The 72089-nt window shown below is 36.0% G+C and overlaps 2 protein-coding genes across 3 annotated transcripts; both read left to right on the top strand.

Moving 5' to 3' along the window:
- The first annotated feature begins 22336 nt into the window (after positions 1 to 22336).
- On the top strand, positions 22337 to 27166 carry LOC138856907 (probable basic-leucine zipper transcription factor L). The gene is made up of 5 exons (XM_070107843.1): positions 22337 to 22450; positions 24197 to 24398; positions 24467 to 24577; positions 25036 to 25332; positions 26988 to 27166. Exons 1-5 carry the CDS (start codon positions 22337 to 22339, stop codon positions 27164 to 27166), a joined length of 903 nt encoding a protein of 300 aa, XP_069963944.1.
- Positions 27167 to 35047: 7881 nt separating this feature from the next.
- On the top strand, positions 35048 to 60314 carry LOC106618200 (cartilage oligomeric matrix protein). Of its 2 annotated transcripts, XM_036374853.2 has the most exons (16): positions 35048 to 35428; positions 41705 to 41979; positions 42220 to 42286; positions 43068 to 43383; positions 43485 to 43617; positions 43744 to 43875; positions 46512 to 46703; positions 46996 to 47113; positions 55646 to 55767; positions 57679 to 57885; positions 57951 to 58066; positions 58120 to 58895; positions 58954 to 59051; positions 59112 to 59715; positions 59776 to 59909; positions 59972 to 60314. In XM_036374853.2, the coding sequence occupies exons 2-16, from the start codon at positions 41901 to 41903 to the stop codon at positions 60040 to 60042; spliced, it is 3165 nt and encodes a 1054-aa protein (XP_036230746.2). In that variant the 5' UTR covers positions 35048 to 35428; positions 41705 to 41900; the 3' UTR covers positions 60043 to 60314. The 2 variants fall into 2 exon arrangements, with proteins under 2 accessions (XP_036230746.2, XP_069964073.1); XM_070107972.1 differs by lacking the exons at positions 57679 to 57885; positions 57951 to 58066; positions 58120 to 58895; ... (2 more) ...; positions 59776 to 59909; positions 59972 to 60314 and adding an exon at positions 56335 to 56643 and having other exon boundaries at positions 35060 to 35428.
- Positions 60315 to 72089: the final 11775 nt, after the last annotated feature.

Genomic DNA, 72089 nt, shown 5'->3' with positions numbered 1-72089 from the left:
TAGCAGTAATCTGCAACTGCCACCGCCAACTCCACCGATCGACTGCGGCTCCTGCCGTCTGCGTCACTTCTGTTCGTAACGCCGCTATTGGCTATTGACAGTGGCATCGCCAACGCAATCATCCTCACTTCCATGCCGTGTGTTGTTCGTTATTAACTTTTTCTATCAAAGTTTGAGCTCATTCGCTGCAGGCGTTGATGCTTTTCAAAGTTGGTGTCACTGCATTTGTTGTAAGCGTTTTCAACCATGTTGTTTTTGTAATCTTTTTTGCGTTTCTTTTTCTGTTGTTGGAAAAAGTATGCTTTCAAAGTTTTAATCTAAGTTTTTTCCCTTTGCTTGGAAATCGTTTACTTTTTGAACAGCAACTCGCTAACGCAAACACACACACACACAAAGAAGCGCTCATATGTTGCATATGTATGCGTATGTATGTGTGCGCGTATAGCGGTATGTGTTTTTTATGGCTAAATGTCAAGTAAAAATAAATTTTTATCTCAGCAACGCCAAGCGTACACCAACACAGATACTATAAACACACACATATATATATATATATATATTTATGTTATATATATGTATATAGAAGTAGTCGAAGTGGCCTTAGCAATGTAAGCAAACATATCCAGCAATCCTGACATTGCGCCATCGCATGTCAAAGTGCATAAAAAGTAACTTTGTATGAGATTATGTGCTTTGCTGTGTGTGTGTGTGTCCATATACATGTGTGTGTGTGTGAGGGCAGTCGTAATCACTATTCGCTGAGATTGGCGCGCCGATATTGTGACATTTTCATCTCTCACACCATGCCGCAATTAAGTATGAACATCGCCGCACCCTGTCCCTTCTTCGTGTCTCTACGCCACACACCGGTCACTTAGTCACCCTGCCATTGACGCTCTACGACATTCGACATTCATAAGTTGCTCGCCAGCGTCACGCAGTGGCTGTGAAGCATAAATTGTGCGCCCATAAAGACAGCTCCCGGACAGCGGGTTGACTGCTCTCCAGCTTAGCTTTAGCGCTTCTTTAAATGTTTTCCCTGGTCATTGTTTTATACTGCAGTTGGATGCTACTAAAAAGCATATGTATGCATGTGTATGTGTTTCAACAGTTCAAAAAAGCACTTACGGAGTCCAAGTGTAGTCATAATATACCGTTAATGGAAAACTATAAGCGATTATTAAAAAAATCCAACAACAATAACTGTCAATATGTTCGACCTAACACGCATACTTTAGAACTTTGTGCTGCCACCAAAAGGTTAAGTGCAAAAAGATAGGAAAATGACTTGAACTGAGAATGAAACTCTGTCGAAGGTTGATTTTCCCGAAAACTGTCTTTGAAGTTCATCAGCTCGCACTTCGCGTTGCTATCAAAAGTATAGTAAGAAAATATTGGAAAAGGACTTGAACTACAAAAAACACTTCTGTGAAGGCACGAAAACTCTCTTCGAAGTTCATCAGCTCGCCCATGGTCACAAACAAAAAGTTTTTGTGCCATTAATATACAGCTGAAAGTTTTAGGACTAGGCTGTGTAAAGGAACTAATATTGAAACAATAAGAAAGAAAAGTAAAGAAACCAATATTCATCAACCAGATAGCAAATATATAAACGGATCATCAACTAACATCAAACTTAAGCGGTATAAGCCTGACCATGCCGGGTCAAAATCCAAGCGTGGACTAAGAGTAGAGGGTTTGGTTACCCGAGCAGGCAGCCAAAACGGTGTTGGTTTAGCCATAACCAGCGAACTTCTTCTACGCACACAGTGATCGTTCTTAACTAGAAAAACCACGCAGTTCTTGTGCTTAAGGTAAGTTTAAGTATTATTATATATAATATATACATATATACAAAAACCTCGACAATAGAAGTGGTAATGAGAGCGCTGCTGTAGAGAATGAAATTAGCTCCAGGTCGTTATATACCTCGGTAAGAGAGAGGAAACTCTTGTGCTCAACTTATTTGGCTACTTTCAAGCAGAAGTATATACTATTGAGAGAGAGAGGTAAGTGCATTTCTCTCTTGAAGGCACAGTGTTCATCCGGGCGACGGCTAGGAAAAAGCTATCCATTCAATTTACTATCACTCGGTATGTACACCTTTTTGGCCCCATATCCTTCGGTTTTACTAGCTTTGAAAGCTTCAGCTGGCTGGGCTTCCCATCATCCACATAGTATTCCTGGGAAAAATCTACACCACTATATATCCCTAATCTTCAGATTCATGCAAATACGACGGATCTAGACCTTATACTAATCATAGAATTTTAGAGCAGAAGCAGAAGGCTCTGAAGCGTAGACTATATGCTGTTCACCCGAAATACTAAGAGTAAATTATATTTCGAGTTTAAGCAATTATCTCAAAATTTTAAAAAACACTAAGCTTAAGGTGTTGAACTTTTGAAATTCATAGAGCATATGGGATACTTCCATACAATAATCTTGTTTGGTGCTGAAGCTTAAGTGAGGAGTTTTGAGGAGTTTCAACAAATACGCAAGCAATGTTCGTTCGTTCGCGGTGATGACTTGTAACAACGCAGCCTGGGAACTTAGGAACTCATAATACTGTATCATAACCTAAGCTTAGTGCTCAAACCAATTTGAAGCTGCCATAAAATATTGTAGTAGCAGACGGCACGTAGAGTGCTTTCTTTCTCTTTCTATAAAAAGTATCTATTACTTAACCACAAATATGCTGACGTACAAGTTTTGAGAGTGTGCAAAACTAGGTATAAATGCAGTTCAGCTATTCAAAGACGACTTTGAGGAGTTCATAAGTTTCGATACTAGTTTAATAATACCTTTCCACTGTACTGTAGTCAATCATTGCACAGCCTCTGCGCTGGCATCTGATGCTTCTTTCCAAGCTTTCTTTCTTTTTCCCAAGAACTTGTACACTTACGGCTATCGCTATCACGTCGAAAGCAAATTATTTTTAATTGTGAAAGCTCAATGTTGACTAGCAATTTGAGCGGCAGTAGTACAGCCAGTACGCATGCACACATAACCTCAATTACTGCTATTTCTGCAAAGATATTACGGCAATTTCCTACAATTTCACAGTTTCTGCATTCTAAGCACATTGTATTGTCCGCTTTGGCTTTTGTTCGGCCGATGGTAGCAACTAAAAATGCATACAGACTGTGTGTTGGTTATGCAACACAATGGCACTGTGGTAACAAAATGGAAGTAATACCACCGCAAACAAAACAAAAATGTGTTCAGTTTCATCTAACCATTTTGCCTCCTGGAAGACTTCGCCTGTACCTTTATTTCACTATCAAGCGCCCTATTTATTACCATTCAGCAGAGCGACCAATGTTGAGTCCTATGTAAATCCATATAAATGCTGCAGGCTTTGCTCTGCGCTCTCTACCTCTACTTCCCCCGCTCGCTCTCCTCACCGCTATGTTGAAAGGCACCAATATTTTTAGCGTCGCTTGGCACTTGAAAAGCAACTAACCTAACCTAACTTATCAATTTATCCCCTTTTTCCCTGCAATTTCTCCGCCAGATTTTTGTTTTTCTTGCTACCTGACTGCCTGACTTAGTGACAAATGGCTTTGTTTACCTTGTGAATTGCATGTGTTTGTGTGTATGTGTAACACACTGTTGTCGTGGTTGCTTCATAGTGATTGATGTGTGAAAGAAAAATTTTCAAATTATTTTCCATTTTCTGTGAAAATGGCATATTTCTCATGCAACATACCTCAAGTTCTAAACCTAAACGCAATTGTTGGTGTTGCTTGCTTTACAGTTGAATGTCTGCGAATGAAACAAATTCTATTTCACTGTAGTTGGCATTGTCTGGGTGATATTACTTCAGGTGTTTAGCCCCTTCGTGCTGTTGCATGAGCACCATTCCAATTGGAATGTATGTGTGTGTTTGAGTGAATGTGTTTTTAGCAGCTGTCAATGACCCTTCATTGACCGATATGCAGATCAAGCATGTGAGATGGAAGTTGGTGTTACTGTCTGTGGCAGAAGCCTTCGCATTGTAGTTATGAGTTGAAGTAAAGAAATTTTGTTGAATTGAGAAGTTTAAGGAAGAATTAAATATGTTTTTAAATCTTTACATATACATAAGTTTGAATCGCTATCTATTCGTGCAGAGCTATAAAAACTGTATCATTGTGGTTTCTCAGTATGTCAGTCAATATCTTCGATATTGTAGACTCTCGTTCCCGTCGCTTCATATGTTCATCGGTTTGAGATGGCGTACCTATCTGTCATTTTTCCTAAGAGCTTTTCTCGAACTATATCGCTCAAAAAATTATGTTCCTAAAGGGGTGGATTGATTATCTTACATAATGCTCTAATACTTGGGTTTACCGTCAAAGAACGATCTGTAATTTGTAGGCTCTCTCCCAAAGAACTAAAACTTTTCTTTATGACACTGAAAAGATGGAACTCCATTGAACTGTCATACGATGGATCTTTCTTCGTGCTAGATTATGTCATTACTGGATTTCCTTGCTGTCGCTATTAGCATCAAAGAAAGATCCTCCTAGCGTAAATCATAGAGAATAAGAAAGCGTCCGCGTTTCCTTTGTAATCAACTTTCTGTTTAATCAACAAATTAAATTTCTACTCCGCAGTTTACACCAAAACTGTCTGTCATCTTTAAAACCAAATGATAATTTGACTTATATTTTCTGCCGAAAATAGTGGCCAAACCTACTAAGCACAGTATGTATGTGTGTGTGTTTTACGTTTTTACTCCGTTCGAGATAATGCCTAACATTGGACATTTTCGGCTTTTAATGCGCCTGTCACAACAGAGTTGTCATGTTGTCAAAATAATTGCTCAATTTGTGCGACATAACAAGCTTGTTCACAGCTGATGGGATACCGACAGCGACACACATAGCACCGGCGGGAGGAGGGATAAGCATAATGTATATTAAATCAACCCAAAATTGCGACAATGGGTGTGAACCAATCGAGTGGGAGTGACGGAGATGCCTAAAAAATAATGAGTAAATTTATCAAACTGAAATAATTGAGTCATTAATAAGCGAACGGCTGGCTAAAGCCACATTTCGAAATTTGTGTGTTTTACTATTTTGGTTATTTGATTTGACGTTAAAAATGACAAGAAACAATAAACAGCATACCCGTTGTTTGATATGTTGAGTCCAAAAATTACCAAGATATTGGTGCTATTGTTGTTGGCAGTCGCTGTTGATTGTCCCCCAAACGCCAAGACGGCGCGTCTAATTAATAATCCCGACTTACAAGTGTTCATTATTAATTTACGCACACGCTTCGGTTAACACCAATCGTCAGCATACTTTCAGGGGCTGCCGTTTCTACGCTCTTAAGTTACCGGCTTGAGCTCATATGAGTCGTGAAATTTGTGTACGGTAGTAAAGCTTGTTGAAATCACTCATTCGTGGGCATAGCTTTCTTTGGCTTACTTAAAGTCTTGCCTCGTTTCATATCTGAGTTGGCTTAGCCTTTTTGGCGTAATAGTGACTTCAAAGGCTTGCGCGGCTTGATTTTTTACCTTCGATTGGAGTTTACATTTCGTTTGACGACCTAATTCAGTCGAAAACGTTTTGCTGTCGAAATATCATTAGAAGAGGTTTCGTAGCAAAACGAATATACCTTGTGCGAAAAAGTAGGAAATGGAAATGATGGGTCGACTGCCATGGGTAATAGAGCAATGTCATTAATGATGCCTAGTAAGCAGTAAATTTTGGTTGCTACACATTTTTCGTGTATAGGTACATCTTTTTCACTGGAAATTATACAAGTTATAACACTTAAAAGAGTTCCCCAAAAGTTGCATCTGACGGTAACAGGCAGCGATGCCTAACGAAAGCACTTCCATAAAGCCTATTGACTCTCTTTATGCTTGGCTGTATCCCGTAAATTCAAATTGTAGACTATAATTCCGCTTATGCTAAAACTCTTGCTGTGTTGAGCCTCCATTCGAGTTAAGTTGATCTAAGTCATATCTGCATATATACTTTTCAGCATTAATACTTTGATAAACGATTAGAATAAGTTCACTTACAATTTATAAATTATTTGGGAACCACTGCATATAGCATCTTCAAAAATTTTACTGATAAATAACCGCAGTAGTTTTTAGATTTGCTGACTCTAACTATTTTTGACGCTTAATATTTTAGCATATGGTTCTGAGCGAACTCCGCTCTACCTTTATTAGCATTTTGGAGTCACTGCATAAATGGCTTCCACGAACTGCTTCGCGCATTGATCCCTACATGTTGTTGGTTGAAATACACTTACCTACAAATGTTTACATATATTTCATTGAATTTATATTCACACATGCATACAAACACACGAACACATGCATACGCAAAATCTGTACCAATTAAAATTTTATGCCAAAGTAACTTTGCTAAGCGTCAGCGCCTTAGCGTATTCCAAGTGATTTTAACTTTGAGTCTATATGGGTATGTGTGTATTTGTGTGTGTGTGTGTGTGTGTGTGTGTGCGCTACATAGGCTCTAATACAATACAGCAAGCCGGCATAATAGGCATATTTAGTCTGCTGTGGGAATCAGATTGGCGGCTACAAGGCGTTTGGCTGCATATCAAAGAGCTTGCAGGTGCCGAGCTGGTCTTAGCAACGCGCTTACTGTGTCATTACCGTTAGAAGCTTATGCCATATGTCTATATATATACATATTTATATGTTTGTATGTGTTAGCATGTGTGTGGTTATTGTTTTTTATTGATAGCGGCTGATGCTGTTAGCAGCGCTTTGCCTGCTAGCGTTGTTCCTTTAATACCTATATTGTTTTTGTTGCTCTTGCAACCTTGCAGGTACAAGTGCGCATATGTAATTAATGCAATTGTTAATATGCCTGTGTGTGTGTGCGCGTGTGTGAGTTTAGAGCGTGCTTGCAGCTTTGATGATTACATTCGCACTTGCATTTAAGCCTGAGCGTGTGCGGCTGCGTGTGTTTATGCAGTCTCATGTGACTGTGTGATTGCTCGTGTGTGGCTACGCTTGCACTCTTGTGCTTAAGTAGGCATATAGTAGAAAATCCTTAATGGGTAATTACACAATTTCATTAAATATCCGGCGCGTGTGAAGGGTATAAAGCCGTTGGCAAGAAGCTCGCAGCTGGCAGCTACAGAAGCCAGATGCCTGACGTGAGAAGCCAATGATGCAGCCGCATGGCGATTGCAAATGAGCGGCTTGAGATTTCAGCACAAAGTTCACGTTATATGTGTTTGACTGTCTTTTTGTATATACATATATATGTAAGCGTATTATATAAGTGTATGCTTCTATTGCTAGCATTAATGTGCCATTTTAGAACTCACACTCTCAAACAATTACATGCAAAAATATATCGGTTTTAACTTTTGTTGTTGTTGATTTTTTTTTTTCATTTATATCTTTGTTATTGTAACTATTTCGGTGTTTTTGTAACAAATTTTTTGTGTTGTTGTTAATAATGGATTTAGTTGTTGTTGTTGTTTTCTGTTTGCGCTAAACTTGTTGTTGTTGTGATTACGAGAACGCTTTTTTCTACTATTGTTGTTGCTGTTATTACTAGTACTGCTTTTCTTTAATAATTTTATTGTTGTTGTTGTTGTTTTTATTCTTAAAAATGGTTATTTTTTCTTTATTATTATTGTTGTTTGCACTCGTTTTGTTGCTTGTGTTACTATATTTGTTGTTGTATTTGCTTTTGTTGTAGCTGTTGTCGCTGTTGTTCTTGTTGTTGTAATTGCGCACCGCTTACCTTTCGTCGCCTCATTCACATTCGCTCATTTTCCATTCAACTGCGATCACATTTCCAATTTGAACTTTCGCACTTCAATTTCTCGAAGCCTTTCTCCCGACCGACCACTTTTACCGTTATGAACTCCATCTTATTGCCACAAACGCGTATACCTTATTAACTGCATACATAAATACAAATACAAGCTTCATATTAAATGCTCGGTACCTTATATGAGCCAGTTAGTAGTGCATATTTACATAATGTATGCTTGTATGCATGTGTGTGTGTGTGTGTAAGCATGCGATTTCTAATTAGTTTTTAAGTGATTTCGCACATACATATGTAAGTGCCGCATTTAATGCCTACGAGCATCTTGTATGGCTGTTAACTGTAGGTTGCATAAAGCGTTTTACTTCCAACCTCTGTGAGCAGCTGAAATGAGGGCAATATAGGCAGATATCTGAGAGAGGGTATGTGCTTAGTCGAAGTGTGGTAGGCTTGCACTTTTATGTTTTCTGTTGTTTTAATGCCATAACTTAATTTATTGATTAGTTTTATGCAATGAGCTTATTATTATTCTTAGTGGGGAAATAATTAACTTTTAGGAGAAAGAGATTTAATCAGTCGAGTACAAAATATATATTTTTTTTACCACAAAAAATTTCATAATTTCACGGCGCAAAATCGTTGCTTTTCTAACTGATCTTGAATAAAGCGGTGTTGTTTTCCATAAGATCGTTTCAAATAACGGTAAATATTTTAAATAGCCTTGAAGACCAGCTTGCGTCTATATAATACCCACAATATTTGAGTAAGTCTTTCAGCATCGAAGCCATAACTCTATTTTAAACACCCAAAATGATCCTTAAGTGAGTTAGATATTAAGCACACTCTCTTTTTGTACCAAAAATATTAATATAATCATTATATTTTGCATTATGATTCGACCTTTGGGCATTTGTACCTTGCACGGATGGTTAAACACATTTTTCTTCGATCTCGTATAACCTTTGTGCAACTAACATAGATAATATAATCGATTTATCTATGTTTCATAACACTTTTCACACAACAAAACAAGTTTTAACCTTGGACCATATACACCTATAATATACAGATATTCTTGGCTTCGTGATGGCTTCCGGTGCAATATTTAGTGAATCTATATGTGACCACTAAAGAGAGTAGACGTTTTTCAGAATACTTTCTGTGATCAAAGTAAAAAGATTCTCAGTTCAATAACTGCAACTCGCAAACAGTCAAGAGTTATCTTCAGAACCACAGCACTGTGTAAAGTGACCCTTTTAATTATCCAAGTAGAACTTCTTTTATTGTTAAAGTATAAAACCTTTCAAAGAATCGGACTACGTGAAGTTATGACAACACCTTAAAAAGAGAAAGAGTCAAAACAACCGACAATTGGCTCGTCTGAGCTCTCCGGCAAAGCATTTTACATATTTAGGTGAAGTGAGCTTAAAGATCAGTCAAATCTCGACTGCTTGGAACAATTTAAGCGATAAAGCTGAAATGTGATGGCATGGGTCCTAATAATAATAGAATCTTAAAGAATTGAAAATATTAAAAAAAAAAAATATGGACGGCTAATCATGAAAGGACGATCTTTGGATTTCCTAAATATTATATTAATTGTCATTGGTATTTGGAATGATCACTTATACCACTTCCAATATCGTTCCTCGGAAGAACATAAACAGTCTCAGCTCATCAGGCCTACCGCAAAACTTGAAGTCTTCTACCATACTAAAATAATATAACCGACCAGTCACAGATATAACACAAATCTGGGCTCCGTGTAGAAATTGTAACAAACCAAAGCACACTTCGTTTTTTATAATCTTAGTTAGCTTGAGGGCTCAGCGCAGTTTATTTAAGTTTCCCGTAATGCAACTCATTTGGTATGCTAATCGTGAAAATCAGAACGGACTTTTGTTAAAAATTTTGACAATTCAATTAAAATTTTTTTCTCCTTTTGCACTACTTCAAATTCGCTTTACATTTTCGTCACATTGCAAATTAAAAGCTCTTCTTCTGCTTTAATGCGAAACTTTTTAGGGGTATGCCTTCGCCTAGTGTCAGCAGCAGTGCTGCTTACCGATAGCGAATGAAAAGTATAGCATACTTTTAGGCATGCACTTTGCAAGCGTCTACAGCAGCTATGTCGGAAGCTGGTAGGTGAAGTACGTGCAGCAGGCGAATGCAATATATAGAGCGAAATGTCGTTGCCATACATTTTTAACTGCTGCACAAAAATCATTAGCACGAAGTGCGTAGATTAATCAAAAAGTTTAGATGAGCAAATACTTCAATCTTATTATGTAGATAGAACCACGGTAGTTGTAGCGCGCGCGCGTCGCGCTGACACACGAATACAGGGTGTCTAGTTAAGGAGAGCGCTTGCTATCAACGTTGTTGGACATTAAAAAAAGGTTTTCGTTATATTTTTTGTTGCTACCGTAGAATGTTTGGTTGTGACCGTTGAACGCTGTGTTGTTTTTGTTGTTGCGCGCTTGATTGTTGTTGTTAAGCGCTGTGTTGTTGCTGCTGTATTTGTGTTATTTTGCGCTACGCGCTGTAGTTGCAACACTTTTAAATTTGAAAATATTCTTTAAAACGATCGCGCGCGTTTTTATGTGAGTTTTTAAGTGTATGTAGAGCGCGCGCGTATGTGTGTGACAAAATAAATTAAAACTGTCATCAAGGCAAGTTTATATTATAGTAGTGGAAGCGCTGAGGAAAAGTGCAAAACTGCTTAAGTAGCTATAACAGCGCGCCGCGCGGCATAATGACGCGCCCGTCACTACGCTGCCTGGCGCTTAGGTGACGCTTGGCGCTGACACTAAGCGTGCGCTTGCCGCTCCCCCTCGTAGCTCACGGCTGCGGGCGCTAATAAAGAAAATGAATTAAAAACTTTTTGCGCAGCGCAGCAATAAATGGACTTAAAGTTTTCATTATAAAAGCATTTGCACTTCTCTGTGCTTTCCGCTTTCCTTTTGTTGTCACTTGCCAGCAGCGCGTACGCGTTGTGGTTGTGAGCGGTCCGCTCCGTAAACCAGCGTCTGCATTGCATTTATGAGATGCGTTTCTCGTGTAAAGATATTCGTTAAATTTATTTCTCTACTCTCCTCTTTTTTTACATTTTCATTTGCACTTGCAACGTAACTGCAAAACTGCGTAACTTGCGGCGTTATCACAAGTTACGGTATTAATTTGAACTTCATTTGTAATGCAATGTCGGCAGCGTTAGCCACCAACCCCGCGCCATCTTTCTAACGGTCAATGAAATGCAGTTTCACTTGGCTTTTCCCTTCAAATGACCTCCAACGCAGCGTGTGAACGCAAGCGAGAGCGTAAGCGGATAGAGTGAGAGAGTGCGCGCGGTATTAGCGCTGTCCGCAGCAGCAATTAATTATCTCTACACGTTACTGATTCACATTTGCTGCGTGCGCAATAGCAAAGGCGTCGTAAGAAATGAATGTCAGCTGGTCATAAATTTTGCCGTTGCAACGCTGTGGCGGCATTTGTAATGTGATTTATCGTAATTGGATATGTTCGGCGCAGGGGTTGAAAATTACTAGATACACTACTTTACACTCCCATAGGTATACACATATTACTGTTATGAATGCTTAAAGCTTCATTCTCTTACGTAGCGCTTTCTTAATTCCGTTAGCTTTGATAAAAAATGGGAATGCCAGCTAGAAGAAATGAAATCGGCGTGATTTCGTAGAGCAAACTGTGCGCTTCATTACTCAAAAATAAATAATTGATAAGCGCCGAGGAAAATCATTTAGTTATATGCCTAAAATGAAAGCTTTCGAATTTCACTTAATGAATTATTACATTTTGGCTAACCGGCAGATATTGCGCGTTTTCAAGCCCATAGATTTATAAATATGAGAGCGAAATTTTTTTGTTTCGAAAGCGTAGTGATTTCTCAAGTTTGTCAAGTTAAAATATTTATTCTATTAATCAGAGAATACGCTCTCGTGGTATCTGCTGGGTGCGATAGAGACGCAAGAGTTAAAAGTAAGTCCTAAAGACACCTCTGGCACAAGAAAAATAATGATGAGCTTATCATAAAAGCCATTAGCAGTTCCAAGTAAAGGCTCGGACTTGATATAATCGTGAGAGAACTAAGCTGGCAGTTCTATCAAAATATATCATCAACAGACTTGATATTGGTTTAACGTCATATAATATGCAATAAAACATGTAATGACGAAGCAAAATATATAAATTTTTTCAAATTCTAGTTAAAAATATATATCAATAAATTTGTCCGTTCAGCTCGAAGACGTCTCAGAGAAAATGTATGACAAGCTTGTTTTGCCAAATAGTCGCGCATTACAACGCTTGAAAGCATTCTATATAAAAATCTCTCAAAATTTTGTAAACTTATGAAGTTTAAATACCAAACACAAATTACAGCTGAAAACGTCAGGTACAGCGTTGCGTATGAGCGACATATTTAAGTTGAATTTCCGCAGCGCTGACTGCGCCACATAACTGGTGGGAGTGGTAGGTGAGCGATATATATATATATATATATATATACATACAGCGGAGTATATTGAAATTGAAACATCAACATTTCCGGTCAATGATTATCAATGAAACCACATGAAAGCCGCAAACTATCACATACTCCTGGCCGTGTGCTCAATTGCATCCACATAACGGCACGCATGCAAGTACACAAAAGTGTGCTTAAGCACGCAGCTGCCTGTGTAATAGTACTAAGCGTGTTTGTGTGTGTGCAAAGCAACAGTTTATAATGCAGCTGTAAATATGTTGCATGCAACGGCGAGGCAAAAATAAAATTAATTTTTACCTGCAAATTGCCTTTGTATGGCCACCAGCTACATAATAGCATATCGCAAACCGGTATGAATATGTGTTTGAAGGTGTGTTGGTTTGTCAAATTGCGCACTCCTCACCACGGCACAGGCAACAATCTGTGGTAAATGCTGCGGCGTTTATTTTTGTGGATTGCGCTGACAAACAGCGACGGTTGGTTGGCGTGTGGCAACAACTCAATTGATTATAACAGTGCACACATACGTATAAAGTGCATTTATGTATACGTGTGTGTGTGTGTGTGTAAATGTACACTTATGTTATGTGATGTTCGGGTCTAATGAAAAATATATGAAAAATTTAGGTTGCTTTGTGAAACCCCGATAATGCATATTCTACCAGAATTTAGCTTGCCAGTAGGTATTCTGCTTTGTTATTGTTGTTGTATATTATAATACACCCTTAACACTTCTAAGATGGTTCAAAGCAAGAAAACCCCAAAGCTGAGAGAAAATATTGTTAATTTTACACAAAGAAACTGACTATCTCGTGCACTACCTTCTCTGTAAAATATTAAGAAAGCCGTAGACTATTCCGGATTTATAGAAATTTCGAAGCCGAACTTCTGACTTCGAAGTGCAGCTTGCTTGCTTATATAGCCATTATTATGATAGTGAAGGTATGAAGAACTCTCTCACATTCAACAAATTTCCCAGTGTCTTTCAAACATTTTTTGTCTAAACTTAAAGAATTGGTTCGTTGAGACGAAATTTGTTTTTTGAGTCAAAAAAGCTATCATTGAAACAAAGCTTTTAAAGGGTTTTGAGAAATCTTTTTGATGAGCATAACTGTCATTATAAGAAGAAGAGTATGACCATCAAAGTCGAAGGTAAACAGATGCAACTGTATGTTTGGGAACTGCTTTTAAACACTTAAATGTTTCGAAGTGTCTTCATAACCTTTCGAAAATTCGATATTGGTTGAATATTTTCGTACTCATTGTACATATATAACATATATAGTACTATTGTCAATGCTTATAGTACTTGCACATTACGATAACTGCAATATATATGCTTTTCACCGAACAGCGCTTACAACAAATATTAACTGAAATGCAACCCTGTGCATTGCCACCCACAAGAGCGCAACAAAGTGAAATTAAGTCAAGCTGCGTAAATATATAAACAGCTATGCTATAAAAAGCGCTGGCAAATGAAATGAAAATGAAATCAAATTTGATTTCGCAGGCTTGATCGCCGAACCAGTGGTCGTTGCGCTGACCGAGCAAACATATGTGCGAATTTTTAATGAAGTAAATAATGATACGGAAAGCTGAAAGGAGCGTTGTATGTAGACTTAAATGTGATTCATCGTAATATTATATATATATGATATGTATATACGTACATTTTTGGTAAAAATAAAGTGTTGCATTGTATATTAGGGTGGTTCTTTATGTGAAATATTTTTTTTTTTTTTTAAATTGAGTCTAACGGTTATACAATGCTTAAGGGGGAGTATATTAATTTATATGCCGATGAATAAAACACATATATACTCGCATTTAGGGCGTCTCGGTAGGGTTCCCGGCGTTGTAAGTCACTTAAAAAACACAAACTATTTATAACTATTTTTATTACTTTTTCAAAAGATATCAACATTTTTACAGCTTACCTTTGATAAGACGATACTAAAATTGCCATAAGGTTTCTTTTTATTGCCAATAATTTGCCGAGAAATTTCTTTGCAGATTTCGAATCCACCCTAATGCTACCGAAAACTCAATTCCAACAGTTGAAACCATAAAAATTTATCTGCGTTTGCGTTTTAAATTCAGTTGGTATCACAACAATCAAATTGAAATGGTAAATTCAGGTTAATTGCTTATTTTGTATTTATGCTATTTATTGTATCAAAGGGTAGACTTTTAAAATTAAAGGATTGTTCTTTGTAAAGCATTGATATTAAGTGAGTAAATGTACAATATAAAAATATTTAAGCGATTGTTGGCAAAATATTCGGATATATATGTATGTTAGATGTAAAGAAATTACAATAATGTTATGCTGAACAGGTTGCCAGATGTTTTTAATTTTGAATAAAATATAAAAATGCAGAAAAAATTTCAAGATATACATAAAAGATATCACAAGTAAATATATTTATGAAAACTGCGGTTTAAAGTGATGATTTGATGCGTTGCCACCTGCTGAAAATAGTTATAAAATAAATAAACTGTTGAAAATTTGGCAATAAAGTGTGCATGAAAAAATTTAAGCACTTGCAAATCTTGATTCTAAACTTTAAGTTGGATTGGTGTTGCCACTTTCAAAAAAATGAGTGCAAATAAATTATATGTGGTATTGCCACACTATTTAAATATAAGAATTTGATATTATTTTTTAAATGCTTACTAAAATGTGTATACGAAACGAAAGCTGTAGTTAAGTTTTAAGCAATTAATTTAATCCGAAAATATTCGCACGAATAACTGCTAATGTGACGTCAGTAGAACAGCTGATTTTTATAAATATAAAAGTGATTTTTCCATTTTTCGAAAATAAGTTTTCAAAATCGAGCTGAAGCTACGTAAAACGACAAGAATTTAAACCGAATATGAAACAATGTTCTCATGCATGTTACGAAAGCCGAGAAGTAGGAATCGCTTAAAGCTCAGACGAGAATTAAGAAGTTACGCTAAGTTGTGCTGCGTTCGCTTACTCAAAATGCTTTCCAATTTCATTCGAGACGGCTCGTGTTTAGTGGAATCAAGCATTGGTTGCTTTCGAAAACAAGTTCCTGTTAGAATAATACTCCGTTAGTAAGCTGAGGTGCAACATAGTCCTCAGAAGCTTGTTCTAAACTTGTAGGCATCATTTTCTTACAAAAGAGTACTAAGATGAAAGCTTTCTACATATCTCGGTTCAGTGATTCTGCTTTCTTAAAGATCCGGAAACCATCCTCAGACTAAAATAAAGATTGAGAAGCTTCCAGAAACATGCAGAGTTTTTATGCGCTCTTTTCAACTCCATAACTCATGTGGAGCTGCCACGCGACTTGTGCTCGCCCTAAGCGCTTAACTTTATTCCTAGTTTATGTTTATCATAAAGCATATATTTACTATTTAATACCATTAAATAAAGTATAGAAGTGTGAAGACCAATTAATAAATAATAATTGTGTACAAAATGCCACAGAAGTCAGCTCCCACAGCTGTTTATAATTCCATTATATTAATGCTAGTCACATGTGTCTACAATATACACACACACGAATGCGAATATGTAAAATACGTGTATGTGTGACTCGGTAGCAGGACATTTTCATATAATATTTTGTATGTTTTTGCGATTTTTGCACGCAACACCAATAAATTTCACAAAGTTGTGGCAATAAAAACGCAATGGCACCAACACCAGCAGCAAACATTACCAACAACATTAAAAAAAAACATTGCGGCGATACTGGAGCGCTGTTGAGCGTATATGTATGTACATATAATTAAATTTATATATTTTTGAATTTTTCATATATTGTTTTATACCCTAAACAGGGTATGTACGAGTATGTTTGTCAGTCGTCTGTCTATCGGTAAACATGCAAATTAGTCTCTCAGTTTTGAGATATCGATCTGAAATTTTGCATATGTCCTTTTATCCCCAAGAAGCTGCTCTTTTCTCGGAACCGTCAATATCGGACTAATATAGCCTATAGCTGCCATACAAACTGACCGATCAAAATCAAGTCTTTGTATCGAATACTTTTTTATTTGTCGAGATATCTCTACGTAATATGGCATGAATTATTTGCTATAACAACGCTATAATCTCCGAAGAAATTGTTACGATCAGACTACTTAAGCATATAGCTGCCATACAAACTGAACAACCAAAATCAAGTACATGTAAGAAAAAATTTTTTATTTATCGTGATATCTCCACGAAATGTGGCATGAATTATTTTCTATAACAACGCTATAATCTCCAAGGAAATTGTTTAGATCGAACTACTATAGTATATAGCTGTCATGCAAACCAACTGATCAAAATCAAGTTCTTGTCTGAGCACTTTTTATTTGTGAAGGGTATTATAGCGTAGTTAACGTTTTTTCTCCACGCAGTGTTTTTTTTTTTTTTTTGATTTTCTCTTCAATTTTTTTCTAATTTTTTTTGTTTTTTTTTCTAGTTTTTTATCGATGTTGCCACATCGCACTTAGTGCCTAACGAATGGCGTGAATAGTGCGCCGTAAAGGCTAAGTCAGCGGAAAAGTCCAATAAAAGTATGTTATGAAACAGCATAACAATAAAAATATACTTAACAGTAAATATGTACAGTACAAATTTGTGCGAAATATTGCCACCGAACTATTAGGGTGGGGTGGCGTTGGCGTGGAGTGGCGTAAAGAAGCAAGTAAACATGAAATATTAAAAGTGTTTAGGGAATTGTGTGATGATAACAGTAGCGCCTTTTATGTGCGAGCCTTTTTTTATTGCTTTTGTTGTTGTTATTTTTGCCATTTTTTTTTGTCGTGTGACGAATATTTGCTGTTTTTTTAAACGGAAAAGTTGGTTTTTAGGTAGCTCAGCACTTGTGAGCGGCTAGTCATAAAAAATACCAACAACAAGAAAAATTATAACAGCAACAAAAGTTTAATATTGAATCTGGAGAGTGTGTGTGAGTGAGAGAGAGAGAGAGAAATAGTGGCGGCTTATAAATTTACTGCTTAAGTCGCAACAAAGTCGCTTACTGTGCGTGCATGTGTGTGTGTGTGTTTGTGTTAAGCTTATCGTGGCTAAAGCGTGACAGTGCTTGAGCGCCTGAAAGTGGATTTACACACAGAAGACCCTTTGTAACTACTTTGCGCTGAAGAGTACGGCGAGTACAAAGGAAAGTGTTATGTTAAGAAAGAGGGATTAAAAGCCATAAAACGCTGACTTTAGTTTTTTATTTGTTGTTGTTGTTGCAACATACATATTTTTTAATATTTGTGCAACATTGTTGCAAACACACACATACTCACATATAAATTCCGGCTAGTTATGCCCAGTTTTTTGCTGTTGTTGTTGTTGTTGCTGTTTTACCATTTTACTGAACTAACGGCGCACAAAGTGGTTTGTTTACAAGCTAAAATGAGTGGGTCACAAGTGTTGCAAACAAACACACAAGCAGACAGACAGAACAGGGGTTAGGCTAAATGGATCAAAAAGCGTGTCGCAATAGCAGTCGTAAAACTAGCGGGTGTAGTCGGTTGTAAGACATAAACACACATACTTATATACATTCAAATACACACACACACCCATAAACATACATATAAATGCATGCGTGCAACTGGAAATTCGCTCATATTTTTATTGCCGCACGCGAAATATGTGGCAAGTGGCAAACAGGGCAGCTGAATTACTCGCACCAGCTGTTGGGCAGTTACTGCCACTTGTTTTTGTTGCTGTGTAATATTTTTTCAATTTCTAGTGAATTTTTTTTTCAACGCTTTAGCAACGCTTGTCTCAGCATATGAGCATTTTTTATTGCAAAAACACGCGCACACACAGACACAAACTTATATAGAATGTGTGGCAGGACGGCAAAACTGTTGTTCTGTTTACCAACATGTATGTATACACATACGCACATATACACACATATAGCATATATATTATCGCTTTGCTGCTTTCATTTCAACTCGGCTCGTTGCCATCTAACGCCGACAGCGTTCGTACGTTAAAGGATGCGACATGAAATTTGTTATTTATAACAACAACAACAACAACCATAGTAATAACAAAAACAATAACAGCAACAATAGTAGGCGAAATGTAGGCATTGTGCGTAAATAACGGCAGTAAAGCAGCAGGACTGTCGGGGTGGCACAAAAAACGGGTGTGAAAACTTCGAGCGTGTAGTGAAAACAGAAAGCATGGTAGCAATAAATCGCGCACGCTTGTTAGCCAAAGCTGAAAAACTAGCATTAAAAGGCAAAGACACAAACAAAAAAACAAAAAAAAAACATCACTAAAAAAATAAAATTGAAAAAAATGTTGTGCTTTCGAACATTGAAATGAACTTGTTTGCACACTTGTTAAATATTTTACACGCACTTATGAGCATCAGACGCACGAACATATTTACATATAGGCATACAGACAACATATTATATAAGTACAGTTAAGTGTTTTAAAATTCAATATGGCTTTATATGAGTCATATTTATTGGTATCTAAATGGAACTATGTGATATTGTTAAGGAAAATGAGATGAAAATTATTTAATTTTTGGCTTTTATTACGCAAAAGTATTTAAAAACAGGAAACAACATAAATTTCGGCTAAACTAAAATATATTTTATAGGTTACATTTAACTGAGGCAAAATAAAGTTTACAGATGTATTTCTTATACCATAAAATGGCATATAAGCATTTAGCTTAATTTTGATCGGTCAGTTTGTATGGCAGCTATATGCTATAGTGATCAGATCTGAACAACATATTCAGATATTATTGCGATGCCTGAAATAATAATCCAAACCAAGTTTTGTGACGATACCTTTTCAAATAAAAAAAAATTTCCATAAAAGAACTTGAGTTTGAACGGTCAGTTTGTATGGCAGCTATATGCTTTACTGATCCTAACTTAACGATTTCTTTGGAGATTGTAGCAATAACTTGGATAATAAGCCATGTAAAATTTCGTCAAGATATTGTGTCAGAAAAAAAAGTTTTCTTTACAAGAACTTGGTTTGGATTGGGCAGCTTGTATGACAGCCTAATATATGGCCGAGTGATCCGATATTGGTAGATCCAACAAATGAACAGTATCCTGTAGAGAAAAGGGCGACTGAAAAATTTCAGATCGTTATTTTTGCTGGGTGTTACAAACTTCGTAGCAAAATTTATATACCCTGTTTAAGTTAAACACATAAATACGGTATATCAAAAATATATTTTTGTTATTTTGTTGAAATAATATTTTGTCAAGCTTTTTTTTAACCACAAAGCTCACGCAGAAACTTCTGCCACGTAAAGATAAAATACTATAAATTAAAAAAACCTAAGAATAAAAAACGAAGCATACATTAAGGCGCATTTGTATATAAAATTACACATTTTCCAACAAACGTTTTGCAGATATTTCTTATTAAGCTGAGCACATTGCTTGATCCATCTCTCAAAGTGGCTCAAATCATATTTCATGCAGAAATTTCCATGCATAAATCGGATTTAATGTGGCTATTCCGATTTGAGGATGCAGACAGATAAATAATCTTGTTGTTCCACTTTAGAAATTTGGTAAGTTTTTGGCTTAAAGATCCGACCCAAACTCAGGACTGTTAAAAAATTATATCTTAGTGATTGTCTTCTTCAAGCAGTCAGTAAGACTTAAACTATTGGCAATGCAAATACTTTAATTCTTCGTGGTTTGTTTCATTCAGCGGTCAGTGGACTTCCCAGAAATAGCTACTAGAGTACATATATTACTATCCTGTGTAATCTCATACCCTAGTTATTGCCCACCGGTTGCAAAAAGCTCATCACTTATATTTATTTGAAGTATTTATCGGAACGAAGTTTCAAAGCCACGATCTATTGAGTCAGCATTGGTGTTCGTGTACATACATACATATGTGTATTTAGATTCTATACTCTACACTAAGCTAATATTACAAATGTCTGCTCCAGTTTCCGTAGTCACGTTTTTTGCTCCCGAATAAATCCCACTAATTTAAAACGATTTATTAATAATAAGTGCCTCTACACATGTTCATCTACTTATATTTTTTTTTAACTCAAACATTGTTTTCTTTACAAATAAATCGTGTGCAATGGTAATAAATATCAGATCCGCTTAAGATGTAATTAATTCAGATGAAATTTATGGGCTTCTATTTTGTTTACACAACTTTTTACTTTGTTTGCTTTGGGCACTTTGCCTAATCTACCGGCTTTACATGAAATTTAAATGATTTAGGTCGATAAAAATAAAATTAATTAGCAGAGTGCTGAGAGAAGAGAAAAACATTATGAAAGTCGTCAAGTGAAATGATAGATTTTAAGTAAAAGAAATGAGGAAGTTACTTGAAGTTGTTGGTGGAGTTTTGTTTTTTTACACTGAATAGGGTATATAAAGTGTGAGATGAAGCTTGTAGCACCTAGAAGGAAACGTGGAAGACCCTATAATACATACTTTTCCCTCACTTTTTGAGATATCGATCTGAAATTTTGCACGCGTTATTTTTGACCCAAGAACTTGCTTATATGTTGAAACCGCCAATATCGAACCACTATAAGCTATAACTTCTATATAAACTGAACGTTCAAAATCAAGGTCCTTTATGGAAAGCCTATTTATTTGACAAGATATCTTCACGAAATTTGGCATAGATTATTTTCCAAGACAACACTATGTTCTCTGGAAATATTGCTTGAATCAGACTATTACAGCACACAGCTGCCATATAAACTGACCGACCAAAATCAAGATAAAGTTCTTTTAAAGCTCTCTTATGCTAGCTAATTCAAGATTTTTCTACCTGTTTAGATTTGCTTTAGCCGAAGTTATGTTTTTATTTGTAATATTTTGTTGTTGTTGTTGTTTCACGATTTAAAAATTTTTTTTTTTGTTATTGTTATAGTTTTGTGGCAATATTTCGTAATTCTTGCTGTTTTTGTGCTCTACTTAAATTTTTTTGTTGTTGTTGTTTTCGTGTTAAGGTTTTTTTTGTTGTATTTAATAATAATTATTAGGTTGCTTTTGGGTTTTTTAATTTTTCGTTATTTCACTATATTGTTGTTATTGTAGCTGCTGTTTTGGTTTCAGTGTTTCTGTAATACTTTATTGTTGTTGTTTTCCTTTTATTTATATTCTTTTATTTTTGTTCTTGTTTTAATATTTTTTGCTGTTGTTGGTTTTGATCAACAATTGTTTGTTGTTGTTGTGATTTTTTCGTGCTCCTTGTTTTCCTATTACGTTGTTGTTTTTATTGGTTTCTAATTTGTTGTTGTTATTATTTTGCACTTAAATATTGTTGTTGTTATTTTCCCAATATTTAATTGTTGTTATGATTTGCGTTGTATTATTTCATTTCGATGCGTTATTATTGTTGCTCTTTTAACATTTTGTTGTTGTTCTTATTTAAATATATTGTTTTAGTTGTTGTTGTTGTTATTTTTGTTCGATATTTAGTTGTTTTTGTTATTGCTGTTGTTGTTTTATAACTACATGTTGTTGTTGCATTAATATTTTTTGTTGTTGTTTTTTCTGATCTTCATACACTCGCTTAATGGCTTATATCGCTGCTTCCCCTTTCGGCACTATCGCCACTCCACTCCATTTATCAGCGGCCTTTCATCTCCCAACTCGATCATTCGTACTAATTTAAATACCCGTGTGCGTGCCCTCGATTCCGCCTTCTTCTCGGTCTCTACATAAATTTGGCTAAGCAGTGAATGTGTACGAATGCGTGACACCCCGCTGCGTGGTCCCATGGCAACTTACAATTTATATCGCTTACAGGTACACGCTTCACTTCGGCTCTTTCGGCTGCTGCTGCGGCGGTGGCTTCGAAGAGCTTCATAATTGTAGCGGTATATTTTTCTTGTTGTTGTTGTTGGATTTTTTCTTACTGCCGCTGAAACGGAGCGGTCATAATATGTTATGAATTGCCCGGGTCTAATTCTGGACACACACACACACATACAAATGAATATGTGACGTGAGTTGCGTGGGTTGAGGCGGATTATAAAGTGTATGTGTGTGTGTGCAAGTGTGTTTGTGCAGGCGCATACATAAATAAATGATGGCAAGTGGTTGCAACAAAGATGTCAACAACAATAACAATGCAACTGCAGACAAGCCGAATGCCAGCAACAACCTAAAGCAAGCACAACAACAAAAACAACAACCAATAGTTGTACATACATATACACATTTTTGAATGTGTATTATGAAAGCACCAAAGGGTCATAAAAAATCAGCGCGGTAATACATCGCACAACCGCTATGTAATGCATCACAAGCGGCGCTGACAGGCGCTGCGCGTGTCTTACTTATACATATATATGTATGTGTGTAAATTTTTAAACGCTTAGTTGGTATTTATGTGTTTGTGAAGCGTTTAGTTGGTCATATGAGCTATGCTGTGCGGTGTTATGCTATGCGCTAGAGAATGCGCGGAGCGTAATACTTGTGGTTGTGACAGCGTTAGCAGACCGCAGAAGCTGAGGATGTGAAGAAAAGAACTAGAGAAATGCGAACAGTGTTGCCATGGTGCAATGCAAGCTAAGCGCTGAATGCAGCTATTCTCCACCTTTGTTCTATGTGTTTCGTAGCTTGGAATCGCGCAGAAAATACCTCAATCCCGGTGCGCTAAACGCGCAAGATATGAAAAAGCTTTTTTAACCTCTTTTGGAAGAGTTGATTTATAAATATGATTGTATTAAAACATCTCGAAAAAGTCAGCGTATTAAGTGGGCCGTTAGCGTATTAGTGTTTGAGAAACCCCTGAAGATCTTTTGACTAACTGAAGAGTATACATTTCTTTTATTTAACTCGGTAGCAAGAACCCTTGTTTGTGCACAGCGAGTCGTGCTTCAAATATTTTCTTAAACTTCTGACTTGCCAATTTCAAAAAATCAATTTTTTTTTGATCCGGCAAGTAGTTTCGGAGATTTGGACTTTTGAACTTTGTGTATTTGGCTGCCAAAAATTTAAACGCGTTTTTGACCAAACACCGTTTTCAGAGTTGATAAGGAAATTTATCCGAAACGACTAAACCGACCGACTTCAAATTTTCAGACGAACTTCTTAGAGTAAGATTTTTGTTAAGTCGCCATTTTGGAAAAATTCAAAATTTTTACCAATTCTTCTATCATTACCTGTATTTAAGTATAGTAATAACATATTTATTTGGATTTTTGGTTTTGAGATAATTGTAACAATTGCAACGTTCCTTAGCGCCAGACATCTTTTTAATGAGGTTCTTGTGGTTTCCCTACAGAATTTAGCGAATACAAAGAGTTAATTTTGTGAATAAAAAAAATTCACAAAAACACGCGTTTTCTCTGAGTTGCAAGCTCTTAAAGAGGGTTCTTAGCATAGTGAATCAATTCGCGATAGTCCATGTTCAGTCTCCATATGAATTTCTCATTAGAAAAATTCAGTTTCCATTCACTCTTCACTCCGAAAATGTTCCATCAATCACTTGTCAAAAGTACTCCAATGATATTAGTTATTAAATCTTTTATTGGCTTAAGACTACTTCCTTCAAAGATGCGGAGTCTCAAGCTTTGGTATTCTGTGTAATATTGGTAACTTTACTCAGCTCTATTATGAAATTGATTTTGTTATTTGACATTATGAAGAAACGTAAGATTAGGATTAGAAAGCAAGCGGACTGAGTTTGAGCAGAGACCTTTCAAACCCAAACTGAAATTAGGAGTACCAAAAATTTTGCTTTGTGAAAATATTAGCGAACATCAAAACCTGTTACTTTCTGAAAACACCAGAAGCATAAAGAAAACCAAGCGTCTAACAGTTTAAAAAAAATCGAAAGAAAATTTTTTTGTGGAAATTTTATTTCAGTTCTTGCTTTTCAGAAACCAAATTCACTCCCGCATATATGATCTTACAACCTCGTTTCAAACTCCAACTCTCCCAGTCATACAAACGTGATCTCGTCGCGAACACCTCGCTCACTTTCGTGCCTACTTCTATGCAAAAGCTTTGCAACTCTAACTTGCCAATTGGCAACTCTGTCCAAATCCACAACACTAACAGTGGCATGCCTCGCTATGTGTACGACTATCATAATTTCTCACAGGCCAAGGCGAACTGTAGTGCTTGCCAAACAAATGCAGTTTGTGCGAGGCAGCTAATGTTTGGTGACACAAGGCGACATAATGAAGAAAAATCTACGCTATTTGTGCAGTGGCAGGATTGCAACAACACACAACAACAAAAAAAAATAATAATAATAACAAAAACAATAATGTGTATCAAGTTAGCGCTGCTAGTGGCGAGCAACTGCAATTGCTGGCAAGTGAGTGAGGGAAATATATGCAGGTACATATAAGTATATATGTTGTATGTTATATATGTATATGTGTGTATATGTTTGCACATGTTTGTTTATGGGATACATGCATACATATGTGTGTATATAAAGCATACAGCTATAAATATGTATAAACTGCTTATGAGCGGTAATATTTCGCTTACCTCGCTGGCTCGTGTTCGAAATTAATAAAAAGTTATATTTATATTCATATATTTTTAATTGCTGTTACATAATAAATTATATATTTTTTCTGCTTTGCCACAAAATATATATTTAACTGTTTCATATATTTTTTTTGTGCCGCCAAAATGTATTTATATATCCAATTGATAAATATTTTTGTGTCACTTTTTATGTCACCCATTTGAATGCTGTTTTTGTTGTTGTTTTAGATTTCCATGCATGTCACTTTATTTATTTTTGTTTGTGTGCGGCTACAGGTTGTCACCGTGCCGCCAATGTGCGGCTTAAGTGCCCCATCAACAATGCGGCGTGCACGCATCACTCAACGCCGCCGCCGCGCAACGCAGTGCGTGAGCATGCACATGCGCGTGTGTGTGTGTGTGTGAGTGTGACTACTGGTCGCTTGCAGCAGCAGTTGACAGCCAACAACAGCAGCAACAACTACAAAGGCAGCGTGTGTTGTTTGTGCCTCGACCGCCTGCTGGCGTACGGCCTGAGTGCCACTTGTTTCCTGCTGCCAACAACAACAGCAAACACAACTAATACACAGATATGTATGTAGTTGTAGATGCATAGAGATATGTGCGGTTCGCTTGGGCGATTGGCTGTCATGCGTGCCGCATTTACTTTACGAGTTGCCAACAAATCAATTTCCATGGCTTTCAAAGGCATTTACTTTTTACTTACTTTATTGCTTCCTTAAGCCCTTGACTTGGTTGGCTGCGGGAAATGTGTTTACATATGAAATTGATATATAAGTATCGATATATGTATATACTTCTATTCTAAAACACTTTCAAAAAATTCAAAATTTAGCAACTGGAAATCTTCAAATAATTTTTAGTGATATTCAAACTGTGTTTGGTGGGCTCTATCGTGCGATTTTTAGATATCGACATTAATGATCAAAACTCTGGAACTCTATCTATATCAAAAATAATTACTCACAAAAAACAAAAATGGTGAGTACAGAAAGTTTCAAAAACTGGAAGAACCGTCAAGCAATAAGCTTTGGAGCTTAGTGACTAAGTTTCAGGAAGATTTAACCAGGAATAAATCTATTATTAACACTCTACAAAAATATAACAGTTTGAAAAAAAAACTGGGCCTCGGAAGCCTAAGTCGTAGAAGATCAACTTTCTACCAGACTATGTGGCAAACCACGATGTCACGATTCCCAAGATTAACAATATTGTAACTAAGGGTTTACAGCGTTTCCCCGTGCGCTTTCGTAGAGCGGATCTGCCGCCTAATACCGTACTAACACTCTTAATTGACTCCGAATCAGTGCCGATTTTAACCTCTTTCAAAGAAAATTTTGAGGTTATGCGATTTTTGGGATATTGGGGAAAGAATAATAGAAATATTGCGCCGTCCAGTGGACACATATAATACTATAGGTCGAAGCGGCAACAAAACTTAAACAGTATCCGATAAACCAGTTCTGACATAGAAATTAACTTAGGCCTAGATCACAGAGACTAACGGTTTGGCCAACTACTACTTTGAACTGAAGAATTTTACCCTACCTTATTGAAAATATAAGATATCTCTACAACAACTATGTACAAATTGTTCAGAGAGAGATTTTAGATTCCTTAACCTCATATAAACCCGATATTTCATTATGGCTCGCTGTTGAGATGTCTAACAAGTCTGGGATATTGGTGGCCTATTATACAAGTATAATAATTTAAATAAAAATTTCATTTTTGAAATAAAAGCGATTTTCATAAATAACCAAAAGCTTCTTAGAAGTGGTTCTAAAGTTTGGAGCCTATAAAAATATTACTAGAGCGCACATAATGGCTTCTAAATAAAATTTCACCGAATAAAATTCAGAGTTAAGATCCACTCGCTGCATGTTACCACACCTTTTTATTGGATCTCAGTCTTTCAATGAACTGTCAGCTTTTAAGTTTTGGATTCCTCAATATCAAGTTGCTTGCAACACCACCTCTTATAAACATACTTATAAATTAACTTAGGTAATTTCTCACAGTGTCGCGAAATGCAAATCTGTCGCAGCGCTTTGTCATGTGTCATGGGAGAATGGGCATGCGTTGGCTGGATGCCACCTTCCTACCTTACCTACATGAACTAGAAGCTGTGGACGCGCAAAGCTGCTAACCCGTTTGCTTTTCTTAAGCAGACTGTTGTTGTTGTTGTTGCTGTTGTGTCACCTTCGTATTTATTTGTTGACGTCTAGATATCGGGCTTGCACCTAAACTGGCGCTGCAGCAAGCAGGCGACAAATCGATCGAGCCAACACAGAGCGCAGTGGCGCAACGAAATCAAAGAGCAACAACAATAACAGCAGCCATCACTAGCAGCAATAACAGCTATAGCAATCACACTAATAACAAAAGCAATGACAGCAAGCATTAGCGGCTTTCGTGCGAACGCGGCACAGCGCGGCTACTCAGCTTAGCACAGTTCAGTGCGCATGCACGTGGGCGTTGCATATACAATCGTCGTACGTGCAACATGCACACTACCTGATTTGCTGCGTCAAACCTTTACTACTAGCGCTTGCGTCGATCATTACTTTATCACTTTATTGCTGCAGACGCTTGTTTTGTGTGTTGCGGCTGCGCGTTGTGTTGATGCAACAAGGTAGAAAACCGCTAAGCTGGCTACCAATACAACCACAACCAATATAACCCTAACAAATACTATGAGTAGTAAAATTTTTAGTTGTTCATCTTGTGAGCTCATGTTGTTGTTGTTTTGGTTGCTCGACTTGCTTGTGGCCCAGCCACTTCTTGTTCTTCTGCAGCCACTTCTTTAGCTTGCTGCCACTGCTACAGCTTCTGCTGCTTGTTTTACAGCCACTTCGTCGTCGCGTTTGTTTAGCTCTCAACTGTTGGCTACCACTGATCTCCTGTTGGCTGATCTTTTATTGATCTTCTATGCTCAGCAGCGCCGTCGCAGGCGTCGTCTTCGTCGTGTTTGTGGCTAAGAAGCGCGCTGGGCTGTCGCGCCAGTGTCAGTCAATCGTTGTGCGTTGTATGCGTTAGTTCATTGTCCAGCTTCGTGTTGCGCGCGTCATAAAAGGTGAAACATATATAGTTCTTTGCCGCTTAACGGTGTAACGCGCGCGCCAAACTTATCAACGTTCGTATTATGCGTATCTTTTTGATTCTTGTGCGTGTTCTTTTAATGGGCGCAGAATATTAGCGCGCGCATAAATCTTTTTAATTAGTCCAAACGAAGTGTTGCCGCGCGACAATTGTGTTAGTATTTTAATAAGCGCGCTTACACAAGCGTTGTGTCGCGGTGTGGTCCTACAATTCACACTGATTTATTTATAAAAAGTAATTTTGCTGTTAACAATTTTTTTACAAAAACGATTGGTGTCGCGGCGCCGTGCAAATGGACTCACTTGTGTGTAGCAACAACAGCGAAACGCACCGCGCGTTCTGCCGTTCGCGTCACCCCACAAATGGCGGGATCAGTATTAATCTACTTAATACTCAGCCCTGCTGCTAGCAATACTTAGCGTCCTGGTCCATTTGACATTCTTATTTATTTATTTAGTTTTTTATTATTTTTATTGCTTTGTTTTTATTGGCTTCACACCGGCCGCTTGACATGCTTGTCACTTGTTGTACACGGCGTGTGTTTGTTGCGTGTTTTTGTCTTAATTGTTATTGTTGTATATGTTTTTGGCGGTTGTCGTTTCGGTTTTGGCTGTCATTTGTCGTCTGTTTTATATTTGTTTTGAGTTTTTAATTTTTATTTCGCGCGCTCCTTAACCGCGCGTGGTACACTAATGACCGAAATTATTTTAATTTCGCTTTTTTATGGCAACGTCATCCGGCGTACTCGGTTTTTATTGGATTTTTCAATGCTTCGCCTTAGACTGTTTTGTGCGTCAGGCGTTAAGCGCTGGGTTTTGGCAATTGGAGGCTCGCGTCTGGGAGTCGGTGATTTGTTACCGCTCCACGCAGTTCAGAAGCGTGCGCGCGTTTAAAGGGTGCGCGAGTGTATGCCTTTTGGTGTCTTCAATACAAATAAAATTTCATTTTTGCAGTGCATACAAAATACAGTAGACAAGCATTCAAATGGGTGCATAAGTACATGTGACAGATGAAGTGCAAAGAATATAAATGTTCTAACTAGTTGTATACTTTTAATTTGGCAAATAATTTCATGATCTTTAAGAGTAAAATCATTAAAAAATAGATGTGAGAAGACTTGCAAGCAACTATATTACTTAAAACGTTTTTCGTACTCAAGCGGTAAGTTCAAGAATACAAAGTCGAAATAAATTATTTTCTTTACGAAAAAATACTGTTATAAACCAGATATTAAAATATAATTATTCAACATGGTAGTAAAGATAATATTTTGTCGCTCAAGAGCAGCATTTCCGCTATTGCTAAGTTCTACCAGCTGTAAGAGCCTTCGAACAGGTTGTGCGATTTCAGAGGTAATTTTTTATTTCCAAAAAATGGAGTCCCTCGAAGGACGGCCAAGTAACAACTGAATTTTAAAAAAACATTTTCTTTAACTTTGGATTTTGTATCGGTCGTATTGGAAACCTGATGCAGTGAAGTATTTAGGGCTCATCCTAGCGAGCTAGCGAAAGCTTTCATGGAAGCCTTATATTAAACAGACAGCAAAGAAGGCATTGATTGTCTTATACTGCTGCAGAAGAGACATTGGCTCTCAGCGAAAGTAGTGTTCTGCATTTGTGTGGAAACTCGAGAGCGTTCATCAGCATGTGTGATGCACTGAGGTCCACCCCAACTATGGCACTTAATGCCATTTTGCACGTAATGCCCATAGATAACGCCGAAAGGTATATGGCTGCGAAAGTTGCTATCAGACTCAGAGAATCTGGGTTTCTAAATGAACACATGTCTGAAAACTCAGAAATCCTCACACGCTTTGACTTTATACCGGATCTCTTGGATCGTAGAGTCGCCAAACGGAACTCTGGTGGCTTTTTCACTGCTCATATACCGGCGTGGAAATTGTGGGTGTGTAGAGTTTCTTTACGAATGGGTCAAAGATTGGGAGAAGGTTGTTGAAGGGGTATATTGTCAGGAACTCTCTATTAAATCCTTCCTTTCAAGCTGAGGTTACTGCGATCAAGGTCAGTCAATAGAATGGAAACGGGTCAGTGCTTCCGTCTTCTCTTGTATTCTGCTACTAAATAGGTGGGCTACCATCGGTTCATGCGCTGTCGCCTTATTCTTTTGACCCAAGATTGATCGTAAGAGATTCAGTGAGCTCTTTTCCCTCAGCCAGGCTAGCCTCTTCCTAGTTGTGGGGGTATTTGCAGGTCATTGCCCTAATGCGTCCATGCTGCAATGTCGCGTCCATCGCACCGAATTGGTGGGAATAAGTTTATTTTTATAATAAAAAATATTCAATAACTTATTTCTTATAATTTAAAAACAAATCTGAAAATATCTTTAAAAATAAAATTGAAAATATTTTAATTTATTTGATTTATATTAAATTGCATATCGAAAGCTTATTAATAAAACGTTTCTAAACTCAATACTTAGTGCCTCCATACTCTATTTAACACCCCTCCTTTTCCAATTGGCTGCCAATCAAAAGGGAAAAGTGAAATTTATATATTTCTTCATGTCATACTTCATCCCACGTATGGACCACATAAATAATCGAGCACTAGCTTGCCACATTGCTGGCTAAATAAATATGTCAATTTGCCTAAAAAACACCAAAGAAAAATACTTATGTGCACAATAGCAAATAAATCGTAAATAAATATTTCGAAAAACTTTGCAACGTTGACACATTTATTGCACTGCTCCTAATGATTTGAAAACTGTGACGGCGTGTTTTGGGCACAAGCGCAGCGTGGAGAATGCCAGTGCATTTCAAAATTATTAAAAAAAAAAATGTATATATAAAATAAAAAATAAATTAATATTGCATGTATGTATGTAAATATTAAGCTTTGTATGTAGGCCTAACACATTTTTTCATATATTTTTATATTTTTTTATTATTATGATTTTTATTTCTTCATTTTTTTTTGTTATGTTTGAAATTTGTTAAAAATTGTTTATTTTGCCACACGTTGACACCTCATTTATCTGGCTTAGGCAGCGACCGCTTATTGGCTTAATCATATGCATAAGCTTGAGATACAATAGCAATCAAGTTAATAACGTTGAAATTTGATTTGATTTGAAGTTGATTTCCAATTTTTTGAATTGATTTTGAATTTTAATTTTAACATGATTTATGTTTTTTTCCATATTTGGGCTATTGAATTTCGATAAAAGCTGCGTTGCTTAGCCAAATGAACTGTTTACTGCTTTACAAGCCGTTATACAATACAACAACATTAACTAAAAGGTGGGCGTTTAACTAATGAAAGCGAAAGGTTGAGTCTCACAGCGTTTTATGGCCTTTCGATAGCAGCATTTTTATATCCAACACACATAATACAAGTTTTATTAGCCGCTTTTGTCATTTAATTTATTTGCTATTATTGAGTTTGGACATTTTTGCTGTTATTTGCCGCATTTTAGGGTAATCGAAGAGGTAATAAAATATCTTCAAAGGAAATTACTTAAATGCAGTTTAATTAGCTTTGACAAATTGGGGGTGTTTGAAGGGGAATTTGTAAAGTTGTAAAAAATTGTAAGTGGACTTTCTAAAATTGCAAACCAAATTAGCTCTTAACATTATAGCAAAGTGTGAGAAAATAAAGAAAAAATAACTGTTTTTCGCTGAAAAAAGGGTTATAAGTCCAGCAACGTAGACACAAGAGGGCTATCTTGTTCAGAACTCACCTTCATTAAAGCACTACATACTAATACTCATTCTCTTGCAGAGTAATAAACAAAATTTATATCTGCTCGATCTAAGGTAAAAGCTAGCTTTGACGATTCTTACTCTACTAAAATAAGTAAAAGCAAACGGACTCTGAACAAAGAAACATTTTATATAAATCAAGGCAAATATTTCGCTATTTATGAAATTTTTTATCACTAGTTAACAAATCTTGGACATCCCCTCAAGTTACTCAAATTTTCTTAATTAAAAAAAGCTATATTCTTTAAGTAACTTTGTAATTATTTTTAACAATTTTTCAATTTTTTTTTCGTATAGTTTTTCTTTCCATATCTTTAGGTTTAGCTCTCTGGGCTCACATTTCTCTTTTCATTATTAATTTTTTTTTTGGATATTTCTCTTTCTTATGCTTCAGTTAGTGACCGACGTAAAACCGTAGACCAAATCAGCTGATACGACCTATCGTATGAGAGCGCAATGTAAATGAACACTCACCTAACTCACGGCGACGTTCCGTCTTGTGGTCTTTCTCTAGAAAAATTTAATAATTAGTTTTAGTAATTTTTCACACTTTTTTGTATAGTAACTGCATCTGTTTCTTAAGTTTCAGTTCTTCCCTCTTATATCTCTCTTATTTCGTCTCTTATTGGCTCCTACTCTATTTTGTTTGATCTCTTTATAGATTACTCTCTCTCTGTGTTCTCTCTATAGATATGCTAATCTATGTCTTTGGTTTCGTCTCGCTTTTACTCTCTCCTTTTCTCTTAAGTTTAGAAAAACTCTCGCTATCTCCTTGTAATATCAACCAGCAACATTCTCGATTATGAGATAAGAAGAATTTAGAAAGATTTTTGAACCAAAAAGACAAAGGAAAGCTTCAGTCGGTGCTACTAACTTTGAATGCCATCAATGGAAACTGTGTCCTTTCTTCGAAATAAGCAAAGATGAGAAAAGCGCAAAACAAAATAGTATTCGATACAGAATCATAGCAAAAAACAGTAAACCTATGTAAAGTAAGCTCAAATAACCAAGTATTCAAAGAGAGTAGGTGACAGACTAAAACTCGCGTCATTCTACATTTTTTCACGCACTTCAACGACTTTCAAACAGTATCCACAATTTGAACAACCGACTCTTTTTAGGTGGGCTTTATGCCTACTCGCCCAAAAAGCTTCGATTTTGCTGTAACAGTTTAATACAGTAGAGAAATGTGGCAGGTTGGTCTGGTGTCGAAAGGAAACCCGTCGAAATATCAACCGTTAATTAATAGTCATTCGGTGCTTGGTTTTGTTATTACTACTTTACTGCCTTTTAAAAAATCATTGATGCATTTTACAGTGTGTTAGAACACTAAATATGGAGTAAAAAAAAATATTTTTAATTGATGTCGTTCCTAGCATATTTTCGGTTCCAGAAACCTTTAACAAGTTTTTCAACACTTTTTTCAATTGAGTGTCCGTCTATTATTTTTTTTTTATTACTCATTTAGTTAGCTAAATAAGTCGTTTGGTAGTAACTTCAAAATCCGTTAAGTGCCTCTACTTTAAAATACTGCTAAAATTATAACTTTTCTTTTATAAAAATCACTACTTCATGAAATTTATATTATATTTTTTAATTTCATAGATTTAAAAAACCTTAAACTTCAGTTTGTCCTCAAAAAATATTTTCTGCGCTCGGAAAAATATTTTATGCTTAAACTACCTTAATAATTTTTCTCTCCGAAATATTTTTCTAAACATATGGAAATCTTAAAGAGCTTCATCTCATTCAATTTAGCACACCTAAGTGTATCTGTCACATTGCGGCCCATCTGCTGCCCACCACTTCTATGAAATATGTGTAATGTTCCACTTTCGCACTGTAATCGATTTTGTGGCCGAAAAAATGCACCGTTAACTGGTCAAGCACGCAATCATCGATTTAATTTTTACATCAATTTTCTTTACGATTTTTCTTAATTTTTTTGTTTTTTCGCTTTTCTGCAGATTTGTGTTTTTATCTTTGGTTTAACTTTATTTATGAGAAAGATATTAATTTTCTTGCTTAGCTTATTTTTTAACAACACATTTCGATTGGTCGTTTGAATTGTGTGTGTGCAATGCGTAGGCGCCAAAATTGTTGCCGCAACCAACATGCAAGCGCACATACACACATACATACATACACCTGAAGGCACGATCGCGTTTCGACGACAACAAGCGCTGTACCTTGCAAGCAGGCTGACTAACAAGTTTGAAATGCGCGCTGTATTGTGTGTGCACAGTGGGTTAGTTTAGGGAATACTTGCAAAGCAAATATGAATAAAGAAATATACACAGCTTAATTCATTTTCTATTCTATTAAAATTTTAATATTTTTTTTTTTTATAAAATAAAAATTATTTGCGCGATAACATATTTTGTGTTGAAGTTAATATATTATATATAATAAAATATATGAAAAAATAAATAACGGGCTGGCTTGATAGAATAAGTGATCCCTCTCAACATAACCGTGTCATATATAAAAAACGATTGGGATCATTTGAATAATCGCATTATTTTTTTTGATGGGTTTTAAAAAATTTAAGAAGAATTTATTTTTTCCCAAAAACACGACTGTCTTCCGCTAACTCGCCGTTTTCAACGTTTAACAGAGAACGCTATAGGAGAAACCTTAAACTTTATTTATCGATTTAAATCAGATAGTATCGTCTGGTAGCCTAATATATCACAATTCATTCTTTGTACTAAATGAAAACACAGTGTCTTCCGAGTCTTTTACATTGTTTTAAATATTGTACAAAAGTGAGAATTTAGAGTCCAACACGAATCAGAATTCGATGGAGTTTCAGTATTTTCGAAATGCTTTACTTTTTCCTCTTAAACACTTAGCCGAAGGACTGATTTTTTGGATTTTAAAATTTCATTACCCTTACTTATTTGAATTAAAAATATTTTTTGGAATAATAATTTTCCGTTTTACTAAAAAATTTAAATCAAATTCCGAAGCTTTACTAATCACTCAAATTTGTTTCACTTTTCTACGTGTTGTGCCCCACTGTATCATCAAAGAAGTGTGTAAGTGTGTATGAGCTTATTGAAATTGGTGCAACTACTTATTTGCTTGTTCGTCGGTGCGCTTCGAACAAGTTCGATAGCTAAAAAGCGCTCGCGTGCTACAAACAACTGGACGACTATGCGAGTGGCTGTAGACAAATGTAGTGGCGCGCGTTACTTGAATTTTCCATTGACAGCCAACAACAGCTGTCCCAAGCATGAGACCATGTTGACTCGACTCTAGCTGTTGCATTTGCTGTCGCTAACGGCGACTAACAACGTGCAAGTTGCTGCTGTTACACTCTACCCAAACATTTGACTTGCGGAAAAACTTGTCTGCCTACGCGCGTGCGCATATGCGCCAACCAGCCGTGCCGCTACACTTTGCTCGCACAACACGCCACACGAATTTGGTAGATGTCGTTTATGCGCCACCGCCACGGCCGTAAGCGCGGCCAGTTCGTCGATCACTCGCTTGGCGGCTACCTGGCGCGCTTGTCAATCGCCATAAAAAGTCGCCGCTAGCACTTTTGTCAACTGGTGGCAGCAACAGCAACGGCAATAGCAGGAGCTGCGTTTGTTGTAGCAGCAGCCGTGCGCGCAACATTTGTTGTTGACGTTTGACAGCAACAACAGTTGCATACACGCGCCCAATACGGTGCTCCCACCGATCGCGCTAATCATTTCTACGCCGTACGACACGAGCGTTGGATCACGCGGTGAGTGAGCGCAGAGAATTTAGTGGTGTGCCTTCGAAGTTCTTTTGAACGCGTTCGGCGAAGTGGTTGAGGCGCGCATTGTGTGGCTCGGTGGTTGCTTGTATGTAAGTGGGCGGTGGAAAGCGCCTTTGTGGTGATTTTATGGATTACTTTTTGTTTGTGTGTACGTGTTGTGAAGTAATCGCTGAGAAAATATGCAGAAAGAGTCTAGCAATGCTCGAGTGTCCTGTCGTTACTTGGAGTGTCGATTTATTGAAAAAGTGGTTATATCGAAAAAAAAACAACTAAATAATGTATCAAAAGCGGAGTTTAAAACATTTGTATTCGAAAAATATTGTCTAACGGAACCTCATCCTTTTCTGATGTGATCATGCTGCAATTTCTTATTTTCTATAACGAAAAAGTGCATTTTCTCTTTAAGCCGTCATCTTAATCCTTCATTATTATTGATTGCCAAAGTTAAATAACGGAAACTTATTTCATTTCTATAACTTAATTTACGGGGACTCTACTCTGTTTCTTTCTGTGTCGCGCTCTTGATGTAGGTGTTTGCATGCCACCTTCACAAATTCCGCTTTATGACATTAATACGGTTTAAAATATTGCATTGTGGCATTAAAAGTAAAACTGTCAACGATTTGCGGCTGTGAGCGGGGCGCAGAAAGTGATGTCATGAGCTAGTAATGCAAGTGAAGAATGAGGCATGAAAAACGGTGTCAAAGCGCAACAGGCGAGAGATGAATCATAAGTAAAGCGGGAGAATGAACGCAGTGCTGATTCTCACTTCGAGTTCCTAGAAATGGAATGTTAATTAAACCACATCAATAAATTTTCCGGTCACTTAATATACTTAAGAACTGAAGCTAAACAATTCACATAAAACCGAGGCTTATTTTAAAAATTTCAGTATCGAGATCGAATTAGTAGCTGCTGTATGACTACTCACGTCGGCCGAAGCTCAGTTTCTAGCTTATTTCTGGATTCCATGGTGTCCGATCCTCATTATCGCAGCTTTTAGAAGGTTGATAATAAATGTGCTCAGCTCATTAGACTTTCTAAGTGTTATGCGATTTGTCTATTTCGCTTTCGGTAATCAATCCGAGCCTAGCTCCTGTGCGATCGGTGTTGCTGCTGGGCTGGGCTGGCAGAGGTGTAGGAGTTTCCTGTTTGCTGATGATACGTTCATGCCGTCTTTTCTGGATCATCAGAGCCTCGTTCGCCTCGTACCGCGTGAAGGCTAGGTTGACGTTTTGGAGGGTTAGGTTGAGTGTTATGAATTTCGCCAGTCATAGTCCATTTGGAGACTTTATTTCGAAATTCGGCTTAAAATGATTTCTTTGTCAAAGCTTTCTTTGAGAACTTTGTTCTGATGGAAGTCCTTCCGAAAATGGCGATCGAACGTCCAGTACGATTGAAAGTTCCATACAATTAATGGCAAGTCGGTGATTTGCCGATTTCTTAATTATCTGGATACATATTATCTTTCTAAAGAAAGCTGGAGTATTGAAGGAGTAAATGTATACCAATAAACCGCAAAAGTCTGCTAGTCTAGGGATAAGACGTGGAGAAAGTGTTAGCTTCTTTTATGTTCATCGAGTCCTCCAGAAAAATTTGGATCTCCCAGTAAAAATTTTATCATAACGAGTTTCAATGCATCTGCTTAATAAAACGGGTCTAAGAACATGTAGTTGGATGAAGGGCTCAAATTCTTTAAAACTCTTCAAATAAGTTATAGTTTTCAGTTCTGCTGCGGTTTTTGAAATTAATATATTAATAATCTTAAATTTTAGATCGTTCAGATCGGATCGCAAAAAAACTTTTCTTCGAAAAAACTCTTCCTTTTCTACAATTATCAATCTCAATATTCCACTCAGCAGCGGTGACGCTACCGTCACGTACATTGACCTACCGAACCATTTGATCTTAAAGGCGTATTTAATTATCTGTTAGGATTAGGTCAATCTATGGGCATTGTGACAGTATGTAGAGTGGATGCCACCATTTTTTGAGAACTTTTTGGATACTCCAGTTGTCTTGACATCAAGATATACACCCAAAATTGCAGAAAAAGGCTGCTGAACTCTTTTAATAGATATACAACTGATTCTTAAATCTAAATACCGCACTTATTTTTGGTAGGATTCCAGGACAAATTTTCAAATACCAATTATCGCTTTTATATGCCGATTCTAGTACTTAACTTGACTTAATTCAGTCTGACGGAGCGCATAAATTATTCAGAGTCTTAGTAGCGCAACAAATACACAAATCACATTACATAAAATGCAACAAAAATGTGCGCAATTGTAACAACAGTTAGTCAGCCTTGCGGCCAACAATCGATTGCAGCGGCAAAACGCTGTAAGCGGCTTATCAAACCGTCACAAAGTGAGTTCAGTAGCTCACAGCAGGCCGAATGACAGCTACGATGCATTGTTGTTGCTGCTGCTGGCGCGAAGAATGCTGATCCGACAGTCGCACAGATTATACATATGAGATATGAAGATCGTCGCTTTGCGATCAAGACAAACTGACAGACGCACTGATCGTTAGATAGCCGAATACGCACAGACGAATACATATACGCTTAAGTAGGTATAAGTACGAGTCAATGTTGACAAAGAAGTTGGGTGAAAAAGTGACACTTCAACTGTCATTGATCGGTTGTATTGATTACGCGCTACTTTCTTGCAAGCAGCCACTAGTGATCTTTTCGGCAGTCGGTGGTTGGCCGATTAAAAGTGCTGAAGTTGCAAAGCGTGTATTGTAGGGCAATAAAAGCAGCTTGGAAATTCCTTTCTACTCAATTTAGTTTTCAGACTTTTTTCACACGTCATTTCAAGTGTGTGGGTTGTGAAGAATTCATTTAAGCTGCTATTTCCTGCGTTGCTTGAAGAAATTGACAAACAATTAATAAGAAAGTGAAAACTGGTAGCGTTTGTTGGTGTATGACACAATCGCTACTTTGTGGTTTGAGGTTATGATATAGCTTCTCATACATATATATATATATAATTAGTCAGTTATCAGCACATTTAAGCATATTTGAGTAAGCTAATTTCTTACCACGCCGCTTAGCGACTTATGAAACTTTGGAAGCATCGAAATGGCTGGACACTTTTTCAAAAGCTCAAATGAGTTCAGCTTGATTGGCTTTTGACCATAAATGTAGATGTAGATTCTTACTGACTGTGCTAGTAGTCTTCAGCAAGCAACAAGCTCTAAGAAATGCTTTATTTGGCGGCTTGACTGGTTTGGCAATTTACTTAACGGGATTACATCAAATTAAGTTGAGCTCACAGCTCGAGAGGGGGAAAGAAAAATAGCTAAGTAATTCTATTGATTCTTTTTAACAAAGTACAATATAAGAGTTAAAGAGCCAGAAACTTTATAGGGAGAAACCTTCCTTTTCTTTTTATTATGCACAAAATTGGTCTGGACGGTTCTTACTAAGCGCTCACATATTATATTACTAGCTGAGAGAGTGAGAACAGAGCATATCGCGAGCTTACGAAAGAGAGACACATATTGAATATTTTTGTAAATCACGTTTAGAAATTCCTGTTATCTTAGCTGAGTTTAGAAGATTATCAGCTGGAGCGAATGAATAATTTTTTATCTATAACGGATTAGGAGTCGTTTCCCTGTTTTGAATTTCCTATTAATGTAAGTCAGCTTCAGGGGCCTTATTGTACTTTATTTATGACTTTTCTCTCGTCAATTAATAACAGTAAGTGCTTGACTTATGGGGAAAACAAGCTGTGTCGCATATCCGTTAAGGATCCTTCCTTCCAGTTTTTATTTGTTATTGATACTCTGATCAATGGCTTTCGTCCAGCTATGTTCTCTCCTCTCTATATGGCTCTCAACATCTCTCGCTCTCTATCTCCCTTTCTCTGACAGGCACACATATACGAGCCATCGGAATATGCAATGACGCCTGCAATATGCATATATAATATAATAATTTTTATTAAATTCTATGATTTTACAACTTTTCTCCAGCACCACCAAATTTTGACCTTTTCATAAAAAGTATTATAATTTTATTTATCGCTTCTTCAATACATTTATTTATTCTATTTGGTTGTCACATTTGCTTTTGCGTCTACTATCTTCCAACTGTGTTGACAAGTCGTGCGCAACTCAATTATGGCAACGGCAACATTTGTTGACTGAATTTGGTTGCATTTGCCGGTTTGTCTCTTCACCACATTCCACACGATGTCTTTACTGCTCATTGGATGTGGTGTAACGAGTAACACGCTGCCACCCAAACGCACCGCCTCCCTGCCGACTTCCCGCCCTCACGACGCAGAGACGCACGATTTTTGTGGTTGACGCTTGTGTGTTTTTATGTTTGTTGTTTGTGTTGTGCGAGGTTTTTTATCAACTCAGCTGTCAACGCAGAAATGATAATAGATTTGTGTGTTTTACCAGCAAATTGGCTACTGTATAATTACGAGCGATGGCATTGGCATAAAACTGCGTGATTTGTGGACATTTTCGAAAAAAATTTGTGAATATTGTAAAGATATAAATTCGATATATATTTATAAAGCTTGAGGTTAAAAAAATTGGAACTCGTTGTTGAAAAAATTGTAAATTGTTTTAAAATATTAAATAAAATCTAAAATATTTTTTTTATCAAAACTAGACGATTTTTTACTAAATAGTAACAATAAAAAACTTTTCGAAGCAGTGTACTTAAAAAATTAATTAGAAGTAGCCTTTCAATACGAAAAAGTTGTTAAAAAATAACCGAAAAAATGTTTTCCATAAAATTATATGTTTATGTATTTTTGTTTTTTATTTGACTGAAGAGAAATATTTTTCTGAGGAAGAAATATAGGTATCAAAAATTTACTATATTATTTTTTTTTAGAATAAACTCCGTTTTTGTTTTCACTTATATTTATTATATTAATTTTTTTATTTTAAATTCAAAAAAGAGTTATGTACCTTTATTATAGAGAAAATGCTTTTTATATAATTTTGTTTTAATTTTGCTCCTTAAAATAAATATTTTTCAAAATAGATTAAGAATTTGGAAATTTGTATCTAAACACCTCTTTAACCTCTCTTCTAAAATAAAAATGAAACTTTGAGTATTACCAAATAAATCAAATACGTAATGACACAAAAAAATTTTGTTTGAATTTTTTTAATAAGTTTTTACTTTATATTGGAAACTTATTAAATTTACGCCTCAAAATATATTTTCAGCAAATAAATAAAGAACTTGAAATATTTTAAGAAAACATGGAAAACAATCAAAAATGAATTTTTCTAACTAAATTTTTTCAAACTTTTTCAAATTCCAAGAAAACATCAAAAAAGATTTTTTTGAAAATTTTTTTTGTGTACTAAAAATATATAAAAATATTTAATCCCAGAAAGAGTTAGATTTCGCGAATTCGAATTTTTCCCGAATAAAAAACAAAAAAATATATATTTGGAGAAAATTATTATTTAAGACATTTTAATATTTTTTCTTAAAAATATTTTATTCAAAAAAAAATTAAATTTCGCAAATTCAAAAAATTAGTTTTTTGTTTACTAAAAAAATTATAAAAATATTTTCATTTGATATGATCGAAAATACAATTTAAGAATTTTATTATTTAAGACAATTTTATATTTTTTCCTAAAAAATAATTTACCGAAGAAACAAAAATTTCGCAAATTCCTGTTTTTCCCAAAAAAAAAAAGAATAAAATGAAATTTTTAAAAACTGATGGTTTGCTTACCGGAAAAACATACAAATATTTTCAGTGATTAAAAATTTATTTTAAGAATTTTATTATTTAAAACACTTTAATATTTTTTTCCTAAAAGAATTTAAACCAAGATAAATGTGTTTGAAATAAAATTTTGTTTGCTGAAAAGATATTAAAATATTGTCGGTTTTTATATGGTTGATATTCAAACAAAAATTTAAAATATGTTATTAGTTTTTATTTTTTTAATATATTTTTTTTCATATGCAAAAATTGGATGGAGTATTATTTCCTTAGAAAAAACTAAGTATTTTTCTTGCAAAGACAGAAAAAAGTAATTATTTCTCCATAGAATAGAATGCGAATTATTAATTTATATTTTGTATGTTTTCAACTAATTATGACAAAAAACTTATACTACAAAATACTTTTAAACTTTTTAATTTCTTTTTATTATATTTTGTTTTAATGCTTAAATTTTCAACCCATACTTGTAGGCAATGTTTCTACCAAAAAAATAAAAATAAAAATATATTTGTAAATAAATTTTTTCGTAAATTTATACAAAACTTGTTGGCACAATAACTCGTATTTACTTTGTTTTTGCAGTTCGTAACGCCCATTTCATTTGATTGCTGTTTATTTTGTAAATTTTTGCAGCTGACGAATATTCGATAAGACGCCGACGACAAATAACAGAGATAAGTACATATTCGCTTACATATGCAAACACTTTAGAATTACAACAGCAACAACATCAAATCAGATAACATTTTTTAAGTTTTGTAAACCGCTTAAAAGCGCGAAAACAACAACAAATTGCAGACCACCGCGTTGCTTTTCTCGAAGCTGAGCAATGAATTGGCGACTTTTATTTATTTTTGTCGCCACAACACTGTGGATTGGCGATGTATCAACACTGTCACTGGATCCAGGTGAGTACCAACGCTGAATGAGTAATATTTCTTGTTAATATTTATCAATCAATATTTGCGCTTGCTACTTCCCTTGATTACCAAATATTTGATATTTGGCATATTTTTGGCGAAAATTGCATAAATATTTACGCATGCTGATAAAAAATACTTAAATATATATACACATATATTATATTTGATATTAAATTTTGCACCATTCATCATTTTTGAATCAATAATTTTTAATTTATTGCACAGTGGCGTCCGCCGAATTGGAACAACATATCAAAAAGGGGGATTGTGTGATTTCCATGCGACACATACGGTAAGTTTTGAAGGTTATTTCAGAGAAATATCTTCGAAATAAGTCAGAAATAGATACTAGATTTTAGAAGTTTATAAATCGTGGTAAATATTCTTTACATACCTGATCCTGATGGTTATAAATCTCTCTCACACACTCACTCACATTTCCTCTCTATCGCTCTCTACCTATAGCTTTATTTCACTGATTTTATATCTATCTCTTCCTATCTACAAAATTTTTCTCGTCCACTCATTCAACTTATCTCTCGATCCTTCTATGTCTATACCTATGTTTCACTTATTCTACTGCTATTTCTCTCTACCTCAAATTTTGTATTTCTCTAGACACATATTATATTTTTCCCTCCATAACAGCACAATTGACAATGTAGACTTCAGTCTCTTCTCTCTTTTCTGCTCTCTGCCACTATCCTTCTTACTCTCTTATTCCCTCGCTCTCTCCTACCCGTACCCTTACCCTTAAATAATTTAATTTCGCCTTGTTTCGTCTCTAAGCTTAACAAATGAGCACAATTGGTCTAATAATATCGTAAATGCGGGAGTCTGTGGTCTTGCACCCTTGCGACTCCCTATTTCTACCAATCTATTAAAGTAATTATTTTTCTACTGAAAATTATAAAAGAAGTTGTATGGAATCAGATTATTGCCTTATAGTTTTTAGACGTAGAGTTTCTAGGAGATGAGGTCAGACCGTAATCTCGTAAAATAAGCAAGTTCGTCGTCTTTTTATCATAATATAACAATTATTTATCTCGCGCTCACTCTCTCTTATTCTACAGTCCCCGTCGCAAACTACATATCTCCATCGAAGCACTTTTCATGATTGACTTCCCGACGCTCAAGCATAAGTTCTCATTTTTCCTGGATCGACGCGAGCAGCGTGTAACACTAGACATTAGTGCCAGCGGTGTTACCGAATCGCTACAATTTGTCATACCGAATATCAACGAGACGAGCACGATACGTTCGATGGCGTTGCACTTTCACAAAAATCGCATTGCGCTTCTCGTCGATTGCAAAGAAAGCGACGCACACGAACTCGATATGAACCTATCGAAGTTGTACATACAGATGGATGATCCGGTAATAAAATTGGTAAGTCCAATTTAACTGGGTAATAAAATGTGTTAAAGAGAGCGGTAGGTGTCATAAATGCGCAATTGGTAATAATTGTTAATTTTCTTACTCTTCCGCAGTTCCGTGAGCGCAAATATCCTTTACACTTTTATGGCAATTTGGAGCATGCGCTGCAGCGCGCCAACTGTCAGAAAGGTCTTAATCGGCGTGGTAATAGGCGCATGCTGAAGACGAAAGCCACCACAGAGCGTGGTAAGTAATCTTTTAGTCTGGTTTGTTGCTTTAAATGGCTGAAAGTGGCGTAATACATTTTTTTTTTATTAATATTTCCTATTTTTTGTTGCTCTTCTGCATTTGTTATTCGTTTTTTCATTGCAGAGAAGAATAAAAAGCGCGACGTGCGCAACTTTTACAACTCGGACAGCAGTTATGAGCGTTTCACGCAACGTCAATTACCGTTAGATTTCGAACAACGCGGCGATATACCGATGATGCATGGCGATTGTGAAGGTAAAATATGGAAATTTTCACAGTTTTATCTTCAAAAATGCTTTTATTTTAATTTTCCCTTTTTCTTCGATGCTTGTTTTGATTAGTTAAAGTTATTACCCCTTAAAGATTGTCATAGTTGTGCGGTCTTTAGTGTCATTTGTGTAAATCTTTATTTAATTACTGGTTTATTTCTAGTTTGTTTTGTTGTTATTATGGTTCACTTCCTGTATTTTCGCTTTCTACCTCTCCATCAATTTGTCTCAACTCATTTGCATATCTGCGGTGCAGCTCGCATTCTTCTTTGAAACTGTCAATTCATTTAATAGACAAAGCCCACACTCGCTTTTGGCGTACAGTGTGAGAAAAAAGGCGAAGAAAGCAAGTATAACAATAACTCGGTACAAACTGAATGATGTGGGAATGGTTTCTACATTTTTATACCAATTATGTGACCTAGTTTCTAAGCAAAAAAAAACTGCTCTAAGGAATATTTGTAGCGTGTAACAAAAGCTTTTCAATACTGATTTTTATATGATCCGATAAACTCTTTTTCGAAATTAAACTGCAAAAAGCTCCAGAGAAGAGAAATAGTCCAGTTTTATAAAGCTTTTTTAAGTTGTTTTGTTTTACATTTAAAAAAAATCACAACCAATTTCAAAGTGATCTTCTCAAAAGCTCCAAGACACATATGTGTATACTGAGCTTAATAGAGCTTTCTCAAGTTCGCGTTCGTTTTATTATTTGATTGACGATTTGACGAATCAAATAACTCGAGATAAATTGAGTTTCAAATAGTGATTAACTTTCAATATCAGCGTACTAAAAGCTAACTGAAATGTCCATACTAGGCATTTTCATGTTGTACAATTCAATAGACCGTTACTAGACCACTCTGAAAGAGAGCTTACAAAAAGCTTTAAGAAACTTATTTACCATATGTACTGAGGTTAATAAAACTTTTTTAAGTTATTTATTGCGCGATAAAATTAAGAGGTAAATATATGAGTTTTGAGAGTATTAACTCCGTATAAATTTAAGTTTAGCCCGCAAAAAGCTTTCAGGAGTATATTAACCGAGCTTAGGAAAGCTTTTTACATTTTCTGCTGTGTGACTCATTACATATATAATATTAAAAAGTTTACCTCCGTAAAGCCCAAATGGGTATACGTACTGAACGTAGGAAAGCTTTTTCAAGTTATTCCTTGAACAATTACATAAATCAGTATTCGACCAATTTCAAATTCACTCACAAAATACCAGAGCTCAAATCTGTTGATGCAGCTAAGAATTGTCAGTCACTTCTTTCGGCTTTTATTCCAGATGCTCGGGTTTGGTTTAAATTCCAATGAACTGAATCAGTCTCTAATGACTAGCGCTGGTAGCTTACTTAACCAGGAAAGCTACTGTTAAGCTCACAGGTTTGATCTGAAATTAATCAGCTTATAGTATAGTTTTATATTTAAAAAAATCTATTTTGCCTAACAACCACATATCAAAGAGCCTTCACTGCGGCTGCTTTTGGTTTCGCCCATGACGGCCTCCCACAGTTCGGAGCAACAGGGCAACGTATTTAGCTATGTACTACAATCAAGCACTGTGACATGCGCGCTTGGGTGTAGTCGGCAGTGTCAATCGACATTAGCGACGACATGATAACCTCCATGGATTATCGAAATGTGCGAACTGGCAATTGCAGTGTATAAAATGGATTGCAAAGCAGAGTAAGCGCTGTGCTTTTCTTTATTATGCCACACTGCTGTATTATTATTGTTGAATGTTGTTGTTATTTTGCTGCCGCTGCTACTATTATACCTTGTGTGCCAGCGCACAAACCAAACTCACTTAGCCCACATGCAGCTGCGCATGCGCAGCAACACACAGCAGTGCAAACCCACCGACCAGTATTCGTACAGTAATGAACGCCTTAAATGACGGCAAAAACATTGACGGCAATGCAAAAGTGTAATTTTTTGCACTTTTTTTTTTGCAAAGCGCACATTTCCCCCTTAACGGTTATAGTGCCTCGATTGCGAGCTTAGTTTGCAGTCATTCTTTTATTTTTGTTCTTGTGCTACTAATACTGTGTGTGCAGCGATGCTCTGACTTAATTTAGCTGCGCTTTAGCAGCACATCAACTCTTATTACACATACGGTCATTGAAATGAGGATACATGCTCTAAATTACGCTAGAACTCAAAAACTGCCTGATCCACCGATCTTAAGAAGTCGATAACTTCTTTTAAGGTGTGACTAAAGTCCCGAGTAGGTTGAAGAACTTTATTTTAAATATTCTCAAGTTTCGCAAATTAAAGCGATAAGAAAAAGTACGAGGTCAGGTCACAGTTGACTGTTGAAAGTATAAAAAAAATGTCGAGACGCTTAAATATACCGCCCGGTTATCAACCCCCCCGTCGGAAACATCTTCTAAAGTCCTTAAAATCCATAGAACTTAAAATACACACAACCTTACACATTCAGGCATTTCTCTAATCTATGAAAGAAAATGGTAACTATTACAATGACCGTGTGTGTATATATGTTTAAACCATATGTTTTTCATACGTTCCACCACACATTATTCTTATAAGCACTGCTGTTGTTCCCATTTACTTGACTTTTTTTGTTTGTTTCACTTTTTATTCTTTGCTTCTTAGACGCCCTCGCAAAATCCATCAGCGACTTAATGGCTTTGGTAAAACTGCTGCGCGAAGATATCGCCCACCAACGCGAAGAGATCGCCTACTTACGCAAACTGCTAGAGAATTGTGCCGGCTGCAAGGAGCCCACGGCCAGCAATAGTCTACGCATCGAGCCGACTTGTCGCACATCGAATCCATGTTATCCTGGTGAGTAGCCGATAGAGTCAAATGCCAAATTTAATTTTGCTGATTGCAATGCCTGCAAATCGCTACATTAGCTTTGGTCAAACCACAAAGCCAACTACGCACGGCTGTTTGTTTGATGGCGTAAACAAATACTTAGAGCTGTTTGCAGCACGTACATTAACGCTCGGCTCGACCGTTTTTATCGCACTTAGTCGCTTTATTGTCACGCGGTTTTCTCCTTTATTGTTCCTTCGCGCTTTATTTATTGTTATTATATCTTTTGTTTGCTTTCTTCTTCTCTGCTCTGCTGCAGGTGTTGACTGCTTTGAGACAATGGCGGGTCTGAGGTGCGGCCGCTGTCCGGCCGGCATGATTGGTGACGGCAAGATCTGTAAGCCAGGCGTTACGTGCGCGGAGCGTCCCTGTTATGTGTAAGTGTCACCAGTGTGCTCGCATTTTTACGAGCTTCTTTTATTGCACCATTTCTATTACTACTACATACATACAATAGTTAAATTTTGCTTGAATTTTCGTTTTACGACGCAAACGCAAATATTTTGATGTGCGCATGCGCAATTCATTCGCACCTTTTCGTGGCAATTTCAAATGCGCTCAATTAGTGATAGGTTTTTATATACTAAATAAGATTCTGCGTTGTGAATAATTCTGTATTCTCGCACTTCCGCCATAGTTTTTGATGCCAGTGCGCTTCTGGATGAAATCTCAATCTATTTAGCTCAATAGCTTTGTTCATATTGAGTCTTAGACCCGCAACTTCGAATAAGGCAGCGAAATATGGCAGATATAACAAAGCTAAAATAGAAATATGGGTAAGGAAAAACCGCCAGTTGGGATGATACCAAAATCTAGCTCATCTACAACCGATCGTTCAGATAAAAAATAATGAGACTTTAAAGACTTGATTTTTTTAGCTTTAATTTTTAGAATTTTAATAAGAAAGTTAGCAGCAAAAATAATGAATATCGGACTACTATAACATAAATTTCCTATGCAACCGATTGTTCAGTTATTAAATAATCTAATATAACTTCTATAGTTAAGCTGTTAAGAACTTGAAACTTTGTTATATTATTCTGTAGCTCAATAAGATAAGCCACAACAAAAACTATCGAAATGCGGTAAAGTAAGCATATAGCTGTCATACAACCGATTCCACACATCTGAGATTTTTTTGTTTTAACTACCATAACCTCACTTAAATACCGTCAATTGGTGAGTAAAATTCTTTAGCCCTGCCATTTACATACCAACGGATTATCCCAGTTCAGGTGCTAGCCGAAACCAGTTTAAATTGTCTGCACAACTTTATGAGCACACACCTTTTTATCGCCAACTTGCATATGAATCACGCGGCAGCGCAACGGCGTAGAGCCTTGAGTCCACTTTTTGATGCGATTACAAAAGCAGATGCGAGTAAATACATAAGTGTATGCACGAATGCAATGTATGCATTTTATGCGAGATCGTAGCTACCAGCTTAATGCATCCCTAATAAAAAGAATCGATAAGCCGCGAGAGTGTTGATTGTTGAACGACGCTGTAAGCAGGTTGTAAATTGCTGTGAAATTAATTTACTTGCCGGTGGAAGGTGTTTTTGATGTCCGCAGGCCCAGAGACAACAAGCGGTCAGCAGAGCAACAACAACAATAACAACAAAGCTGGGAAAATATAGCGTTTTTATCAGTTTTGCGCCTGCGTATTTCATTGCAATGAATTGAGCAATCAATGAGCGTGGTGGGGGGGTATGAAGGGAAGAGAGGGCGTCATGCAGGTAGTGTAGATGTGACAGTGTTAACACATTTTTGCATATTGTATGCACTTGCCACATAAGTTGCAACAGTTTATTAGTGCCGCACTAAGTTGGTGAGATAAGATGGTTAATGCTGTTGTTGTTTTTATTGTTTTTGGTTTCTTTTTTTATGGTTTTCCGCTACCACGCGCCTCATTTAATTGATTTAGTGCGGCAATCGAGGCTGTGCGACGCCCAAAAGCTTTTAATATATTTCACTCCATTGTTGTTGTTGTCTTTTTTTTTTGCTTAACTTATTTAAAATACAAAAGAAATTATCAGCGGCTCGTTGGCGTTGTTGACTGGCGTCCGGTCACATATCACCGTTAATGCTTATTGACATTTACGATGCTGTTGGGCCAATAGTGCAACGCAGGCAACGATAACAACAACAACCACAATAACAAGTGCATTAAAGCGGTGCATTTGTCTGTGATCGCTAACAATTTGTTGGTGGCCAAGATTTTATGCAAATCAATTGAGGTTGGGTTAACGAAACGAAATGCTTGCGGCACAAGCGTTAATAGCACATACTTGCGGTCGTAGTGGTTCTCTTAAACGCAAGCGCACACTCACACAAATGCCAGCGCGGCAAGCACACCTGCACACAGCTACAAGCTGTTAATAACACACGCTTTTATTGGAGCTCAACAACTCAACGCTTACTTGTTTTTGTTGTTGTTGTTGCTTTGTGATATCAATTGGTTGCATCTTCATTAAGTATCAACAGTATGTGTCGACTGCAGCCAACTGATAACACGCAACTTGAAATTTATGTACACAAAAACACATATATAAGCCTCGGTGCGCTTAGGCTGGGCACACAGTAAAGCAGGAAAAAAAAAATTTATAAAAATAAGAAAAAGCATTAACTTCGTTTGCAACGAAGCTAGAATAACCTTCACAAATAAATAATTTCCATACAAGCACATTATTTCATTCGTTCGGTTTGTATGTCAGCTATATGATATTGTGATCCGATCTGGTGAATTTCTGCAGATATTATAGCGCTGTCTTGGGCAATTTAGTGTTCTTGGTATACAAATTACTTACCTCTTCAACAATTCACTTAGCAAGCCAGGTCCACATACATTTTATGTATCTTTCTGCCTTACTCTTCCCTCTTTCATCACCACCACTGAATCACTCTGTTTGCGTTTCGCTCCACTATGCTTATAGCCTTAGCCTTTAGCGCGAACTACCAGCTCGCTAAATGCTCTCTAACCACAAACCAACTATCCGCACTTGTTGCGGTATCTTCTACTACTCTGCCGCTGGCTTTCCACCGCCATGGCGTTAGGGCCGCCAACTTATCATACATCGCCCCAAATTATATGCAACTACTTTGAATTGATGAAATTTTTTATAGCGCCACGCCTTCAATTGTGGTTTCACATTACCGCATGCTGCAGACTTCACCAAAAAAAAAAAAAAAAAATAAAAGAAAGCCCGTAACAATAACAAAAAGTGAAGCGCTGAAGCAGTTATGCCACACTTAAAGTACCACTGACTGACTGTCTGCTTGCCAGAGTGCCTATGAATTTGTTGACTTTTATTGCGTACATCGTAATTTATGCGTAAATACGGTACGGGCGACTGCAAGCAGCCAATACAGTTACTTAGTACCGTAGTAACCGTGTGTGGCTTATAAATCTTGCAACTAACTGTACAACATATACGCCCTCTAATTTTCATGCCACAGCATCGTAAAATTAGAAAAGTAAACCAGCTGATTTGCGCTTAGCTTGCGGTCTACGGAAAACGTCACGGCACTTTACTGCAACAAAGAAGTGGCGTCTGTGGTACTAGAGAGTATAATTGTGAAGTGACATCTCTACTACTGCGAATTCTACTATGTCAATGCAAATAGTAGCCACTTATTGATTTCTAGGTTAAAGTGATCAGTGGCTTAGAGATATGCAGTTAATTATAAATACCGATATTTTGTCAGCAAGGGTCATAATTATCCTTCCCAAATCTATAAAGTCGTTACGGAGTTGTCGGTATTACGAAGCAAATCATTGTTTTTCTCCACTTCCTATAACGGGTAGTGCGTTTTCTATTACTACCAGCCGGTATTTCATTAAAAATTAAAAAATTTCAACCATTTAAATTCATTGATGTGGATCCACAATCTGGATTTGGAGGAGTTTGGAAATATATAGGTATATGCGTAGCGCTTTTCCTTTGATCGCCTTCAATCCTTCATGTTACGAAGTAGATTCTGCGATTCAAAGATATTCATTCAAAAAGTTGCGAATAACAGCTTCGCAGAATAGAAACTCATATAATATTCTCAAACTATTAGAATGTGCTTGTCCGAAGACGCTTGCGTGAATTTCGACAGAACGATGAGCTCTCAGCAAGTACCTAAGTACTCCAGAAGTCCCGATATCTGCAATTTTACAAACTTCCGCAGCTCCAATGACCTCTTCCTGTTGACTTAGTTAGTCCCAAATCAACTTTGAGCTCGATATCAGCCATAGCAAAGATGTGATAACTGCTTAGTTCTTTATTTTTTTATCAGAAATAATGCCATCTGTGGCAAACTTCTAATATTTACAAAAGGTAAAAGTTCATCGTAATAAACTTTATAGAACATTTTTTCATAAAGGTTCGAATCTGCAGTATAAAATGCTTGGAAATCCATAGATCTTAATAAAAGTTGCGAATTAATATTTTGTTCGAAGACTGGTCTCATCGGTCTATATTAGAAGGTAGTTGTTTTCTTCTAAAATTGGCCTACACTTGAGAAATTACACATTATTTCGAAATGTCGGTGATCTTCAGACCTTCTATCGAAGCATACTGACAGTATGAGTTAGCTCAATACGGACTGTAGTTCAAACAGTAGTTCGACTTGTTGCTTCGAATCTAGAATATTTTTTACTTAAAGATTCTTATGCCCAACATAGCACTTTTTTAGGCCCTTTTTGACCCGCTTCGTAATTTTCCTACAATGTAATATACCAACAAAGCGAAACAAAATCAACCCCATCTAATTGATCTTACAGCATTAAGTGCAATACACATTTTTTTCTGTGATTTAATTTCTTCAGTTTGCCACTTATACGCCGTCACCTCTGCAGTGTGCTCTCAAGTCGACCCATGACTGCAAATGGTCCTCCTAAGTGGCCAAATGTGTTAAGTGGCTGAAAGACACTGCGTTGTCGCTGTTCCTCTCTTGTGTCCGTCCGCATGCTGACCACGTCATAGAGCTGTCCACATACTACACACCTTCCTACTTAACCAAGTGTGTTTGCCTATTTGTTTGGCTCGTGGTACATATCGCATGCACAATCCACTCCGACTTGGGCGCAACCAACCGTGCATACATATCGGTGCATCTCGGTGCAATTACCTCCATCATTTCGTCATTTGTTTGGTTGTTCGTTTAGTTGTACATTTATCGCTTGCGGTGTTTGTGGCATGCGTAGGTGTTTATACTTTGGGTCGATGTCTCAAGCTTCCAAAATACCGTAGCGGTCACTAATGCTAAGTTGCGTAGTGTGTAAAATTCGTATTTGTCGGCTGCTTGCGTTTATTTAGCATTTACGAAGCTTGAATAGTTTTGCCAAACAGTAAACAAGGCTGCAATAAGCTGATGTACTGAAACTGATCGTTAAATGATGTGCTCGTCAGAAAAAAGACAACAATGGTTAATATTTTTTCGTGCTAATAGCAATATAGGGTGCAGAAAATTAATTTATGTGGAGACTAACTAGGAACAACTTCAACTGTTTTTGTTTTCCTTAAACAAACTTGAAAATTTTGTGAAAAAAAACCGATGAAGATAACCAGATAAACAACAAGATAAAGTTCAGAGTATATTCCTCGCAACCTCCTTTCACTTTAGCTCTGGTATAGTGGTAGTTAACTACTTATTTCTCTCTCTCTCTTTCTCTTGCTCGCAACATCGCAATATTTGTCTTATATCGAAGATAAAACCTAACCATTCACTCCCTTTTCCATTTACGTGCTTATATATATAAGTACGTTTGTATGTTACCTGCTGTGTATGCTACCAGCGCATTGCAGGCATTTCATATGCGCCGCCAAATTGTGTAGGTGAACTTGTTTACCAACAGATCATATTGTGATATGCATCAGTGAAAACACGCGACATCAACGACTGGCGCTTGATGCATGTAAAAGCGCTTTTTACCATATAAACTCAACACAAGCATTATTGTAAACATATGTATGTGGATATGTATTTACATAGGTATATGCAACCAACAACACGATTAATTACTCAATTTAAACCAGCACATTTTTACAGCCATTTAGACTATATAAGCTGGCGTAAAAATTGTTAAGAGTTTTATAGGAATTTTAGCCCAGACCTATACTAGCGCTGATTGGAAGTTATGATTTTTATACTAACGGTGGTTAGTGATGTTGTAGTGTGGCTGATTTTACATATAATTTACCTCAGAGGATTTAATACTCAGCTAACTCATTTGTACTGTTGCTCAAAAAGATCAGAGCATTGCTTAATTAGAAGCTACTTTATAAAAAATAGACTTTTGAGTAAAGATTTTAAAAACAAAACTTTTCAATAGTCCAATCTAATCGAATTTTTGTATAAAGTATTGCTATGTTAGCCTTTTTCAAAACAGAAAGCGGCTTAGAATTCAATAGAAATGCGCTTATTTTGTACGCTTCGCAAGCACATTTCGAATCAATCAGCTTCATTTAAAGATATTTCTAAATTTTTTTCAAGCTTAACAGTTTAAACTAAGGCAATTTTTATATTCTCTGCGTATATGTACATAAGTGTCTTTCCAATTACTTTGCCGGCTGATCGTAATTTATTTGGACTGCGCGCACAGTTTCCCACGTTGCTTCACATGTTTCTATCTTCTTTTTTGGGTTATTGTTTGCGGCGAATCAAAAGCGCTTAGTGTTAACGCCTTCAACCCACGCGCTATTTTGATATATGCATATGCATTCGGTTATTTTCATATAATAATAATCACTTTTTCTATAGTCTTTCCTTATTTTATTTCGCTATTGTATAAAATCCTTTGTTTAGCTTATGCTGTAGTATATCTCTTCCCAGCTTTGTATCTTTTCGCTACGCCTGAGGCTTTTTGGTTACACACAGCCCACTTGCATTTTTAATAAACACGATTTACACATTGCCATTAATGAAATTCCAATTATCTGCGCTAAGCTGAAGAATGCAATAATTTTCGCACAGATGTGTAAGACACTGCGGTAATTTTTACGGGATTTTTTAGCAAAAAAGTTGTATACCAAATTTATGCCAAATGTTAATACCAAATTTATACCAAATTTGGTGTATACCAAAAAATTTTGCAAACGAGTGTCAAAAACAAAAAAAGAACGTATTTCAGACAAATTTTGAAAAAAATTATGTTAAAAAATATATACCAGTTGGAAACCACTTTTTTTTTTATCAGACATGTGTTTTCTATAATTTATACCATCTCTAAAAACTGCCTATGAATTATATACAGAAAAATTAACATCATACACGCAAGAAATTTTGAAACAAGTTTATACCAAATTCCTGTGGAGTTTTGTAGTATAGAGTATAGCAAATTTATGCAAAAACTTTATATCAGACTTTCAACTAATAATTTAAGCCACAAAAATCTGATATAACACCATCAAACAGTTTTTGGAAAATTTATTATAAAGTGTATAAAATGGCATACTTTTGGTACATGCTATAGTTTTATAGTTTGAGTTTGATAATAAATTATTCAGCTGACATGAGACAAAATTTACAAGTGGCATACATTTTTCCTCTAAGAACTTGTAATAAATTTCCAAAAAAAAAAAAAGTTGGTGTAAAATCTGGTATAAAAACGTGTGAAAGGCTGTCATAAATTTTACACATTTAGCTGCTGTACATTTTTGGTATAATGTTGAAAATTTATATCAGCCTCTCGTCAATTTTTATACCAAATTTTTATTTATTTTTAAAAATTCATTACTAAATTATTAAAAAATTTAATCTATAGCGTGTACCAAATTTATACCAAAAATGTATACCAGATTTTCAACAAGATTTCCAATGACAAATTTATGCCACTTATAAATTTTGAATTATGTCAGATGAATACAGCGAGTAGCATTTTTATACCAAAAATTTATACCAGATTTCCAACAAGATTTCCGACGAAAAATGTATGCCACTTGTAAATTCTGAGTTGTTTCTATAACACATCGCATTCTTAATAGCAAAATAGTTCAAAACGAATTTTATATATATTTTCTTTAAGACTTTTAAATGAATAAAAAGGCCTTTTGAAACTGAAACAGCTTTTATATGGTATAGCTGAATTATAATAGAAAAGTACGAAGATGTGGCAACTCTATAATAAGCAACATGTTGTGAAAGTATTTAAAAGAAGTTTTGGTAATATTAAAGTTCTTTTAAAGCCGAATTTTAGTATGCAAGCTCGAAAAGGTGGCACCTCCATGGTAAAAAACTGTTTGAAGAGAAGATTTTAACAAGTTAATACGCTTAAAAAGGTTGTTTTAAAAGACTTAGTGACAAAAGATGCTATTTTCTAAATGAAATCCCATCGAGATGGCAACATCGAACACAAAACTGCGAGATTTTTTCCACAATATTTATGAGTTCATCTAAGCCGTCTAACTTATACTCGTATACGTAATGCTCAACGCTTCTTCCTACCGCTGCCACCGCTAGTACTCACCCGCACACATTGTGCCTATTTTACGAAAGTTAATTTCCTTTTCTTCTAATTCTTCGTGGCCTTTGCCGCATCCACCCAGTATTCACACGTGTGTGAAATATGCGAAGTTCATGTGAAAATCACCTTTCAGCTTATTGTGTCTGTCATAAGCGCTGGCGTGCAGCTAACGCGCGGCTGCCAAGATCATTTATAATGCCAGCCAATATACCTATTGTGTAGTTGTTGTTATTGTTGTGCTGTCAAACGTGCTAACACACGGCAAATGTATGCATACAGATATATACAATATATACATATATACATAAGTGAAGAGGTGTATGTGTGTGGTTATGGTCGCAGCTAGCAAGTGGTCTGTGTTGCCACTTGTTATTATTGTTTTTGTGTTGCGCTACACAATTTTTATTTACATTTTGCTTTGTTTATTGTTTGTTGTTATTGTTGTTGTACTGTTGCAGAGGCGTTCAGTGTCACGATACATTGAATGGTGCGCAGTGTGATGCCTGTCCCATTGGCTATGAAGGTGATGGACGTACTTGCAGCAAGCATAATCCCTGTGTGGATGGACCATGTCCCTCGGGTGAGTACCAAAAATGTTTTGTTGTTGTATGTTTTTTTTTGTTTTTTTCTTCTTCTTCACTACATACAAATATGATTTGGAGAAACTGTTGTTGTTTTGTTTTTGATTATTGTTGTTATTTTTATTGTTGTTGTTCTTCTTGTTTTTGTTGTTGTACATTCCTTCAACGTTCCTCAGACCGTCTGTCAATTAATGATTTATGATATTGGCGAATTCCTTTAAAAATGTAATAATTTGAGTTGACGGCGTGCGAGCCGATCGCTTGACACCCGAGGCGCGATCTTTTTTGCTCATAAAACGGGTGTTAATTGATTTTTTATTTTCACGAAATTAGCAGTTGCTCAGTATTTTATGAGTTTAACCAGCGCTATAGACTCATATGCGAACATATATGGTATATACATACATACATACATGCATACATATTCATACATATGTACATACTTGTATAATATTATATATATAGCTCGCAGCACAGTCCCTTTCGTTTATTTCGCTCACAATTTCCAACTTTATGCACTAATTTATGTTTTTTTCTCTTCTTCTATTTTTGTTGTTGTCACGCAGGTAACTTTATAGTGCCCGTCCAAAGCGTTCAACAATATCAGCGCGAAACGAAATATATGCGAAAGTATTCAACAAAGCACGCATAATTTGCGTGGCAATTACTAAAAAGCCAATAATATTGGAAATGTGGCAAACAAGCGGTTGTTGTAGACAGGCAGCTGTACGTGCAACCAATTAAAACAGAAAATGGAAATTATATGTTTTATTAGTATCGATAATTTTTAACATTTAATGTTGCTAAAAACTGTATTTATAATTGTAAATAAATTGAAGTTTAATAAAAAATTTATAAAGATTTTTTTCCCGAAATAGTAACGCATTTTTTTTAAGAAGTCGAGGTAATTAGTTTCCATTTCAATAATTTCCATAGGTTCCACAATTTCTGCATATTTCCATTTTCTGTCTTGTTTTGTTGTACTAAACAGCGATAATATCGATAAATTTCATTGCCCATTTTATATTTCCTATATACAATTATTTCACAATGTTTCGCGTACCTAGTCTCGAAACTAGAAATCTTAAAATACAAAAACTCGTTTTTGAAAAAACGATTGTATTGCAGCTATATGTTATAGTCAGCCGATCTACATAAATTTTGTTATTCATTTTATGTTTCTGATATAAAAAGATTTTACAAAGTTTCGTGTTTCACACTTCCTAATTGGATTAGTTATAATGCTAAAACTCATTTTCGAAGTAACTCTGGTATGAACGCTATATGCTATAGTCAACCAATACTTATGAGTTTCGCTGTAAATATTTTGTCTCTGATATGCAATTGTTGCACAAAATTTCGTATTCCTAGCTTCGATATTGAAGTAGTTAAAGCGTTAAAACCTGTTTTCGAACAATCATGTGTACTGGAACTATAAACAATAGTCGTTCAATACGCATAATTTTCACCACACAATTTTTATATATAGAGCGTAATTCTGGCAAAAAATTTCGTGAGCGTATCTCTTAAATTATACGAGTTATATAGCAAAGTTTTATAACTGAGCAATCGGTTATATGGAAAATATTTATATCCTGTAGTCAACCCATGTAGGTGGGTTCCACGGACTATCATGTGTGTGTATCCATCGAAAACAAGGCTTGAAAAATTAAATTTTAGACCATACATATATTCCAGTCCTCCTTAATAACTGCTTTTTAGCCTCGAAAAAGCTTCCAAACCTTCAACCTTTAATAAGATACGGTCAGAACCGGGCTGCATAACTGGAACAAGAAACTTTGGTCGGAAAAAGTTTTACTAATGTAAAAACTTATATGTCCTCGCTCGAACGCAATTAGTATGTTGAAATTTAAAATTCGTCTATCATATTTCCAAATTTTTTTTTGTAGGCGTCGAATGCGTTGAAATGGACTTCCCGCCATACTTTCGTTGTATAACCTGCTCACCTGGTACACATATGAATGGCACAAAATGCCGTGACATCAACGAATGCGAGATTTATCATCCTTGCGATCCGAAGACGGAATGTATAAATCTAAACCCCGGTTTTCGCTGTGAACCTTGCCCACTTGGCTACGATGGAATGCATAGCAGAGGTAAAAGATTTCAACGAAGCAACTACAAGAGAAATATTTTAAGATCTGTATCACATATACTACAGGTTTTTATCTGGAATATATTGCACCCGATTTTCGCAAACAAACTTGCAATGACATCGATGAGTGTGCAAAGGGTTTGGACCGCTGTCACGCGCACTCAGTCTGCGTAAATACGATCGTAAGTTGGTTAAGTCTTTAGATGACGAACCACTAAAATATTTGTATTAACAGGGCTCGTATCAATGCAAGTGCATGGATGGTTATTTCGCAAACGGCACTCATCTTTGCTTACCTACATCTGACATGTGCCCTGATGGCACTATTTGCGATCACAATGCCAATTGTCAGCTAATGGATAACTTCAAGTATACCTGCAAATGCAATGTCGGTTGGGCTGGCAATGGTTTCGTCTGCGGGCGTGATCGTGATCTCGACGGTTGGGCCGATTTCGATTTGGACTGCGGTGATGTACGTTGTAGACGTGACAACTGTCCAGATTTACCGAACTCGGGACAGGAAGACGCAGATAATGATGGCATTGGTGATGGTTGTGACGATGATGCGGATGGTGATGGCGAGAAGAATGATAAGGATAACTGCCCTTATGATTATAATGACAATCAGTCGGATTCGGATCACGATGGCGTGGGCGATGCGTGCGACAATTGTCCATTCGTGCCGAATCGCAAGCAACTGGACTCGGATCACGATGGTATGGGTAATGATTGTGATGACGATATGGATAACGATAATATAGCGAATATGTACGATAACTGTGTGACAATACCAAATCCGAATCAGTCCGATGTGGACAATGACGGTATAGGCGATGCTTGTGACAACTGCCCGACCATACCGAATCCGTCGCAGGAGGACCGTGACAGCGATCTGGTCGGTGATGCGTGCGACTCGGATATCGATGGTGACGATGATGGTGTGCAAGACAGCGAAGATAATTGTAACTCTATCAGTAATTCTGATCAGTTGGACACCGATGGTGATGGCAAGTAAGTATGATAGTGGGAATAATGCTTGCAGAACTTGTTTTTTTACTTGAGTTTACAGGGGTGACGCATGCGATGACGACATGGATGGTGATGGCATACCAAATCATCGCGACAACTGTCCCTTAGTACGAAACCCTGATCAGACGGACTTAAATCGTAAGTATCATTATACCGAAGCTTTCTACAAAATATTGCTAATATTATTTTTTGTCACAGACAACGGCAAGGGTGACATCTGCGAATACGATGAGGACGAGGATGGTTCGCCTAACTTCATTGACAACTGCCCGAACAATTCTATGATTTACTCAACGGACTTCCGCGCAATCCGTTCGGTTATACTCGATCCGGAAGGTGATGCACAACGTGACCCTAATTGGGAAGTTCACGCCAATGGTTCCGAAATCGTACAAACACTGAATAGTGATCCCGGCTTGGTGGTGGGAGAAGACGCTTTTGGTGGTGTCGACTTTGAGGGCACATTCTATGTTAATGATGACACAGACGACGATTATGTAGGCTTCATATTTAGTTATCAAAGTAATCGCAAGTTCTATGTGGTTATGTGGAAGAAGGCCGCACAGACATATTGGGAATCAACACCATTCCGTGCTTCTTCAGAACCGGGCGTACAGATTAAGTTGGTCGATAGCATAACAGGACCTGGCTCAATGTTGCGTAACAGTCTATGGCACTCAGGCGATACGCCGGATCAAGTTAAGTTGTTGTGGAAGGATCCAGCGAATGTGGGTTGGAAGGAGAAAACGTCATATCGTTGGTCGTTATTGCATAGACCGGCTATCGGCCTGATACGCTTAAGGTAGAAAATGTGAATGTTTTACGAAACAAAAATCTTTAATATTTTACCTCTCTATATCAGAATGTATGAAGGCGAAAATTTGATCTTAGACTCTCATAATATCTACGACTCCACATTGAAAGGTGGACGCCTCGGCGTTTTCTGTTTCTCGCAGGAGATGATCATTTGGTCGGACCTAATTTACAAATGCAACAGTGCGTAACCGATTTTTTGTTTCCACTTATAGAATATAGTAATAAATAATATATCTTTTCAGCGCATGTTCCCGCCCTCATCTACAACGAGTTGCCACATCAACTCAAACAAAAGGTGGATGTGGATAGATAGGCAGTAACCACTGCCATACTGCTTGCTACCCTGATTGGGTGAGCTTGGTTTCACTGGAGTTGCTTGCTTTAGTAATTAATTTTTTTGTTGAAGGTATTATCGGTGTTGCAGCTCCGAGCTTACTTTAATACATATTATTTGCATAAAAACACGATACTACCATAACCGAGATTTAAAATGTTATAATATGTGCTATGTTCTTATAATAAGTGAAACTCATAACTAAATAAATTATTTAATAAAAGGTTTTATAAACTACTCACTAAACTCTATTTAAAATTGTTTCTTTTGGTCAGTATTTCGTCATATAAGGTATAGAATTTATATGTGGTCTCAGATACCGACCGAAAATATGAGATTGTTTAGTCCTAAGCTAAACAACATCTCGTAAAAATTTAGTTTTATAAATCTAGAATAGTTTCGGTTCACAAGAGACGGCTCGAGCACAATGAGGGGCACTTTAAGGTCCAGACCTCTGAATACAGACATCGTAAAGAAGACATATTTTCTTTACCGAATTTCATAAACATTTTGAATTCAGACCCACTGTCAGCAGTATTTAGAGAATCGATCATGGGATGGTCGGTTAAACAAATGATTTTGAGTTTGACTTGCCGTCGAGCGACTTCCACCTAACAAGAAAGATAATATAAGAATATAAACCTAACCTCTTTTCTAAGAAGTCATCTTTACTTGTCGGTATTTTATAAATGTAACCTCTTTTGCTGTTTGAGTGTTCGAATGATCTTGAGAGTTTTCATATTCCTTGACATTTGAGGTGGTTTGTATTACAAATAGCGAGACTAAGTATCATCCCAAAAAAAAATTGTAAATAAAGAAATAAGCTTGATAAAAGTCTATTAGATAAATTAACTAAAGACCCATACCAAAAAGTCGCTCGATCAATTGAACATTTTGAATAGTATTTGGAGCTGGTTATTTATAATAAATCGTTACAATGGCGTCCACCCCGGAGTCTAGTTCGGAGTCGTAAGAATTTTAGACAAAATGACTCGGACTGAGAACACTTTGAGCCAGCAAATTGTAAAGATATCTTATGATCAGTCTCTTAGCACTTTGAGTCGATGATTGTGAGTAGTGATTAGAGCTGGTCCAATCGGTATTAAATTCGAAATATGGCATCGAATCCGGAGTCTAGTCGAGAGTCATCTGCGGCGATATATTTTAGATAAGGAAGAAATAATTTGTATGCACTATTTCGGAAACGAAAGGCTTATGGAACTAGCTGCTCTTCGCAGACCTCAAAGCTAGTTAGTGGTTATAGACATTTCTTGGACTTAGACGATAGAATAATTTTCGTGCACTATTTTGGAAACGAAAGACCTGCAGCTGCCTTTTCTTTTCTTTTTTCAGACCTCAAGGCTAACTAAAATAATTTTAGTGTCATTTAAGCGGCGACTTAGGACCTTTTTGAAACAGCAAATTGTAAGAGTATTTTATAAACGGTCGCTCAGCACTTTGACCCTCCCTTATATCAGATTAATATAAATATTACTTAAATAAATATTATTACATCTACATTAATGTCTTTCTCTGTTGATGACTATGCTTTTTAAAAGTTTTGGCAGCTATCTTCGTAAGTAAATGCTTACAAATGAATTTGATAAGCTTTTATTTATTCAAATAGTTCATATATTAATTTGCATTTCTGCGCATAGCAACCATAATGATCTCAATTAAAAGTTACACAGGCTTTATCATAACTCCCACGGCATGTCGTATAGCTTTCGAATTTTCAAGTAAGGTCTGAATATTCGAGTGGCGCGAATAAAAAATATAAAATCAAATAGCACCATTACAGGCGATGTGGCACACAGATTGATTGTTGTAGCGTGAAAGCCATCAAAATGTGGAGAAACGCTGCTTAAATGGATGCCGAGTGCGTACATTTAGTATGAACAAATACAACAAATAGGCAGTTAGGATCATACTTTGGGTTATGTATGAACATACATTTATATGCATGTATGTATATATATGTATGTGTGTATATAGTCACATCTATTTCAAAATACCAAAATATTATTTACCAGCACAATATTTAAATACTTGTCACACACGCATATATGCTACACAGGCTTCATTCACGCCATTGTCTCGCAGCAAATCAAGGGGACAACACGCATTACACCACACCACATCACAGCAACCGTGCTCGCAACATGTGACAATTTCAAAGCATGCAGTTGCATGAAATTATTTCGGGTGTGGAAGTGGCGCACAGATAGCGCTTGCTTGCCATTGGCAGTGATGATAATTGCAAAGCCGTTGAGGAAGGCTTCAATATTGGCGCTGGCATGTGTGTGCCTGGTGTTGGTACTAGTGTTGTTGTTGCCTTTACTGCTGCTATTAGAATCTAAAGTCTCGCATTAGTTGCGCCTGCAGGCAGAAAGTTCTTCAGTTGAGCGGGTGTGGCAAGTTGTCACAAAGTAGTTGTGGTTTTATAATTACCATTTAAGCTACACACATACCAACACACACACACGCACGCGCATATCTATGAATGTGTGAGAATTATGTACTCATTTGGAAATATTCAAATTTGTTCAAACATCTATGGCAATGTACAATATTTACATTAGTAGAGACCCTCGGGCGCAAGCCAAGCCGAAATTTCCATTCGACAGCCTCAAATTACGAAATATTAAAATTTTTGGCAATTTAGCTACTCGCACACATATTTATATGTAAATGCGATATACATATATGTATATATTAGTGTACTCACGTATTTGCTGAGATAAGAAGTTTTAGTTTTGGAATAGTTTCGATGACAGTGGTTTTTGTGAGGAAAAAATATAAAAATGCTACTACTTTGAGATAAACCACGCATTTCTCTCTTTCTCCCTATTCAAGAGCACGCGTAAAATTTTTAGACAGTTTTCTCTCTGAGGTACACATCCTGGAATTTAAAGCATAACCGCTGAAAGCTCTAAAATGATGATTTTTCATTCTACTCGCAAATTCATTAGCGCGTACCCACTGTGCCGCCGCATTAGAAACGATTTTCGACAATTTCGTAAATTCTATGTACATTGAACTATATGTAGTTGCATAATTATCAGTATGCATGCTCGAATATATCCCAGCTACACAATGAATTACAGCTCGTATTGACTTTCCGGCGGCGCTCAATTTTCAACAAACTTTTCTACCAACTCGCTAACAATCGAAATGCTGAACACAAAGGATTTGCTTTGCCGCATGAGCAAGTTCACCAGCGTTGTTGGTGGGGATGGGCGCGTTTTATGTTTTATTACACTTGCAATTTCCTATTTTTTTTTTTAAATATCACACCTTTAATGGCTTTTATTACCGCTGTCGGTATACCGTTATGTAATTTTAGACTGAAAGTTTTTTATAAAAGCATAAAGACATGCTGAGATAAGGTAGTTGAAGGCGGAGAAAGATTAAGTAGTTTTGGTATAATTTGGAGGGGTGTGACTATGAGGTGTTACCGTTAATTTCCTTAAACAGCAAGTGATTGTGCGAGTTTAGAGAAAATTTTGCACATATACGTACTACGCAAATCTTAAAATGTATTTTACCTGATATTTATGGCAGTTACGGCAAGAGTATTCCTTTCAATACGTCTAGGCTAAATTTTATATAGTTTTTGACGGTCGATATGTCGGGTTTTATAATCGATTTTGATAGAGCTTTCTGCCTCAGGGTTAACAATGAGACTGAGGGCGTAAAATTCACAAATCAATAACAATGGAGCTTTCTTTAAGTTACGTGCCTAATTTCTTTCTTTATGAGCAGTCAGTCTTATTGCTTCAAACAAATTTTAAGCTTTATGTTTAAAATCAGAGGTCATTTTAATCTAATCTCACATTTATATACACTAAGCAGATCTCAACAAAATTACGAAGCTGTATGAAAAGTATATTGAAAAGGTCAGAAACTTTGCTGCAATCGTAAATGACATTTAGTGGAGTCAACAACCCGAAGGTTCAATGAACTCACTAAAGGTCAATGTAAAAAAAAGGAAATTGACATCACCAAAGTTTGTTGACATTGCGAAAATTGAATTGAAGGGTCACGAAAGGTCATTGACCTCTCCAAAGTCATTGACCTCAAAAAGGGTTGTTGTCCATGCTAAATGTAAACAAAGGGTTGTTGTAACAGCAACACGTAAACAAAAGATCATTGTCCTCACTTTCTTTTAAAGGAAACAAAAGTATCACTGGCCTCACAAAAGGTCATTGACCTCGCTAAAAGTAAACAAAAGGGTCATTGAACTCAGAAAGTGCTGTTGTCAATGCTAAAGGTAAGCAAAATGCCTTTTTGAAAGTCATTAGTACTGAAAAAGCTTGCTATCAAACCCTTCTTTATTAACTAAGCACTTTTATAATCTACTGCTAAGAAGTATCACACCTACACCTCTCTGCTTAAAAATTAACCTTTCATAATTTTAATTAATGAAAGCAATGATCAATGAGTGTGAAAGCTCCAAGGGTTGGGAGTACAATAAACAAAAGCGCTTCTTTACCTTTTTCTTACTTTGAGTGTTGCAGTCAGGTAAATAGTGCTAAGTGAGGAGGAGAACATTTCTTTGAGAACTTTTACGAAAAAGGTTTAAAATATTAAAACACTTAAACTATACAACTGAGTGATTACATATGAAATAGCTTTAGGGTGTCTAATAAGTATGAGAAACTACTATTTTGTAACATACTAAATAAAACTACTTCGCTACTAGTATAAAAAAGAGTCCAGGAAATATGGAAAAAGAAAGAGTAGAACTCAAAAGTATTGAGAAGCTCTTAGAAAATATATTTATCTTTTAAATACCGAGTCAGAGTGCCTACAGACCCAAATTAAGTTAGCTTAGTCAGCCATAATTGAAACAATTGAAAATACGCACAATATTCCGAGCTCAATCGAAAAACTTGCAATCTAATCTTTCCGACACTTAAAAATATATCAGAAAAAACTTTATTCATTGACTGGGTATTTTTTATATCAAAGAAAATTTCTGGAAAATATTGTTAATACGATTGCTGTTGGTATTCATTTATTGAAAAAGTCTAACTATGATACACATCATGATAACATATAAGTTTAGCTTCGTTATTTATCGAAGAGAGATTACCAGGAGTGCTAGTTTGTGAGAGATCTTGTTCGGTGGCTGGGAAATCGGACTTCGACTAACCGCATATGGCTTATTATTGCACAGATTAGCTTCGGTCTTAGACGATGGCTCTAACGACGCCAAGTTGTGTTGGTTTTTTTTTCGAGGACTACTGAATAAGGTGGCTGCGGTCAAAGGAGTAGTACTGATCTCTTGATCTTCTTAGGTCAAAAAATCAAACCTCAACTTTTTTGGTGTGGTTTTGGCTTTCAACAAGTCCCTTTCATTTTTGTGTACTGAACAGAGTTTCTGATTCTCATTGGTACGGCTGTTCAACAAAGCGTATGATAGACTCGTATTTTTCGGAACCAAACTACGCCGAACGGGAAATATCTACCAAGGTTTTTTTCAGGCGCAGAGTTCTAAGACCAATGGGGGATATATAATCCAGCATTTTTTTTTTTCATACAGCATATATGCAGGGGTTTAGAGTTATAATCAGTTCTATGAAGAGACAAGGCTGTACAGCCAGAAAAACTCCACACTTATATCTGAATTTGGATAATTTTCACAAAAGCGTAATAACAAATTGGGACATTGTGATTATTTTCTGTCTTCTCTCGAAAAGCTTAGAGGTTTATACGGCTGTTCTGAAACGTATAAAAAACTATATGGTCCTTCTAAGCGAGTCTTTGCATAATAACTATCCATAAATGCTTAAACGAAGTAGTTGTAATTGTATTTGTTTGATGGTTATTTCAACATGCGAGCGCCGATAAACACAAACGACGAAAGGGTAGCATACGTAATCACGTGAACTGCGTCGCACCGCTAAGCTAAAAAGGCGCTGCGGCACACAACTAACGGCACAAAAATGAATCAATAAATTCATGAAATATAATTTTCCAATCAATTAATTTTTGAAGCAACGTCCACTACATGACCGCATCGGGCGCACCGCACCGCACCGCAACTCACCAGACCGGCATCGAAAGTCATTGAGTGAGCACGGCACGAACGGTTGCCTGCTTTGCCTATCACAACGAGGACACTCAGACACATACATGCTTATTGACAGTGTTCTACACGCACACACACACAAACATGTGTATGTTTGGAAAGGTTAAAATGTGGCTTGACTGTTTGCTGCCCATTGGAACTCTACGAAATTCACTTACCGTCCTTAACTGCTTGGCATGCGTTCGGTTTTTCACCTCGCCTCACCTCATCTTTTTTTGCATTTTATTGTTGTTGTTGCTTTTTATTGCTTACGCTCAATGGCCGTTGGAGTAGATTGCATGTTTGACTGCTGTATTCAGTCGCTTGAACCTGATCGTTGCCAATGTTGACGCTGAAGTTGCGGTTCGATGTTTACTGTCAACAGAAACGAACAACAACAATAACAACAAAAATACCAATCGCATGCGTGCAAACAGTAAGGATGTAATACACGCACATAAAAATACGCAAACAAGCATACAAACATGTGTTTTTTGATATTGATTCCGCATTAGGGCGGTGCTTAAATGTGAAGAGAGGACTTTTTAATACAGATTTTTTAAGCTTTACCCATTTGATGGGAGATACTTAAATGTAAAATAACATATTTGAAGAGTCTTCGCCTTAGCCGATGGTTAAGGTTGACAGTGGTGGAAACTTATACCCCTCTATGATGATCACTGTGGCACATGAGTTAAAGTTATTCCAGCCGAATGAAGATTTATCTTTTTCCTATGTGAATATGATATTACCGATTGCAAATGTGCGAAAAAAATTACCTGAGCCACCCTAATATTTTTATTTTTTTAAGTATCACCCTAATGTAAAATTTTTCATTGAAAAGTTGAAACTATAATTTGTTTGTCTCTTCATAGCCAATATCGAAGTTTATGATATTACGTATAATTATTTGGAAACATTTTATAATATTAGGGTGTGCTGTGGCCACAATGTTAATATTTCCAATTACCATTTGTATTAATTTAAGCTAACTATGAATGCATTATCACCATTAAAATTGATGAAATAGCAAAAAACTTTAATTTTATATGTTTCACGAACCACCCTAATGCGCATGTAAGTGCATATACCTTGAAAACCCACTGAAGCGTTCAATAGCAAGGCGTTGGATGACAGAAATTTGATGGCACATATACATACGTAGTTGGGCCAGCCAGGTCACTCATGTGGTAAGGCTTGTGCTGCCACCAAGCCGAATATAAAAGGGTCAACGCAAAAAGCAACAACAACAAAAAAAATTTACTTTTAATGCTTTGCTTGGCTGCTGCTGCGCGTTCAATCACGAAAAAGGGGGCGACATAAATTGTTGACTTACTGAACCTAAAATATGACATTACAACAACAACAACAACTATAGCTGTAGTATAAAGGACGTGGCACATGCCAATAGCAAATCAAACTGCATAGGTCAAAATGCAAGCAGGAGGCAAGTCAATCAGCGAGTCAGTCAACCAGCGCTGGACGGACGCCATGTGGTATGAGTGACATAGTGAAGTTGCCGCCATTTCACATGGCATTGTGTTGTATGTGTGTGTGTGTGTGTGTGTGTGCTGGCATCACCTGTTTGGTGGAAAATGTACGCAAAAACACACATACAAACACATATAAACATGCACATATATACACTCACATATATACTTGTACACTCACAAATATGTATATGAAAATATATGTATATTTCAGCATGCCTGATTTAAGGCAGTTGTTGTTGTATTTGGTGCGCGCTGATGCATGCATAATTTTTGAGTTCAATTTCAATGATTTTCATGAACTCGTTAGCCTAATTTAGTGTCCAGGCAGCAAGCGAACGCAAGACTACCAACGAACGTCTGTCGCTGCAGCTGTGCGTCTATGTCCGCTTTTGTGTATGTGTGTGTGTGTGTGTGTGTGAAATGGAATTTCTACATTTATTTGCGTGTTTCGTTATGTGCAGTTGTGTATGTGTATATGTGCTGGTTATTATATCATTTTCATTTCAATGATTTTCCCTATGAATTTCAATTTTGCACAATTTGTTGCTATTCTTCAGCTGCCATGTGCTGGCCATACACAGTTATTTGTGTAATTTGTTGCTTCCTCACACTTTCTAAAATGCTAAAATGCTCACTAATGTGTATTAATATGTGTATTTGAGCGTGTGTGTGTGTGTGCCTGCTGCCATTTCTTTTCATAGCCAATAAACGTTGTTGCATAATTATTTCGTTGAGATGAGTCTAAATTTTGCTTCTGTGATCTATTTGCGACGAGTGATCGATTGCACTGATTTGTATATAAAATTAAAGGTATGTGTGTGTGCACGTATTAATTTGATCTAATTTTCATCTCGCTATTAGCAAAAATAATCATGAAAAAAAGAGTTTAAAGCGGATTTTTTAGTTGAAAAAACTAGTACCTCAATTTTCAAGATATCGATCTGAAATTTTATCTTGACATATGTCGAGTTCTCCCCAAGAAGTTGCTCATTTGTTAGAACCGCCGATATCGAACCACTATATCATATAGCTGTCATACAAACTGATTAATCAAAATCAACTTTTTGTGGGGAAAACTTTTTTATTTTTCAAGATATCTGCACAAAATTCGGCATGAATCACAGCCTTAAGCAGCGAAACAATCTTCGCAAAAATCATTCAAAGCGAACAACTATAGCATATAGCTGTCATACAAACTGATCAATCAAAGTTCTTGTAGGGAAAACTTTTTTATTTGGCAACATATCTTCACGAAATTTGGCTTAGAATATTATCCCAAGTATCGCTATAATCTCCGAGGAAATTCTTTAGGTCGAACTATTATAGCTTATCGCTGCCATACAAACTAAACGTTCAAAATCAAGCTTTTGTATTGAAAACTATTTTATTTCACAAGATATCTTGACGAAATTTAGCATTGGTTCTTGCTTAAGGCAATCGTGCAATCTCCGGAAAAAAATTTTAAATTAGATCACCTTAGCATATACCAGCCATACAAACTTACCAATCAAAATCAATATGCTGTATGAAAACCTTTTTATATATGACGGGTATTATAACCTTTTTCTTGTTATAAATTACATTTTTATATATATTTATACACAGACATAGATACATATATAAATAAATTTACCGCTATATGTACACATTCTATAAAGTCATTGATATTCTAGTCTGGTTTAGCATGTCGAAGACAACTGTTTTATTGATATTGTATCGCATTACAACAAAAAGCAAAAAAAGTTTCAATTATGGAAAATATGTCGCATGTAAATACAAGTTATATGCAAATGTTCGTCTAAATATGTGTGTGAAATACTACCTAAGTGTGTAAAAATTTAATGATATCAATTCTGAGACGCGTATATGAAAAATTTAATGAGTTCGTTATATATATGTATGGTATATGATATAATTTTCTTTTATTAGCAATTTAATTTAACAAGAAACTTTATACATCGATATTCGAACATAGGTATACAAATGAATACACATACCTATTCGAAATTAATACAAAAGTAGTGCTCAGCAGCTTTTAGAGTCACCATTTCGCTGACATATCGTACATACATCTGCATGTATGTATATATGTATATTTACACACAAAAATTGCCTTAGACTCTTCATTCAAACAGCAACCTTTAAAAATATCACACAAACATACACACCAGCACCGCTAACTGCACACACGTTAGGCGCCTGTCTCTTATATACACTTTCCCGCACTTTGAGAGCCTTCAAACATTATGCACGCACATTAAACCGACAAAGTCAGCGAGTTAATTGACGGTAGCCGAGTGTGTCGAATGGTACAAGCACACCTATTTAATTATCTCATGCATCACACTTAATTAAATTCTATGAACCCACAGACGAACTGGCTCGCATACAAATGCGCTCACTATACACTGTCATGCATTACACACATACACATACATACATATGTACATATACATGCTTATACGCGGAAACCGCAATTTTAAATAAACTTTACATGAAAACGCACAAAGCAGCGAAGCCACACATACACACAACCACTTATGCATAAACGCCTTTGTAGGCACAAAGTTAGTCGCGCCTTGCTATGAGCTCACCAACACTTAGGAATTTACATTTAAGCTTATATATAGAGGTATTTACTTGTAGGTATGTATGTATGCGGGTATGTTGTGTTAAGGCTCCAGCTTTGCTAGCCTTTGATGTGAATTGTGTTGTAAGGTACAACAACAACGCCGGCGCTTTGTTTTAAGTTACAACGACAAGCGCTGAATTCGCTTTAAACGGTACGAATATGAGTGCGTATGAGTTGTTGATGCTCACTTTGAAATTAATATATATGAGGTTATGTAGTAAATAAGTATTAAAAATATATTTTAAAATATGTTTGTATTTATTTATTTTATTTTTAATTTTGAAAAATTGCAAAATTTTAAGAATATTTTTATAAAAAATCATCAAAGATTATAAGCGTTTATTTGCCATAAAAATGTAGTTTTTAGTATTTCACATATTTTTTAAACATTTTAGATTCAAAATTTTTATTTAATTTAAAAGGCAAAGATTTTTAAAATTAAAAAAAAAAATTGAAAACCAACACCTTGTGATAACCCTTTCATGCTACTGCGTTAATTTTACTGTATTCACTTACCTTCCATTTCATTTCTCATCAAAATTAGTACAAGCATTAAACAGAGCAACAGTGCGTATACGCAACTACTTTTGTGGAGGGTGTATTGTATAATGTTTGTATATGTGAACGCATTCCACAAATGCTGACATTAAAATGCCCACAAAATTCATTAAAACATTTCGTGTGGTTATATGTATAATCGATATGTACATATAAATATATACATTTTGAAAGCGAAACATAAATTTTGAAATACGTAATAAAGTAAAAATAAGTAAACAATTTAATAACGTGTATCAAAAATTGGTATCGTATAAAAAAAAAAAATTTAAATAAAACTTACGAATAAAAAACAAAAATTAAACATATATACATATAAAAAAATATGTATAAAAAAGAATAAGTTTTGTGTGAAAAATGAAAAAAACCCAAAAAATATAATATTTCGGAAACAAATAAAGTAAAGTTTATGACATGGGCGAAAATTGCATTCCTAATTATATGTTATACAATATATTGTTTGAATAATTTTACTTTTAAAGTTTCGAACAGATTTTGGCGAAATATGATTTAGAAATGAATAATTAAAAAATAATAAAAATCGTCAAATAAAATTTTCAAAACACAAAGGTATAGCACGAAAGAAAATTTAAAATTTCATGTCATGCCATTTTTTTGTAAGAATCTTTTAACGGATTTCTAGGAAATTCAAATCTTTAAGAAATAACACTTAAAAAATCAAAAGGTCGCTAAATAAAATCTTCATATTATAAACAATAATTTTTATGTCAAGAAAAAAATTTGTGTTACAAAATATGTTTGAACACTTTTTTAACAAGTTTTTGAGAATTCGATTTTTCGAAAACATTTAAATATATAAAAACAAATGAAATTTTTTTTAATGCAAGATTAATATATTTCAAAATATGTCTGATAAGGAAAATTACTTAAAGTAATTTGAAATATAAAATTTTCAGAAACAACACTTAAAAAATAAACATTTACCAAAATTATTCCAAAAAATACATGTCATGAGAGAAAATTGTATATCAAAATTTATGTCATGCGAATTTTTGTTTAAACATTTTTTAAAGCTTCGACAGTTTTTGGTGAATTATTTATTTGAAACAAATATACTTTAAATATATAAAAACAACTTAAACCAGTTATTAACTAAAAGATTAAAAAAATGTAAAATATGTGTTGTAAAAAAATTATATAGCTTAAAATATTGTAATGAAAATTCTCAATGAAAGCGCTGAACAATAGTTAATTTTCTTACAAATATATAAATATTATTAATTTATGATTTTTTAACTCTATCTTA

Source organism: Bactrocera oleae, chromosome 4 (genome assembly GCF_042242935.1).
Source record: "Bactrocera oleae isolate idBacOlea1 chromosome 4, idBacOlea1, whole genome shotgun sequence".
In the NCBI taxonomy this organism is placed as follows: domain Eukaryota; kingdom Metazoa; phylum Arthropoda; class Insecta; order Diptera; family Tephritidae; genus Bactrocera; species Bactrocera oleae.
Note: the sequence above shows the minus strand (reverse complement) of the source record. Positions and strands in the feature narration are given on the sequence as shown.

What these genes read in the sequence shown, in the direction of transcription:
- LOC138856907 (XM_070107843.1), top strand. Translation starts at nt 22,337, where the DNA reads ATGGCAAGTGGTTGCAACAAAGATGTCAACAACAATAACAATGCAACT. An exon ending in TTGCCAAACAAATGCAGTTT is followed by an intron (nt 24,399 to 24,466) that starts GTGCGAGGCAGC and finishes CTATTTGTGCAG; the next exon opens with TGGCAGGATTGCAACAACAC. An exon ending in CACAACTAATACACAGATAT is followed by an intron (nt 25,333 to 26,987) that starts GTATGTAGTTGT and finishes GTTGACGTCTAG; the next exon opens with ATATCGGGCTTGCACCTAAA.
- LOC106618200 (XM_036374853.2), top strand. Translation starts at nt 41,901, where the DNA reads ATGAATTGGCGACTTTTATTTATTTTTGTCGCCACAACACTGTGGATT. An exon ending in CGATGGAATGCATAGCAGAG is followed by an intron (nt 57,886 to 57,950) that starts GTAAAAGATTTC and finishes CATATACTACAG; the next exon opens with GTTTTTATCTGGAATATATT. An exon ending in ATCGGCCTGATACGCTTAAG is followed by an intron (nt 59,716 to 59,775) that starts GTAGAAAATGTG and finishes TCTCTATATCAG; the next exon opens with AATGTATGAAGGCGAAAATT.